This window comes from Megalops cyprinoides, chromosome 16 (genome assembly GCF_013368585.1).
Source record: "Megalops cyprinoides isolate fMegCyp1 chromosome 16, fMegCyp1.pri, whole genome shotgun sequence".
Lineage (NCBI taxonomy): Eukaryota > Metazoa > Chordata > Actinopteri > Elopiformes > Megalopidae > Megalops > Megalops cyprinoides.
The window spans coordinates 4,349,592-4,415,622 of NC_050598.1; the positions used below are offsets into that span (position 1 = coordinate 4,349,592).

At 40.1% G+C, this 66,031-nt stretch overlaps 1 protein-coding gene across 1 annotated transcript; it reads right to left on the reverse strand.

The window, feature by feature from the left end:
- Positions 1-2,860: 2,860 nt before the first annotated feature.
- LOC118790742 (gamma-aminobutyric acid receptor subunit alpha-3-like) lies at positions 2,861-55,498 on the reverse strand. Its single transcript, XM_036547743.1, has 10 exons — positions 55,288-55,498; positions 46,097-46,204; positions 38,793-38,911; positions 36,171-36,238; positions 33,635-33,855; positions 11,733-11,815; positions 6,721-6,864; positions 5,559-5,711; positions 5,263-5,468; positions 2,861-3,668 (listed from the first exon to the last, which is right to left on the reverse strand). Exons 2-10 carry the CDS (start codon positions 46,180-46,182, stop codon positions 3,357-3,359), a joined length of 1,392 nt encoding a protein of 463 aa, XP_036403636.1. The 5' UTR covers positions 46,183-46,204; positions 55,288-55,498; the 3' UTR covers positions 2,861-3,356.
- Positions 55,499-66,031: the final 10,533 nt, after the last annotated feature.

Consider the following 66,031-nt stretch of genomic DNA (forward strand, 5'->3'; position numbering starts at 1 on the left):
CAAATTAAGCAGGATGTAAACAGAGGGATCACTGCAAATGAAAGGTTAAGAGTTCCTTGATTACAGACAGTAAGACCTTCTGACATTTTATTTTACTGCAAAACACAGGGTGATGATTACAAAAACAGCATTTTTAAAAGATGCACAGCCCCATAATCACAAATTCCAATGAAATAAACAACATAAAACAAATTCCAAAAGGTGTTGACGTTAGCTCTGTTTGCTTCTGTCTTACTTCTGGATAACAGTAAAGCCCTTGAAGTCACATTTCTCTGCAGGTGGTGTATGTAAGCAAGCTAATTCCTGGTTACTCGGATCAGAATGTTAGGCCAACATATAAAGAGCAGAAAAGCAAATTATATTGTATCGAAGGAATTTGAATGACCTAAGCAATGAAGAGTGAACCTGTCACATGTGTGATTCTATGACTGAACACACAAATAGTCTTACACAAAGGCAAGTCAAGGGATACCTTGCCAATTCTATATGCTAGGTGAATCAGCTAACTTTAATATGCTATCACTTTGTAAGTGTAAACAGAGCACAGCGCACTCAGGTCACATTTTGATATAATGGTTACATAAAACTATGATTTAAACCCCAAATAAATGGCATGATTGACGCTTGCATTTCCCTTGGGTATAAATTGTGAATATGTTAAAGTGTACTGTACTGCATGTACAGTTAGCACTAGCATTGGAACTGAAAATACTGATGTGGGTTTCATCCATCATTTCAGCTGCACTGATTCTCATAACTAGCTTCTTTTCAAGGCAAAATAAATAGATTTGACATTTTCCATTGTGCGTGGTCAAACCCAGGAATCCTCATTTAAACTGTGGTGCATCTTCACATTCACATTTTATCTAACAAAATGGCCTCACAACATTTCATGCTGGACATTATTGCCAAAGAAACGAAGAGAAAATGCCAGTAACCTTTTGGAAACCTGATCTGTACTGTTAACTTGGCAGGGAAACAAGTTCAGTGCATGACTGACATATACCTTAATTAATAGTGTGGAGACAGAGGAGAGAACACACTCCACAGTTTACTGATTTTCTCACCAATAATAACACAGTGTTTCTCCACCATTTTAGCTTTAAAGTCCATCAACTTTGTTTATTCACAAGCTCCACCACTTTTCACCCAGTTTGTCCACTCTGCGACTACAGCAACAAACCACTGAAGTGATCAGCATGACCACTCAATGTCAAATATGCAACACAGTGTCGGGACAGAACCAGGCCATGTGCAAACTCCATGAAAATACTTTCTTTGCAGCATGACCTTGGCATTAAAATAGTGAAAAAGCCATCATGCTCCAAAGTGCAGCTCACGGTAAAGTTTTCAAAATCGTAGCACTGTTTTAATAAATTTTTGTTCCATGCTTGTAACTAACTTTAATGTCAAATTTATACAGGAGACCTCCACCAATCAAGTTTTCACCATTTGCCATTTGGATATTCGCACAAGGCAGTGTTCCCGGTTCCTCAGCCTTCAAGCACTGTTGAAACTGAATATTCCCCAGACAACTCTCCAAAATAATTATCATTTGTCAAACAAAGTTTTAAAGAATTGTGTTGAGAACATTGATGGAGTTAGTCCATTGCAGCCTACACAGTGCCTGCAGTTTGCACAGTGACACTCCAGAATAATTACTGTGAATCATATTTCTCTATATGTGAATTTGTTTTTTTATTCTGTTTAATAAATGATTGTATAAAAATACTGCATAATCAATTATGTTATTTTCTATCCTATCCTATCTAATCTATCTATTATTATCTGTTTTAATTAAATGCCATGGCCAATTAAATGCCAATACCATCTACATGGTAATGTTATCATTTGTAAATACATTTACCAGTAATTCAACATAATTAATTGATCAACAAATTTAAGAAAATATTATATGTCATAACCTTTTGTAATCAATGAATACAATGTTTTTGTTTTCTTTTTTGCTAAATATCCTTCTATCCTTCTGATCACCCATAATATTGGATACTATTTTGAACTGGTGGCAGCTGGCAGTAACCTAAAGAAATCTTGTCATTTCTTATTGAGCGCATCATTGATTGCTATTTTTTAATCTATGTAGATTGAGAAAATAAAATATATAATGTATATACACATGTGTAAATACGCAAAGTTTTACCTGCTAACTGTACTAACAAGCTGATTATTTGTGGTAGGTAGTTATTGTATAGCAATATGGGACTATGTGTTTTGTGTGTTTATGTGTGCACAGCAGTAACACACAGCAACACTTAAAATGAAATTGAATTAACTGGACTACTCCACAAATGGGTAAGTATCAGCATGCCTTTGCCAACTTAACATTGCATAATGCAAGCTGAAAAAATATAACGGTCAAGTGTTGCCTGAAAACTTGTTTAGGTTTTTTGTGGTTTTATTTTATCTTGGAGTTCTGGCAGCATTTGCATTTCTTCTATCTCTATATCTCTATAAGATTTGGAGTACAATGCTACAGATAAATAACTGTAGGTCTACATGGAATAGCACTGAACCAGCTTCCATCATTCTGTAAGGTCTCTCAGAGCCTTACATGTTAAGATGTATTGATTACCACTCTCGCATTTCTCGTTTGATGATTTGAAATGCACAGAATGTACTACTGCTCTACCCTGATGTGACAATACATGGCTGGCATAGATGTATCAAACTGAGTGACAGATTTTGGTTAAGATTTTTTTTTTTGTACGGTCAGGCTGGAGGGACGAAAGGGATGGTGTGCAGCTTTGGCCAGTGACTCAGTGACTCATGCCGAAGGCCCTACAGCAGCTGTCTGTGCCAGTGGTTTGTCTGCAGTTTTCATTGATCATGATAAGCTTAAAAAGGCACTTAAAAAAAAAAAAACCTTGTGCCGTTAAAACAATACAATTCACTGGTCTTGAAAATGTACAGGCAGACCTACAGGACACAAAAGGAATTCCACAAGAAGTAATGTTTGTCTATTGAGTATTAATACTGTACATACCAAAGGCAATTAATGGTGCTCCTGTCTATAGCTATGAGACAATGTAATGGCAGCGGACAGCTTGCAGCTGTGAGGTGTCCCTGCATGGTTTCACAAAACACTGAGAGTTGACAGAATGGCACTGAAGAACCTTGTCAGAAGTTAAAAAGACAACTGCGCTTTGTCTGGTTTCTCTGTTCAGCAAGTGTTGATGTGATCAGCGCAATCTGAGGAGATAGAGCCTAAAACATCAGACAACGTGCCTAATATATGCAACATATTCCAAGACGAAATAAAACAAATAAACTTTAGCATCCCGTGGATAGCACTTGGCTTCTTACACAACACTTATAAGCCATTTTACTGAGCAGTTTCACATTTTTTGGTTCTTGTTCTTAATAATAATTGGTTCTCTGTTGATGTATGTTACCCAGTATGCCAAGTTAAAGATGAAAAAAAGCACAGGGAATATGATTCGGGAAATTTTATCCACTTTACTGACACTGTTGTAAGTCTTCTTGCTTTCCAAAAACTGTTCCTCCATTCTGGGTATTTTGACTGGGTCTGTGGCACTCTTGGCAATAGTTGATAACCCTGGTTCTTTCGCCACATTGATAGCATAGGTTGTTCCTACAATGTTGAACGTGTTGTTAGCTTTTTTTGACAAAGGGGCACATTCCCGTCTCTGGAAAAAAAGAGATCCAAGCAAAGACCATTAGACAAGGAAGCCATATACCTGCTCAATATTAACTGATCTACTATTCTCTCTGACAAAAAAGGAAGTGTTCGAACATTTACTGTAAGTGTTACATGATACAAACATTGCTATTGTGAGGTATACATGTGGCCTTCATCTCATGATATTATATATAGACTCATATACTATATATGATTAATTTATTGTAATTTAATTTAATATGCACTTTTATATCCTCTTTGCTGCTCCCTATTAAAACTTATTTATCATTTTTCTGGTAGAGGAGCACTTCATGAAACAATGATCAGCAGAAACAACAGTACTTTATATTAATTAAATGTACCACTAATGGTGCAGGCCCTCATTGTAACAGCCTGCACAATCAGTAAGAGCCTATTCTAGATGCTTAATCATTAAAATCACTATAAGAGAACTGCTCCATCTGAGATAGGAAAGTCTGTTGATGAATTTGATGACAGCAAACAGCACAGCCCCATATTTCCCAAAGTGCTGGCTCCTGCTGAATCACAGGCAATACAGATCGCTCTCTCTCTCACACAGTATAATCTCACTCAGGCTAATCATGGGAAGACCACACCATATCACACTATTATAAGACAAAAAGGTATGTTTTATTTGGTGTCCAATGATACCTTGGTGGTTTTGCACAATACAATTACAATTGTAGTACAATTGTACAGCTGCCATTTCCATTGAATGGTTACTGTCATTATCTTTTGAGGGGGGAGGCTTGAGGGAGGCTCCTGTCCTATCACCTGGTTCAAAATTTGTTGTCTTTTTTTCCCCTGGCTTTTGAGAAGAGAAATGGGGAGAAAAAGATGAACCATTGCTCCAAAGTCACCAGATTTGGATTTTGTCTACTTTCTCATATGTACACATGTAGCAGAGCTGAAGTGATTAGCTCGTGTGAGCCCTGCGTGAAGCGGGCAGGTAGCGGGTAGCAGGTAGCCGAGTGGTTGCAGCAGCTACATCACTCCCCCGAGACCTGGTTAAGTAGCGTTGTTGCCAACAGGCTAGGGGCAATTTGCCTTTCGCTCAACTGGCAACAACGCTGGCCGTAAGGGGTTCGAAACTCGGTTCGAAACTTGCTCGCTCACCGACCCACGCAACTTCCAAGATATCACCCGTTACACACACAGTGCTGCATGCAAAACAATTGACCAGGTTCAGCAAGAGTGGTTCATCCCAAAGGTCAAAAGTCAATGCAATGTTGATCACATGGTATGTCTTTACAATGTGTGGTATCTCATGAGCTGAACACAAAACCTCAAAACATGCTACAAAAGTTTATGACTTGTACATCCAAATCAAAAGTTATATATTATTATATTATTATATTATATATAAAGTTGTACGATATGACCCTTAACCCTTTCATTCAACTGAAGGACTTATAAGCCATGTATAAATTATGTGTATTGTATGAATGTTAGTCTGAATAATAAAACATTATGAGTTAGTAAGGTGGAATGTTAGTTAGCTGAACTCTAAGCCATACCTAGTGTTAAATGTACATATCTTAAAAATGATCTACAAGGTACTTATATGTAAAATAACTCACCTTCATGTCCATATCGTCCTTTCTCCCCTCCCAGGCCCAGCTACGTTTGGTGAAGTAGTTAACAGTGGCAAACTCAATGAGGGCAGAGAAGACAAAGGCGTAACAAACCGCCATGAACCAGTCCATGGCCGTGGCATACGCCACCTTCGGCAAGGAGTTCCTTGCGCTGATGCTGAGTGTTGTCATGGTGAGGACCGTAGTGACACCTGATGGACATCAAAAAGAGACAAAAGGGGTCAGCAAAGGACCAGGACCCACAAGCCCACTAAAACTACAAAAAAACACACAATGCTTACCAAACACAGTGCGTGCGGGAACTGACTCTCGGTTGAGCCAGAAGGAGACCTGCGACAGGATCACGGTCATGATGCAGGGAAGGTATGTCTGGATCACAAAGTAGCCAATCTTTCTTTTCAGATGGAAATATGTTGTCATCACTATGTACTTTCCTGTGGAGGGGAGGGAATGAGGGGCTGAGGAGATGAAATATTCATGCTACCCGTGTTCCATCTAGTCATGCTCCCACTTAAATAGGGGAGCTTGCAGCCAAAATATTTAAAATGCAGATTACTTTATCCATGACAGTTAATACACCACCGCACACACTCAAAGTAGACACTGTAAAACCCATTGGCATAAATAAACACATTCCTCTAATACCAGGGCAATGGAATCTCGTAGTGGTGCTGTTACAGAATGGGGTCTGGTTGTTTTGAGGAGACAACTGCTACAGGCATAAATTAGAGGTTTACTACCTCACAATGGCAATGTTAAGGACATACAGTACATCTCTGGATCCTGCAAACATTCCTGTAGTTATATCACAGATTTAGGTATGGGAGTCAGTTGATTGAGACTACTGCAACCCTCACCTAAAAAGTGCAGAATGATCAAAAACAGTTTAACCCATTGTAATAGTTTGTTTTTAAACCAAGTTAGCATTGGTTTCACACCACTTTCTGAACAGCACACTGTTGAGTAATTACTTTGTATTCTCAGTCTGGCAAGGTAGTGATCATCCAGGCAACTTTTAGCTTGCTGATAAGTAAGTACTGTGGAGAATAGAGGGCACAGCGTCTTGTGATCTTTATATAGCTGTGACCTCAACGTCAGTGGTTCTTTGCCAATTTTCTCAGACTGCTTTCTGACTCTAATCATGCCAATGAATACTGATTAAGTATTGTATACTCCTGTGTATAACCTTTTGCAGAAACATGTTTCTGAAGCTTTGAATCTAGATGTTATTAGTATAAACATATGATGTCACTCTGCAATTATGGCCAATTTGGCATTCTTACATTTTTTGTGTTAGAAAAGGGTAGGAATACATTTGCAGGCTACAGTATATACAGGTTGATATGTCCCATTATTGTGTTATTTTATTAGAACTACTAATATTTCAATTAAATAATGAGATAATTACATAATTACATTTTTCAGGACAAAAAGCTTGAGTACCTGTGCTGGAACTGATGACCTCTTTGCCAATGTTGTGACCCAGCAGGTCATACTGGTTGAGCCTGGATCCATCTTCCGCCACCGAGACAGACTTGTCATCCCCATTGGTCCAAATATAGACCACCTCATGGTCAGTGTAAGCATCTGGTAGAGGGAGTTGTGGGCAATCTGTTTTGTAATTGTATGTCATTCTTTGAAATTTACAGTAAAAACAAGAACAGTCAAAAAGCTAAGGAAATACAACTGGAACATGAAAACCATACGTCCAATTTCCAACTGATTGTTTAATCCATGAAAATATTTTGATCAGTAATATTTTTGTAACTATTGTCAATGTTTTAGATCTCACTCACTGTTTTTATTCTACTCTTCTTGCATTTAAGTGTTGCGATTTTGCTAAACTGATGGCCTAATATTGATAAATCTTAAATTGTTTTGCTTTATTACAAAAAGGCACTCTTTTAGAAATTGGAACAATCTTTTTTTATTTATTGTTTTGTGCATTAAATGCACTATACTCTACACTCAACACTTTGTGACAATTTTTGTAAAAATGTGGCTGTATTATCTTGCGGAAACATCACAGTGTCGTAGTGCTGACAACACTGCCTGCTTCTCAAGATCCGGTATTCTGGAAATTAGTGTGGCTGACCCCCAAAATAATCCAAATGCTGTCTTCCCTAGCTAAGACCACAGAAAAAAAATCACAAGGATAAATTGGCTCAACTGAAAATCAATTTATCTAGAAATGATTGGTTAGCAGTCAAGTGAAATTCAGCAGGCTCAACAGTCCAAGGGAGCATTTTAGACAAAAAAGCTGCAAAGACAACATAAAAATGAACATCCTGTTCACCCACCCCCAAATTAACACCTGCTCACTTCAGCATTAACCCCAAGGAAAGAAACTGAACTATGTCATCATTGTTCATGAAAACAAAACCTAAATTAACACTGCAAAAATGCCTATATAATTCTGAGTGGTTGTAGAGCTGTAAGACAACACCATCAGCTCAGACTGATCTATGATTCCTAAAGCTCAACACAGACCTTACAACTGAAGTGCTTTTCTACCATGGAGGTGGTAGCAAGTCTTGTTCAAAGAACAACTGTAAATTCTTTGGCAATACAAGCTTTTGGCAATACAAGTTTACTGCCTGGAAATGTTGATAGTAATACATGATCATACACCTTACTGTGGCAATGGTTCCCACAATGTATGGCATTAATGATTCAGTACTCAAAAGGCTGCATGCCTAAACATTTTGAGTGTGTTTTTTTGTAAGTAGCTCTGGGTAAGAGAATAAATGTAAATGTAAAAGTGTGAAAAACAGCCAGTACACTGAAGGAGTATCAGGAATCAAATGGGCCAAATCATCTCAAGGGCAGGTGTATCATCTTCACACAGAGGGGAATGCAAAGGCTTTCAGAGAATTTCCTGTCAGAACTACCAGATGAAATACATATGAAAACCCCAGAAATATAGCACATTTTATTCCCACCAAAATTCTATAATAGCCAAGGGAACTAGGAATATTTGAGTGATATTTTTACTGCTGAAACTAATAAAGTGAACTACGGAAGCTACAGGAGTTCGCAGCAGTTTGCAGGAGGAAATTCGTTTCAGGCTGATGCTGGGAAGTTTTTTTTTAACTCTAAGAGTTATAAATGAATGGAATAGATTGCTAAGGATTTGTGAAAGCAGAGAGCTTTACAACGTTCAAGCTCAGACTCGGCCCAATGCGAGATACACTCTAAGGCAGATTGATGAGCCTGGTTGGGCTAAATGGCTTGTTCTTATCCTTAAGCATATGTATAGTTTTTCTGAGATTGGTGTTGGCTCTCCTTTTTATTTTACCTTCAGCACATGGACTTCACCCATTTCACCCATCCCCCGCCATCCAGCCAAGCACAATTTCCCGCTCCCATCCGACCCTCAAATCAAGGGAGGGAAGAGGCTGCACAAGGAATTACACCCAGCAACCGAACAGACATTATACAATAAATCTGCTGCACAAAGTCATGAGGTAATATTAAATCATGCAACATGTCTTTTAATTCTTTTCTACAGTGGGAGGATATTCCACTATACATTGCTATGTAATGCTATGTAACTTCAAACATAACAGAAAATAACAGAAAACTTCTTTGTGTCACGCTGCTGCCAAGACAATGGTTATGACCTGCAATAGATTAAGCTTTGTATTCAAAATTAAAACCAGATGAGGTTAATCATTCTGTCACTTGCAGTGCACTTAACCTCTGGAATGCAGATGCTGTAAAATTCTCTGTTTATTGGATGTCACCACTGAAAAGCAGGACTTTAAGCCAATGACACATCGTAAGCCAACTATTTCTCAGGTGTGGCCCTGCTTCATACATAATAGTTATCTCCAGTTATTAAAAACCTTTTCAGAAACCTGATCCCACAATTCACTTGATAGGCAAGCATTTCTGGTGTCATCAGAACCACCCAATTTCTCTCTATTTTTAACCAAATAACATGCCTAATTACATGTTTATCTCTACTGCTCACAGGGGTAGCCACATCCATAATGCATTCTCCTTTTTACTGAATAGAGAGCCCACCTACTGTGTTATGGATCATCCCATTAGCAATGCAAATCACTGCAGTTAGGAACATCTGATACTTCATCTTCTGTAAGTGTTTAGAAACAGTGTATGAACGCATAAAAATAAGCAAATTAAAGATTTCAAGAAAATCTAAGACCATCATAAGATCATGAAAAGCTTGCACAAGGGGCCATAAAGGCTTGCAAAACACATGTGGCATTTCATCATATGCAATGGGTCGAATCCCAGTTAAGAACACACCATCACCCTGGATGATTAAGCAATTATTTGTATGAATAGGTATTACTGTGATTAACACCCAACAAAGTGGGAGACTTTGTAAATGGGGTTCATTACATCTCCTGCTAATTTTTCTGCTATGTGTGTGTATTTGTGTCATGGTTGATTTATTACCACACTAATGCTGGCTTTTTGCACTTAAAATGTTTTTTTTTTTTAATGTGGTCTCAGCATTATCTTATTAGTGTTGGCTTAACATGATCAATAAGCTGTAAACAGTGCATGCAACTGATCATGAGAGAATGCATCACATACAGCTGAACATTAGCAAACACCCCAAAATGTTCTTTGCTTTCCTCTTCTGCCACATTGGCCTGTAATCATTCATTGTAACTACTGGAGCAGTAATTCTACTCAGTTGTAAGACCATAAATCAATGTCTAATGCATCAGCGTTATTGCTACTTCATCTATATTAAAACTTAATTGGTTCTGAAGAGCATTATTCAATCCTTGCATAAATGTTTGGGTTTCATTGCTGTTAATATTTACAGCAGGGAGTGACAAACTCTCATCTAAACTAATGAGAAAAGGTCAGAGCTGTCAAAAGCTTTTACCAAACAATGCAGAGAATACACACCACCTTTATTACTTAATTACATCCCCACAGAAGAGGCATTAGTCAAACACTATCCTAGATTTTCACAAAAGATTCAGCAAACTGAATAAAAGCTAACTTTGTAATTCTTCCTGAAAACGTAAGCGTATTCTCTTTCTATCAGTGCTAATATAATGGATTTATTTTGCTACTGCCATAACTGCAATTTTCTCAGAAGCCACAGTTCATTGCACTTGTAAATGCACAAATATATGTTTCCACTAATACTAACTATTAAAGGAAAATGAATCCAGAGAAGCCAGAGGAAAAACCCAGCTCCTATATTTTGTAACGATACTCTCACAAAAAGAAAACAAACATACCATATTGGTCCAAATATGAGGCCATTTTTTCCAAAATATGTCTTAAAAATTCAAGTGGTTCTTAAAACATCTAATGTTAAGTGATAAAAGGCAGAGCCACTGATCACAGCAATGCTATTGGACAGAATGCACTCAGCAGACTTAATCCCCTCCCCCCTGCCCTTTTCATTCTTAATTGGAATCATCCTGCACCCTGACACCTTCTGCCACACACAGGAAGTTCAGAAATGAGACATGGGAACTAAATCTGCCACTACACTAAAATAGCAAATAAGCTTCTGACATGCTAACATACCGCCAACAGAAATTTATGCACAACGTCCTACCAAACCCCACAGGAGAGCCAACGCCAACTGGATAATTTGACAGAACTTGATGTTAGCTTACCAAGTTATAGGCACCTGCTGACAAACTGAATTCAATTATAATTAACCAAAGCATTAGATCCCAGCAGCTTTCTTATAGCAAGTTTACACACAGTAACATAACAATGCATACAGTTGGTATTTGACTGTAGTAAACACTGTTTTTTAATTGTTTCTGGCAATGTTGCAGAACACACAACAACCCAACAAGATTTCGGTAGGGTGTTTGCAGGAAAAGGTGTTTTTACTCAGGATGCAACATAATAATAGAAATTTAAAGTTGTGGTTCTTTGTTTGCGGCTGTCAAAGGTCCTTAATAAAGAATCAACTTGAATGAAAATGAATCCTTATTTATTCAGGGTTATAGTGACATTCAGACTACCAAAAAACTGCTATCCCTCCACACTAACAAAAGCCCTCCACACTACAGAGGAAGACTAAGAAAACACATGCCTGGATTCTCCTTCCCTCTCACCTATGGTGTTCCATAAGGACCAAATTCCTTCAACTACAAAATAATATCAGCCTAAAATGACCCACTGCATCAATGAGCCACAGATGGTTACTGTTCTCATGGCAACTAACAAAATGTTTCTTTGTAGGTTTCTTTATTTGTAAGTACTTTCTAAGGATAGAGTGGAATAATTTTGCTTGTTCCTTTTAAGGGATATCTTTCTTTTTTTATTTTGAGACTGAAAAAGGGGGAAAAAGGGACAATTATGGGTTTCAAAAATACAGTTTAATGCAAGCAAAAGCATGGCAGATTACTTTTGAAAACACTTTGATTTTCATCCATGTTCATGATCTATGAACATGGATGAAAGAGCTATGTTGCTGACTTTGCGGAAATACTCACAGCTTCCAAATTTCAGGGGACATGCGTGAGCATCCATGGGAAAATCTTCCAGATGCATGGGGCACTCAGCATGGATTGTTAACCTGAAAGAGAAGAGAGGCCTCCAATCAGAGCAGGTGACCACACTGTTAAATTACAGGACCTTATCTGTGATTCACAGGCTTTTGTGGGACAGTGTTAGCATGGCCATTTCACTTAGCTCTCAGACAGCAGGGTCAGTGCTCATGCATCATGAGAATTCACCTACACAATGCATCTGTGACGCATTTGTATGGAGGCATATGTGGCTTGCCTGTGCTGGAACTCACAACAAAATAAGGGAGTCAGAGATTTGCTCTCACTGCAGGGCCTTATCCCTGCTCTCTCTGCAGTCCACTAGGGACTATTTGCAAAATGGCATTTGGATTCCTATAACACATTTGGACCTATAGCTGTACTGAGAGCAGTTCCAATTGCCAAGAGGATATTTGAACAGTATATGCACATTTCAAAAACCATGGGATTTAGAGATGTCAGCACAGTATTGTTAACAGCAATCCATCATTATGTATTCTTTATATAAATTGTATGTCCACCATTGCAGTTACTTCTCTTTGGCTGACATATTTGCTAGATTTGTGTCTTATTATTCATAAGAAAAAACTAAAACTACAGATGTAGCACCCACAAATCCAGTTGCAGCAGTAAGTTGTGCCTTAGCTGTTGGTGGAAAATGATGGAAGTCAACGATCTATCAGCTCAGTAAAGCGTATCATTATTGCGCTGTATATTTATCATCAAACCTATTGTTAAAAGGTGTTGTATTTTGTCACGTCAGGAACTGTTTTAGTTTTATGGATTTTTTTGTACATTTGTGTGTTTTTTTAATTTCCATGTCCTATCAGTTGTGTTGTGCAATCAAATTGGGAGTGGGCCAGGACACTATTCCTGTATCATGGCAAGATTAAAAAAAAGTATTTGTAAACAATGTGAGTTTATGTACCTACAAGAGGTCACAGGTAGATCTTTACAGTTATCATCATCATTTAAATCATAATCATCAATTAAAATCATCATTCAGCAATTAAAATCATTAAAATCATTCATTCATCAATCAGCATCTTAACTGTACACACTGTAGAGAGGCAATAACTCCAGAAACTGTGGTCTATCATTGATTCTAGCTCTTACTTGAAGAGGACCTGGACCATGGTTTTAAGAGCAGAACAATACTTACTGCAATACTGCAGTTGAGAGAAGGAAAGTTGGAAAAGAGGTTAGCTGCAATAAGAAGGGGGTTGTTTTATAACCTCAAAGATATTGCAGATACACCAAACAGTTAATTTGCTGAGAGCTTCACCAGAGAAGAGGGTACAAACATTCTTACAGTTACCCAAGAGGTATTAGATAATATTCAAATAAGGGACAGTGAAGTACTGGAAAAATTACCAAAAACATAAGGGCCCCTTATGGTACAGTACACACTTAAGAGTACCTAAAAACTAAGGGAAATTATTTAAAAACCACAAACAAAAAATGAATGCAATGACCCTGGCAGAATTACTAATAGCTGAAAACAGGGCGGTTTAATACAAAGGGAGATCATTTTTCTCCAAATACCTAAAGGCCAGTTAGTTTAACAAATATCTCATATAAGATTTTAGAATCTGTCAGGGATAGGTTAGAATTACTCTTGGAAAAAAGTCATCACGGATTTTGCAGGATGTAATGCTTAACAAATCTCCTGGAGTTCTTTGTGAAAGCAAAAAAAAAAAAAAAAACTCTCTCTGTAAAATAATCTCTAAATTATGGCCTATAGTTATTAATTCAGTTACTTGTCTATTATTACCCCTTCTAATCCTTTGCATACAAGCCCTAGCCCATTCCTGGTAGAGTTAATTTAAACATCTAATTATAGCAATGAACTGAGTTAAAGTTTGCTGATGGTGACAGAACCTTGGTACCCTCATCTCATTAGGGAAGGCACCTGCAGCCTCCCTGGCATATGGAGAGTGGATTTCAACAGTGCAGCGGACAGTAATTTTGTTCAATCATTTAATTATTTTTAGATTTTTTTTGCCTGTGCAAAAAGATCAACGTCAGCTCTGAGAGTGATTTGGGTTTTGTTGAAATGGGAGCATGTACAGGAGTGTAGTTCTCCATCGGTAGGTCCTGGATCCTCTCATTTGCGGGTGATTTGTTCAGCTTTTACGATCAGCAGCCCAGGAGACCCGTTTCTTGGAGGAATGCTGTGCAGATTTCAGTGGTAGTGGTGGTAGGGAGGGGGAAAACTGAGCTTCCAGTTCATATGGCTGATTAGTTATTGATCCAGGTGAAGCTCATCACATGGCTTCCTGGATGATCCCTACAAATCAAGCCTGAAGAACATGGGTCTCCAGACTGTTCTGCACATAAATTTTGCCTCTCCACCTTTTAAGTGCCAAGACATCTTAGGCACTCCAAGTGGAACCTTGAACTATGTATTTGTCATTGTTTGACCACCTGATTTAACTTGCTCCAGTCTTATGATTTTTGCAGTGAAACTAGTATTATGACAATAAATAAATGGACAGTCAATCACTGTCAGTTTGTTTGGTTATTGTTTATCTATCAATTGATCATTTTGTACATTAATCAAATCTGTTTGTAATTCTCATTTAATTCTCATCTCAAACTGTGGGGTGTGCCTTGTAATTTTGGGTTTCAGTGAGCTTCAATGTGCTGCAATTGTTTGTGTGCATGTGTGTGGTGTTGGGGGGTGGGGTGGGGTGGTGAGCAGATGACAATACTTCATCTGTGAGAGGCCTCCAAGTAATGTCACTTCGCCACAACTTCCCCTCTCATTTGATCCACTGACTAAAGCAGCACTGTTACCAAGTTGTTCATCTCATCAGAGATTATCATACAGTTTTCAGTTTTACCCTTTGAAAATCTTTGCAAAGGAGGAAAACATATGGTTACAAACGTTCCATGTTTTGTAAACAAACTCATGTACATTACAGTACTCCAAAGCATCAGTTCCCTAACATTCAAATTCTGTTCATTTTTTTCTCTTTAAAGCATCCACAAAACATGAATAAAGCACCACTGTTACCAAGAAAGCCCACAGTAAACATAATTTTCTAAAATTTCTCTAGTAATTGATGGCAGAGGTGGAAAACCCCGGTTTCAGAAAGTAAAAGTCCTACCATGTATTTGTTCTAGCCGTTCACTAAACAAGGTGATTTCACTAATTAGCTCTTCTACCTGGCTGAAGAGTTGTGCTAATTAAATTCAGCTGGTGTAGTGCATGGGTGGAATAAATATGTGGCAGGACTTTTACTTTCTGAAGCCAGGGTTTTCCACCTCTGATTGATGGAGTAAGCTGGTTGGCCACAGATATGGACCTCATATGGATGGGAAGCAGATACACATCCATATAGATGAGGGAGTATAGTATAAGAGTGAGGCCTTGGGGATTCTTGGACTGCGGGGTGCAGAGAGCCCTGCGAGACTTCATTTTACTGCTTCCATCTCTAAGAAAATGACTACATGAACACTGTGCTGATGTCAGCGATTGCTCTCCCAGGACAGCCCCTATGGTGGGGTTATGGTGTCAATGTTTTTATTTTATATTGTACGTACAGTCGTATGTCTGTTACACTGTTTAAAGATATGTTGATGCTGTTGATGATGTCCCCTGGAGGACAATCACGTTGGTGTAGTATGAAACTACCACTACTATGAATTTTATAATCATAGCAGGTTTACCAGTTTAAATTAGCTGGTTTTGCCATATTGGATTTTCCACTATGTTGGAAAATTCACATTGGCCAAAACAACATCTATTCTTAATTTTATTCAATGACCTGCACAAAATTTAGCATGTTTAATGTTTTCATCATCCCAATCTACATGGTAGAGGAAAGCCTGATGCATCTAACAGCACAGTCCTCAACGTGTGTTACAGTTTAAATACCAAAATTGATATGCAGAGGAACTGAGGCATAATTAAACGCTATGAAAAAACTGAATGCCATCCAATCCAGTAAGCAAACATGGACATTCCAAGCAATTAAAAAATCCAAAACAATGCTTTTTTTTACATCTTGAGAAATACTATTCAATCATTTTCATATGAAGTACAGTTCATAGTGACAAAATGTGGTATACAAGAGCTTTGGGGTAGTTTCCAGCTAATTTGTTAAGGAAAAGTTGCTCCACCAGCAGCGCTGTCATATTTTTTAACAATGACAGGAGAAACATTCAAATGACTGTTATTCTTATGTAGTTTATCAAAAACATATTGTTTTGCAGTTTTTTAGAACACTGTTAGAGGTCTCCTCAGCAGTAGTTTTTGGAGATAAGTCCAATTATTTTGCTTCCACAGTGGATTTTTTTTCTCCAGTTTTTTTTTTTTCAGTTTTCTTCACATAACAGCAATGAGACCAACAAATTACAAACAACTGAACCTTTTATTTTTTAGGTCAATCCAATATGAACTTACTATATGTACAGCTAACCCCTCGTAATTAAATTCGACATACTTGTCCCTCATTACTTGCAACTGTTTCATTGGATTGTCAGCAAGGTGCGAATTATACAATGACAATCGGGGGGGTCAACTTTTTCTCCAGGGCGTAAAGGGACCCCAGTCCAGCGCAGGTGTGTGCTTCAGTGAACTTAAGTCTTACAATCCTTACAGTATCTTGCTTGTTTAACGTAATGTCTGCAGTCTGTATATGATGATAAATCAAATCCATTACACCAGCTCATGGGACATGTACCACACAACATCTTTTGTAGTCAGGGGTCACCAACAATGTATTCTAGAGCAAAACTGCCAGCAAGTCAGACCCACACACACACAACAGCTGACCATCATTTCCTCTCAAACACAGACCCACACAATGCTGTACCAGAACCAAAGACACTATCAACATGCCAAAGAGGTAGGCAGATGTGTTACTACCATACAGCATCTAGGCCTGTGCCTGAATAACATTGAAGGCATACACCACCCAATAATCTAAATTTGTCTGCTGTTTTCTTACTTTGAAAATAGTCTAATAGAAAACATAAATCAACATTCCACATCATCTCATTCATCATTCCCCATTGTAGATCCTGTACTGGTCCCAATACCAAAATGGGGACCAGTATAGGACTCAGTATATAGACTCAAAAGCCTAAGCTTGAGTGACTCCTATCTGTTCCATTAATTCAGAAGTGAGAAACATATGGCTCCTACGGAAAAGATCCTGTAGAATATGGATTTATTTTTTTGGATTGTTGTGCATCCCATCAGTTTCTGAAAGTACTATTTGCCTAAATATCTGGTATGATGGCATACATCTTTAAGTGCAGTCTCCTTTCTAACTCACCTCTTTGCTACTAGGTCCTGCTTGTTCACTGTCCTCCTGACCTCCTCCTGCCTGCTGACTGTCATTCTGACCTCCCTCTAGGCCCGTCCACATTTAAAGCGATTCGCTCGTCGGCCATCGCTTTGTCGCTGACAGTTGGTCGCTAGTGAACATTCCAGGCTCTGGTTGCCTAGGTATCCCTCTTGAATATTTCCCACCCCAAATGTTTCCGAGTGAAACAAGCAGTAGCTGGCTGGCTCTACAAGACCATAAATATATCGCTAGTGTATGCATATGAACAGAGCTACATTTCAACAGTGACAATGCACCCACGTTTTAATTTCTTTTAGTTCACAGATAGTATAGTTTTTAGATCAAAGCCGTAGTGGTAGGAACCAAAGTCGTGGACGTTGTCTCCTTGTGGTAAACGTTTGGGGAACTCAGAGTTGGCATCATGTGCCAGTCAACGGTATCCTTCATTCCCATTGGTAGTCGCCTCAATCGCGTCGCCTCAAACTTGAGATTAGTTGAGATTAGTTTAACTCGGAACCCACCCACTTTGCGTCGCCAACTGTCATTTCACCTGACATCGCTGCAAGTCACCGAATTTCATTAACATTCCATGGTCTCTCGTCGCTTAGTCTCTTCCAGTGTGTATGGGGCTTCTGCTTCCTTAATACAACAGCACATAAATGTAAAACTCACCATCACCCATACTATCCTGTTGAGTATTAAGCCTGTATGACAACCACATGAAAAACAGGCTGCATTATCATCTCTATGTCCTAATTCTTACAAGTTTCAATTTACTTTTTTTAGCACCAAAAAAGTGCTGCATATCTCCTCTCCTCTTGCTCATGTTGACTCTGTGAATGAAATCTAATCTGAGTTCAACAGAGTAGTCATACATTTGAACTAATACAATTATTCAGCCTTCAGCACACATGGATTTTAATATTGTTCAATTACCCAACCAGGTAAAACTCCTGAATTCTTGAGTGAAAACAAAGGGGTGTCTGTTATAAAAGTTAATATCAAAAAAGCAAAAGACTGACTGAACCACCACAGCCACACAAAAGACTATTAAAATGAAATAATAAACTCTATATTGATGTCAAAACGTATCTCTACAACAACTAATCCTCCATTGTCTAACTGCTCATGACTGAGCACCACTGTTAGTTAACATTAGATAACATATGACATTTTCTATTGGTAATGAAATGCCAAGTCAACATTGGCAATGAAAGGGCGCACTATCAGCTAGCTAACATTAGTTAGCTACTGTTAGGTAAGACAAACATTAGCTTTAGCTAGCTGACGTTAGTTAGCTAAACTCTAACTTAAGGGAAAAGTTAGAAACTAGCTAACGTTCATCTGTAGACACTTGACACAATTTAATTCAGAAACTCTGAAGTTAAGAAAGTAAAGTGTATTAAACAAGCTAGATAGCTAGCTATTTACTTTAACCTACAGTATCTCCATTGGCTTGTGTGACGTACAAGAGCATAGACCTTAATGAGGACGCAAGCCACTGCAATGATGGGAGTGAGGCAGGCATACGAGACGATCATCTAACATCAAGGTTAAAAAATGGTATGGCCCACATTAGGGGTGTCTGAAATCGTATTACAAGATTCTTCCAGGCATAAATATGGGAAATATATTGTAATATTTACAATTACAGGTAAGAAGGATATATGAATGTTTCAACCCCCCCCCCCCCCCCCCCCCCCCCCCCAAACTGTTGTTTTTACCCCTTTTGGGGGGGTCGGACCCCTCCAATCCCCCCCATAATTTGAACCTTGATTGTCAGTGATAAGTGATCTGCATTGAAGTACTGGCCATCAAACTTTTTACTTGTTGCATGTAAAGCTATATGTATTGTGTGACTCTTTTTATAAAACACCTGAATATATTGCATTTCTTTCATAATCATACATGTTACCGTATTATTCCCTCTCAGGGTAACTCAATGTTTGACAGTCACAGTGGGCCAGTTAAGAAGCACTTAAATATCCGATAAACTGATGGTCTAAATTACACAGGAGGTTATTGTCATATTGTTCACAAATAATTAATGCATTTTATAAAGCCACACACACTGTATAATTGTGAGGATGCCTGTGGAAGGAGTACTGCAACTCACTGTCATAACATTTTACAAATGCATTTAATCTGTCTTTTACTTTAAATACATCAATGCGCTAATAATAGGGTGTTTCTTTATGGTGACTACATGATTATCTGGTTTCTTACAAAATTAATTATTAACTCCATGCTGATTGTGACCATATCATTTCCACTGTGTCTGTCACCTTTACAAAAACTTTGGTTTGTAATCATTGCATTCTAATTCCATCATAGCGTAATACTTAGCATAAAGTGATTCCCGCTAATGTACTCCAGCTCTGCAGTACTCCTCACTCACTCTAGCTGTTTACTCACGTGTGTCTCTTCCCACTCCTTGCTTGAGTCTGATACAACAGGAAATAACTCAAGTAACAACTGAGGCTCAGTTCACAGAGAATCCTCTCTGGTGCAGAACCTGTGACAAATGAATGATCTACCATGGGACAAGGCCAACAATTTATTATCACATCTGGGACCATAAGTGGACTGGCTTTCTCAAAGGGAGAAGTCCTACAGCACTACAGTACTGCTACTGTACGGAAGGCCAGGCTGCACTTACCCTGAAAAATGAGAGCGAGGGACCACCATACTGCCTGTCTCAGAGGATATTGCAGAGAAACTGGAGCTTGAGAAATCTAATTTAAAATCTCTTTATCACTGAGAAATATAAAACTTGTCCGAGACCTGCAACATAAAAAGAACGATGGTCATACAGGTCCATGGGATTAAAAATATGTCCCAGCTTGAGTTTAGCAGCAGTGGTCAGATAAATGTTTTTGACCCACTTTCAGATAGCCCTTGTGTTACTACCTGTGTATTGCACTGAGGATTACTCTTTTTCATTAGATCCGAAGACTTACTGAACATTTTTTTCTCCATGATGCTGTAATTCACCATTGGTTCATCAAGACGAAACCATTTTTAGAAAGTATTACAGGGGCTGTTGCTGGTAACAGAATTCAAAGCATAGCATCTCCATTATCTTGAAATAAAGATGTTTTATTCATAACTAACTGTGCTTCATAACTTTGGTAGGGTAGTGTATATATGTCATCCATTTATGCAAATGGATATTTCCATTCCCCTTAATGCTGCACCACACTGCTACAACTACTCTTATCGATGCTTTTTTGCTTTCTTCTAGAGCAACTTACAAAGGTTACAATTTTTTGCATTTTATCCAGATATCACTTGGGTAATTCACTCTGAATAGGGTTGACTGCGAAAGGTTTAAACTAAACACCTTGCCCAAGGGTCTAACAACAGTGGCCCTGTGGAGGACTGAACTGATAACCCTTTGGGTTGCAAGCCCTGCTGCTTCCCACTACGCAACAGTGGTAATGTCCTACATGTCTGCAGTTACCTGCTTTGTTGAGCGAGCCTGCTTTGGCTTTCCTCACACAGATGTGAACATGTAGAGGGTGAATGCCACGCAAGTGCCATGCCCCCATCCACTCGCATACTGGTGCTCCTTAAAAGGAAGTCAGGGAGCTGCAGGATGCTGGATTGGGCACTTCAGCTCAGAAGTACCATGAAAATGGTCCAAATATGCATCAGGGGCCTGTTGCTTAGGAACCTCATCTACACAGAGTGCCACTGTACACCACTTAAGAAGCAGAGTGAATGTTGATCATCTTAAAAAAACACACAAAAAATCCTTACAGGGTCGTTTTTGTATAAATTTGTCTGTAAAAATGATTATGTAAAAATTTTATTCATATTTGCAGGAATTACTTTCATACTTCACAAGACACATATGTCAACCATCACATGTGCAAATGTGAAGTGAAAAAAAAATGATCATCATGTGTACTGTGTAGGATTGCATAGGATTTTCCCTGGATACAGATTACAACATGCTCTACCATTGCTCCTACTGCACTCACTTCCTGGGTACTCTCACTTCCTAGGTACTCTCACTTCCTGTCACACACTTCCTGTCACAGTGACATTTATGGAAGCAACCAGCAGGGGTCACAAAAACAGCCAAAACAATAACTGGCAGAGCCAGAACACTCCCCGCCTGGTATCTTTAAGATACCACTACTACATATGAGCTAGACAGTTTAGTTTAGTTTAGAAGGAAAACCAGTTCTGAGATTGGCCGATAGAAGATCTTTGTTGCCCCTTGCTGAACAACCTTCACCTAAGCTTTCCTTATCAGTCCATCTTTGCTGGGAATGGCTTTCACTATGACCCCAATAGACCACTCATTCCTCCTGACTTACTTCTCTTCAAGAAGGACAACATCACCCTCTTTGATGTTGGGGCTTTTACGTTACCACTTCTGACGCGATTGCAGAGTGCTGAGGTATTCTTTTCGCCACCTATTCCAAAGTTCATCAGCCAGGCATTGAACACGCTTCCACTGATGTTTCAGTATCTCCCTTAGGCTGAAGTCACTATGAGGGGGAAGAGGGAGAACTCATTTCTTCAACAACTTCAGCATGGACTGCCCTCGTACATTAGCAGGTAAATAGTACTGCCCACTGTTTGCCTGGCCTCCTCTCATGCGCCTTGTGGACACCTCCCATGGACCAAATACGTCCATACCAACATATGAGAAGGGAGGATCCATTTGGAGCCGCTCCGCTAGCAGGTCACACATCTGCTACTCCTCTACCTGCCTCTGACTTTCCTGCAAGTAACACATCTATTGAGTATTTTACCTATGCACCTATACCTATACGTTTAGCTCTGACTAGCCACAGGCCACCTGCTCTGATTGCACCCTCCATAAAGTGCCCTCCCTGATGCCGGAGGCCTGAATGACTGATGCGTCCACCAACTCGGAGCAGGCCACTGCTATCAGTGGTGGGGTTCAGCTTCACGAGTGGACTCTGGGAGCGAAGATCATGTTTTTGTGGGTAATGGAGGAAGGGAGGTCCTGTAATCCATGTGGTGCTTCCGAGCTTGGAAGCACAGATAGGGTGTGAGCCGTAGTCAGCAGGGTTTTATTCTGTTGGTACGTAGTGCCATTGTTCTGGTGTAGTAGACTGCCTAATGTGTTGTACTCAATTATGTACATAGACATAGAAGCGTCTTGACTGGTTATGAATATAACCCAAAACCACTTTGCTGTCTGTATAGAAACTGACGGAGTCAAGTCTGAGGTCTATCTCCTCCGTGACGACTTCTGCGATCTCCACAGCTATCACTGCCGCGCACAGCTCCAGTCTGGGGACTGTGAGTTCAGGCTGAGAGGCAAGTCTTGCCTTGCCAAGGACGAAGCCTGCTTCTGTTTGCCCATCATGACCAGAGACTCTAAGCAACAGCAGAAATGGCCTTAACAGAAGCATCTGAAAAGACACATAGCTCTGTGTGCAGGGCTTTTGAGGGGAGACTAGTTGTATATGTGCAGGGTACATGGATATCATGAGATATTGCAGTGAATTTTGCTATTCCCTCAACTTTTCCCACATATTCTCAGGGAGGGTGGAATCCCAGTCACTGGCATGTGTGGAAAGTTCTCTGAGCAGACTGTTGACCATTGAAAGCACTCCTCTTTGTGTGTAGGGTCTTTCAATTTCAGGGACATGGAATGTAAAGAGGTCTGACATGATCTTACCCCAAGGCTTTGCTGATCAGGTAGGTCGTCCACAAACAGGTCAAGATTTTGGAGATCCTTGGCTCGCTCCTCTACTGGGGCCGTTGATTTGTCTGCAGACTTTGTGCACCCTTAATATGTCTCTCCCTAACAACAGCAGTATCTCAGCATCTGTGTCTAGAGGTAGTATTTCATGAGCTATGGTTTTGAGGTGGCGGTGGCCGCGCGCAGCTGCTGGAGTGGGAATTTCATCTGTATTGTCAGAGATAGTATTGCACTCCAAGAGTGTGGGTAGAGGAAGACTCACTTTACCATCTGCAGACTCTACGATGTAGCCAATTGCTCATCTACCAGCTGCTTTAGCTACTCCAGAGCAGGTTTTCAATGTGTATAGGTCCGTGGGATGTCGAATATGTTGAAAAACTCTGACCGCGCTAGTGACCTATTTCTTTGGTCATCCAGCATGGCGTACATCCTTCTGCTTTTGCTGCGGTTGCCAGCTGGGTAAACTTTCACAAGGCATATTTTTGAGCATGATTTCCCACTAAAGCCTTCCCCACACAACTCAGTACATTTAGATGTAACAGCAGCATCTGATGCTTCTTCCTTCTCCCCGCCATGCTGTATAAGGGGAGGAGAAAACGTGGTAATCCATGGTGCTGGGGCTGGATGGAGAGTGGTTGGATGCCTGACATTGTTGCATTCAGAACATTTGACAGTTGCTTCACAGCAGCTAGATATGTGTTTAATTGATGCATAGCATTTAAAACAGATATTGTGTGCCTTTAATATTCTTTTCCGTTCATCGAGGGGCGTTTCTCTGAAGCCTCTGCACTTTATTAGTGAGTGTGGTTTTCGATGTACTGGGCATTGTTTGTCTAGGTCATCCGCAGTCCATTTAATGTACAGAAATTGGTTTGCGGGCATTGCTGTGACTCTCAGTGAACCCGTCTCTCCTGTTTGGAGCAGCGGAGGATGAGGGGAGATTAAAACTGGGGTCATTGCGTGCCTTGGCTTCACTACGCACAAACTCCAAAAAGAAAGAGAATGGTGGAAATGCAACCCTATGTTCCTGCTTATAGCGGGAGCCCTGCATCATCCATTTTTCCTGAAGCCCATATGGAAGCTTCTCAACTACTGGGTTGATACCCCTAGTGGTGTCTAGGTACGAAAGTCCTGGTAGGTATCCTTCTCGTTTTGCAGCCTCAATCTTAATAAGTCGCTTAATTCTCTAAGCTTTTGGCGTTCTTTGGGCACTATTTTGGGGAAGTTCTCCAGTTTTGCAAACAGAGCTCTTTGGGGTGACCCATAAATTTCCTCCAACCTCTCCCAGATGAGATCTAAGCCTGCAGATGGGTTTCTCACATTTACTGATCTAATGCGACATGCATGTTCTGTGGAGTCTGTTCCTCGCCATTTGATTAACAGATCAGTCTCTTCTCCTGCTGTGAGACTTAAACTCCCAATCACATTAAGGAATGATGATTTCCAGGATAAATAATTCTCAGGTTGGTCATCGAACCTAATAAGCCCTGTTGACACGAGCTGGCTTCGCGCCAGATATTTTTCTAACTCAGATGAGGCTCGGTCACTGGAGTGATGGCTAGCAGTGGTCAGGTAACGGTTATGGTGACCAAAATAGGGTGTGGAAACAGTGCGACGCGACTGACCGTTTAAGGGGGTAGGATGGCTTGATGGTAGTTGGCCCCCTGGTGCTGGGGATTATCTTCCAATTCTTCAACTGCTACTAAGTTGGGGGTTTGACTGTGTGGGATGCGGCCAAAAACATGAGGCACGACCCGTCGGAGCTCCGTATCAAGGCTTGTATTATTTTGGGGAAATGACGTCACCAGTGAAGCCTCGAAGCCTTGTTTAACCGCTACTTCAACAAAAGACTGATTTCTCCAGCTTGTAGACTATGATTTCCAGGAAAACATGGAACATAACATAAGCCTAATTATTATGGTGTTATTTTGTGTTGTAACAGATCATTTTGCAACATGTTTTCCACTCTGTCCACTTTAAAGAACCTTAAATATCTGAATGGCTTACACTACCCAGATAAACATTGATCAGATGATTTATATTCAGTGTGCGAAATACCAACATTTAGGTTTCAAAATATGGGGGGGGGGTTGTGGATAGTAAATAAATAATTATTTGAAAAAAATATGTGCTTAGTCCCTAACGGAAATAAATGTTATTGTATTTATTCTCTGAAGTCTTGTCACTGCATCATTGGATGAAGAATGTTCTTTATTTTATGAAAACCTGCGCACGTCTTATGACCACAACTTTTGAATCATGGCAATGAAAAGCAAATACATTATTTTATGTTTATTTTTCATACAAAGTGGGATGTAATGTCAGCCCTATGTTGGAGACAATGCAGAAATTTGCTGTGATTTCAAAACTGGATTACTCGACAATGCTTTGTCGCACAGAGAAACTAGTATCATCAGAAAGGGTAAGGTCTGCTGTTTATTTTGATATGCAGCACGTTGTGAAGCAATAGGGACTTTGTGACTTATTCAACCGAAAAGCAGGAGTATGAAAATGGGTGAAGAAATTAGTAATGATATTACTTTGCAGAAGTTTATCTGTCTTCATAACGTGATTACCTCGGTATGTACAAATCTGTGACTAGTAGTGACGGCTGGTGGTGATATTGGGTGGGTGGGCTAACAAATGCATTATACCCATCAATAGTTCATGCTGCAGCAACAGCAGCATCACATCCGAGATACCACGTTACAGCAACAACACTATATACCTTGTTATAGCAAGTGCTCTACAACAACACTATAGAGAAGTACCCACAAGAATGGCCTGATGCCAAAAAACTCTCTCTGTATCTGTCTTTCTCGTTCTCTCTCTCTCACACACACACATACCATTTGACATTTTTTCTCTGTACACATTAGCACATGCCATTTTTAACAAAAACAAAATATGCAAGAATGATGGAATGATAGGCTAAATGAAAGAACAGAATGCTCTGTCATGTAGCCTACAATGTCAGAAAAGGGTCCACCTAGGGATGCACTACAAAACGTGTTCCAACTGTAATGACTGCCAATAGATACTGCAACTGTTTTTATCACAACTGTTTTGCAAGACATTGTGTCAAACATCATGTCCCAAATAAAACAATTTGGTAACCACAGCAAAAATAACGGTCATTATAGAAGAGAGACAGGCAATATGTAGACAGGAAAGCTAAAGGAAATGTGTGAAGTGTTTTAAGAGGTCTATAGGCTTGGGCCTACCTTATTTGAAGAGAAGCTCACATCGACGACCTTTCTGGGACGCAAACTGGTTAATCACCATGTCGTTGAAGTCCGGCTCGAATTGTTTCTAATAGTGGCTAGTCACAAGCAGTGTTGGCCGTTCTTTGAGGTAAAATCGGAACAAAAAATATCCAGTAACAATGTAAAAAGTTGAATCATTCTGATTTTTTAATATTCAACTTGCTAGATCGATAAGCTAAATTTGAAGACCAGTCAGGGATTCATTTAACGGAGTATTTCCCGTCATTTAGCTACCATTTTTAAAAGCTTTGAGGGATAGGTCCAAAATCACCTCTTATTTTAACCAACAAAATAAGCCTTCAATATATCATCACTATATTAAATTGACTGGTAGCTATTTGACAATACTAGCTAGCTAACGTTGGTTGACAAATAGTGAAAAGGTTATCTAGCTACAGAGATAGTGGTAGCTAATGTCAGCTATTAACAAGCTACCTATTGACAGCCACTCTTTTTTAGCCACTCTACTTTTGCCGTGATCATGTGATTATTAGAAGAAATGTGCAAAACAGACAGTCAATAGAGTCAATTCTAGATGACAAATATATAGTCTGATACAGTAAATGATCTAGTTTCGCCGGACTTTCTCGGATACTTCTCAATAGTTTCCGATGGAAAACGGCATTCAAATTAACCGGCACGTGACCGCCTGAGACTTCCGTGTACTAAATGAATTTAGCCCAAATGATCAGCAAATCAAGGCGACGTGCCACGACAAATGTCACTCACTTGACACAGAAGATGAATGGAAGCTGATGCCACTGTTTTTTAAAAAAACCACTGTGCCAAGGTTTTTAACAATAATTTTGTCATCTTTATTGTAAAAGATAGGGTTAGCCCTGTTAGCCCATTTATACCAGCCGTCCTTGGTGACTAGCATAATTACAAAGCTCTGGTTCCGCTCTTTCTTGTGATATGTGTTCCATATATGCAATGACGAGTTCATGAGTAATTCAAACAGGAGTAATGAGTGTGGAGATGGACGCAGATTTTAACTATAATTAAACTATTAATAATGAACTATTTCTTTATTTCACATGACTTTCATGTGTAGGCCTATGCATGTTAATGCATCAGGTCTTTGCTAACCCATAGGCTAGCGCACATCTCGGCGCTGTCACCGTGCTGAAAATTTTCCTCGTATCGTATTTCCGTTGACAAGCAGGTGTCCTTAGAGTCTATTTGAAGCCTTGAGAAATAAACCACTTTTCAACACATCTGGCTGGAAAGCTTCAATGCTTCATGACGCTTCATCTCATCATCACTACCTACCGCACTCACTTCCTAGGTACTCTCACTTCCTGTCACAGTGACATTTATGGAAGCAACCAGCAGGGGTCACCAAAATAACCAAAACAATAATTGGCAGGGCCAGAGCAGTAAGTGTAATGAACTATAAGTCATGCATTATTTACACATAAAATTTACACTTTTTGGTATTGGTATGAAATGTGGCACAAAAACACTGTATGGTAACTTAAATTTGGAAGACCAACACTACTGATCGATGATACCCTTCCAGACTGAAGTTGCTCAATGGACTTTCGGAGTCAAGCAACCAGCAGAGAACATTCTGACAGACCTTATCACAGGATTAAGTGCTACAGACATTCCAAAATGTGTCTGTACTTTTCAGTTATAATATCTTGTTGTGATATGTTGTACAACAGTCATAATGTATGTGTATTCAGTACATATTAATTGTAATACAATAAGGGGCATTCCTGATGATGAGGGTATAGGGGTATAGATTCTTGGCTTAGAGTCCGAGGAAGGGGTCACACCTTTCTGTGGCCCGAGGTTCTTGAGCTCCCTTTTGGACATCATACATGGGAATAGATATAAGGAGGAGATGGGTGGAGGAGGGATACTGTGAACAGCTGACTCGAGAGGAAATAAGTGGGTTTTTTTCACTTGAGGATGAGACGGGGTTTGTTGATTGCAGGGGGATTGTCTAAAAATTCTCCTGTCCAATCTTCATTTGGAATTTCAGTAATGTAGGTGTATAAGCGTTTATTTGATTTATTTTCACTCAACTATGCTGCTCTTCCTTTTTCTCTCAATGCTGAGGGGCAATGTGTGAAATGGCTACCTAGGCCTGCCTCTCCTGGCTTATATTGTGTTACAGAACTCTGCTAATAACATTGATCTTACGCATTCTCCACTATGCTCTGCTTTACTGAGGCGGAACTCACTTTACTAGGTCTTTGTCCCTTCACCAGAAAACCCATTTTAGAAAAGCCAACGAAACCTCTCTAGTGATAATAAATGAACAAAAGACTCTGTTACTGAGAAGGACAATTTAATGAAGTGTGTAAAAATTATGTTTTAGTGCCATTATCAATGAACCACGGGCTGCGTAAAAGGAGCTCAGATTTCATTTGGTTTCAAGAAAGAAAAGAAACAAAAGGACAGTACGTCCACACCACTAAAGTACAATGCTATTGTAACAGGAAAACAAATTGCCCTGAAGCATTTCATCTTTACACCGTCACACAAAAGCTTTCACCTCTGTTTATCTGCAGTTTCACTCCTAAGCCACCTTGGTCCCCTGCCCACATACGGTCAGAGCTCCCTGCACAAACTCTTAAGGCTGTAACTTTCCTCCCCATATATGAGAGACAGCACTATCGCCCTTGTGACAACTGTGTGCCGGCAGCCACCCAAACAGTGAGTTACCACTGTGATGGAAAAGTTAAACCCAGCCAGACAGTCACTGTTACAGCTGTGACAGAACAGTTAGATCCAGCCAAACAGTCACTGTTACAGCTCTGATAACACAGAACACCTGTAATGGCTCTGACAGCACAGTCACATCCACCCAGAGAACATCTGTTACGGCTTTGGCTGTGCACCTATACAGTTTTCCTAATCCTTTTTGTCCCCCTTTAAGCAATGGGATCACCAATTATATATTTAGTTCATCTCAGCATAACAACTGTGCACTTACACAAGAACACTGCAGCAAGACAAATGCAGTCCTCACATGAAAAGAAGCCAATCTGTTAATTTCCTGTGGAGTCCCAGTCACTGCAATGACATGGCCACTTTCGGGCCAGGGCAGTGGAGCTCACTCTGCACTCAATGTAAGTGCCTTGTGCCCTGTGCCACTCAGGACCCATTAATTCCCCTTGCAATCACTTTTTTAGTTACCTTCTATGTTCCACTGACACTCAGACTAAAACTTAATATTGCCACATGCGGTACACAAGTTTAATTGAATGCTCTAAGTATTGATTCCTCCCAACATTCACTGAAACATGGATTTTTCTGCCAAGCTAATTTATGCACACAAATTACACACTGTAACAGTTGCATAAAAGAGGCCCTAAAACATTGTCCTCTTCATGCCATGCAATCTGCTATTCCCCAGCAGCAGATTAACATGTGGTGTCTTGCACAATGCAGAGCACAACGTACTGCACTCCATTTTGGCTGCTCTAGACTAGCACATTTAAGGTTGTTTTCCGCATGGATGCCCCCACTCCAGTAGTGCCATTCAGTGTGTCTGCATCTCTGAGGGCCCCACCAACGGACAAATGTGAGCTGTTGCACTTGTTGTGAACTGAGTGCTTAAGCAGGCATTCTTATGTCGAAATTCATTCTCTTCACCTCACTTTGACTCCTAGCTCTTATGTCATCCAGTGGTAAGTCCATTCAACTTAAGCATATAACGTTACATTAAATTACATTACATAACATTACAATTCCGGAACAGATGCTGTTCTATCTTACCCACAGTGGCTTGCATAGGTAAGAAATTATGCACTTATACAGCTGTGTGAGTGCAAAGGCATCAGTGTTTCCCAGCTCTGTATGCTTAGAGATCCCTATAGCAGATGCTGCCCCTCAGGCAGTCACACCCCCTGCACACCTGTAGGGGCAGATGGAGGGCTTTTCTCAGGCCAAAACCATGAAGACTTAATTTTTTGTTGTCACATACAAGGAGAAAAACTGGCTTCCCTGAACAGAGCATTCTGCGCCATACAAGCCATACAAAAAATGTTTTTGGTGTGTTTCTGTCTGTCTGTTTTCCACTTGCTACAGGTTTCCTAGAAAATAGTGCACCAAATATCCAGCATTGTTCCAGTACATTACATTCATTTAGTAGAGGCTCTTATCCAGGCCGACTTCCAGCACAAGGTACCAGAAGAATATCCGTCCAATTTAGATGAGCAACAGTGTCACACCAGGCTAACAACACTCCCAGATCAGTGAGTGTGTTCTATCTTTGTTGCTCACACACAGTAAACATTAATAACAGCAGTATCATGATTGCTGAAAAGTGAGAGACAAGATTATCACTGGATTGAAGGCGAGCTGTGATGTCTTTTCACAAATGAACCTAAAGTCGGCACATATCTTGCCTCTTCATATCACAGCATACTGCTTTCTGCCCCTTCGGTCTGCACACCAGCTCAGAAAAACTGCTTACTCATGTGGACCCACCCTGCTGGACCATATTACAGACTGTGAACTTTGGACTGTAATGACAGCCTGTCAGGATGACCTTGAGTGAATCTGCAGATCTAGTCCCCTGGTACAACCTGTAATTGGGATGGGGGAACATCCATTCCTTTAGTTTTGTGACCCCACCTTACACTACTTTTACAATGGCTGTACATGCAGTAATGCTTAAACGGGAGCAAAAATATGAGTAAAGGATTATTTCATTTTTTTTTATTAAATTGTGAACTTCATAGCTGTGGTACCTGGTATCTGTAGCCCTGTTATATTAGACATATTAAAACATATGCTTTATTAAGTCCCATTAGAAATCTGACCATTTTAATGCAGGCCCTTCAATCAGCGAGGGCAAGAATTGGCATGTTCCCTTGAAAAAAGCCTTCTTCCTGGAATAGCTTAAACTAGAAAAAGGACTCATCAATAACGGAATCGGAGACAAGAAGCACCGATCTTTCAATCTATTCTTGTGTCTTCACGGAGCTGGCTTCCTGTGTGAGACAGTGTCAGAATCGCCCAGTATAAATCATCTGAAACGCCTGTGTTTTGCACTCTTGGACACAGGGCAGGCAGGCCAGTGAGTGATAGATGAGTGATTTCTGCCGGCTCCGCACAGCTGTGCCGCTTGTCCTCTGTCCATCCGTAAGCCAGATGGCCTGGCCACCAAAGCTGTGTGTCTGGACGTAAGATCCTTTTTACCTTCACTCTGTCGTGATCAAAAATGGTTTGCGAGTCTGTGAGCTTCGCCATCCTGCTTTTATCTCTCTGCGATGCCCCTCTCCTGGGAAATGCTATTGTTGTCTGTGAAAAAGCCATCCCATCTCCCCTGCTTTCCCATCAAATGAAGGAGGAGCTTTGTTAAAGCTTGGATGGTAACAGTAATTGCTCCATATTGTGAGATCATCATTTGTCTCAGTTTTGTTGACAATGAGGAAAATAATGCGCCCGCGTCAGTCTTTTATTTATGTTTACATGTTACACTGTCCTTTCATTTCTGGTTACGTGTTGCTCCGCCCACTGACTGCTGTTGGAGTCACAGGCAGAATCTAGCACCTGTTTTCATGGAGAAAAACCCCTCAATAGTTATAAGCACAGAGCTTATAACCCAAAGGTTGCCAGTCCTATTCCCAGCTGTTGTGCACTCCGGCGAAGGTACTTAGCTTGAATTGCCTCAGTAAATATTCTGCTGTATAAATGTGTTGCACTTCAAAATACAGGAGGTCACCAAGTAATGACGGGGTTCCCTTTTTTTTTTTTGGTGTTGTAAGTTGAAAAACGTTGTAAGTCGTAAAACCCAGACATCACTGCAAATCATAAAAACTGAAGCACTGGCACAAACTTTATCAGGGAGAGGGTGAGCACGAAAATACGCCTGTAGTCTGTATAAATTCAGAATCAGACAGAAACCATTATCCATCCAGCAGACCAGTGAGTGAGTACCACCCAGCATGTTGTTCTAATGTTGCTACTGTCTCTATGGCCCCTTTGGCCAAAAGGAGAGTCACCTCTTATGGAACCAAACGAGGTCCAGCACTGGACTGGGGGTAACCTATGGCTGTGTGCTGTTGGGGAGGGTCCCAATGACCACCGACATACTCTGGCATTCATTGCTCCTCTGGGAGGAAAGATACTGTAAACACAAGGAAGGGTGAGGCCTAGCCTTTGGTATCTGGGCCTGCAGGCCAAATTTGCTCCCTGACAGGACAGCAGCCTGGCAGGGGGGATTGACAGGAATGGTGCTTAATCTGAGCTGTGGCAGCCAGACGTAGCTCTGGGCTGGTGTGACAGTGGCCATGCCACTGTTGAGGTAACAGCTGTGTTGATCTGGGCTGACAGTTAGGGCACAGAGTGTCATAGTTGCAGGGGAGAACTCACACCAACCTACTACACCTACGTGAGACAGAAACTGTGGATTACTCTTGCATGAGACAGGGGCCTGAGTGGTGAAGGAACTTGTTGGCAAGTATTGCACTTAGACAGAGCACTGCGCAGACTTCTTCCTGAAATGAGCTGCTGGCAGAGGGAACGAGACAAGGAAGTGATCCATTTGTGGCAGACGGCCATAGACCTTTATCGACAGATTTGTTTTAATGGGTGAACTATGCCACCCTGCTCCTCTAATTTGGGCTTGAGTGAAGTCACATTTGTGCCAACACTTTTTGGCTATGGAAAAATGGCTTTGTGGCCAGACTCTGTGCAAGATGGGGTGCCAAACCTGCTCCTCTCCTGACCATCAGGGTGGGCATCCTTGATATGGAAATGAGGGCCTTAGCTTAGTTTAGCTTCATGGGTTATGAATTTTGCAAAGCCAGTGGTAAAACCATTTCTCTATCTGTCGTGGAGATCCACAGAGAGGGATCCTGCCTCTCACCAGCAGTGGATGTTGACATGACAAGGTGATTGGAGAGCACAGCCAAAGATCCGAGGTCCTAGGATATCTCTCTGCCTACAGGGGAAGCATTCCCTGCAGCTCAGAGCATGCATGCGAAACGAATGAGGGGCCCGGCACAAACACAGCAAACAAAAAGACCAGTGTGCAACACCCTGTCAGCAACAGTCAGCAACCAGAAACACCAGCACTGGGAGACAGGAAGGCAAGAGAGAATGGGCACATAAAAATGTTGCTGATGACAAATGTCCTGCGGGTGCTGGGGTACAGGTAGGATTTGTATAATGAAAGAGAGAGACCCAAATTTCAGTAGTCATGTCATGTTTCACATGCACTCTAATTAAGGCTGTGTTTCAAGATAAACAGCTGGAGCACTATTGAGATTCAGTGAATAAGAATTCTGGTGACAATTATGTATTTGTTTTTTACTTTTGGTATAAAACGCACATTTTTTCAAACAACTATTATCAATGTAAAATGTTTTGACAAGAAAAATAGTTTGTCTGACATGTGTGTCTACTTGTGGTATAATTTTTGACAAGAGAGCAAGGAGGCATACTTTGTGCTGTGCTTATAAGGGGGTCCACCTCATAGTGTTAGCAAGTGTACTCTGGGGTAACACTAGCAGGGAGCTAACCTCATAATGTCAGCAAGTGTACTTCGTGCTAACACTGACAGGAGCCTCACTCCAAAGTGTGAGCAGGTGTACTTTGCGCTAACACAAGCAAGGGGCTCACCTCATAGTGTACAGGAGTGTTCCGTTGTCCACCAGTCGGAGGAGCTTGTTGGGAGTGGTCATGTTGTGGGCCACAGACTTTTTCCCATTGTGGAAGAAAGTGTCGGGGGTCCAGATCTTACTGGCCAAGAGGTTGTTGAGGGGCAGGACCTGCATCGGCCCATCGAACTTGAGCCTCTCGTCTCTCCAGCTCTGACGGAAGAACACGTCGATGGTGTACTCCTACAGGGGGAGCATGGTATATGGTATAAATAAATAAATAAAGTATAACAAATAATAAATAAATGAATAATAAATAAATAAACAAATAAATATTAGGATGAATGGTGCTTATCTGTTCTTTTGAATTGTTCCGAGAAACGTACACAACCACCTACTCATTTCATCTCCCATGTTTTTTAACAGGTGGGTCATGACAACATTGATGATTTCAATGATCAGGGACCTACATTTAACCTCTAATGAAAGACACGGTGCCTCCTTCTGCGCAGTGTCCCCCCCAGCCAGGTACTGGAGACTTGGAAGACTGCCCCCTGCTGGCCCAGCAGCACCATTACAAATAGTAAAATCATTCTCTTGAATCTCCCATCCAAATACTAACCAGTAAGACATTACAGGGTGGTGTAGCCACTGAAAAGGGAGTCATCCAACTAATCAATCATGATAATGAGTAAGGAAACAAATACTAACCCAAAAGCAGCTGTTAAGCAAACATAAGATATTCCAACTACTAAACGTTCCAGATAGATGCATTTTGTTCATATTTCAGGGGTCTGGGAAATGTTGTTACATTTTTTCCTATTTGTCATGAAAAAGACAAATCACCATTACTTTTGCTGGGAGAAGGTATGGCACATGCTGGAACACATGTGGAACACCATCCTTTCAGACAAATATGAAGTTGGATCTGTTTTGCTTTGGAATTTCTTTGCCTTCTCTTTGACCTTGGTCAAAACTGGACATCCCAGTGGGATAGTGATCCAAAGCATGCATCCATACCTACAAAGTCATGGTTAAGTGAACAGGAAAACAATGTTTTTGATTCAGACTGAAAATGAAACAGTAAAACAAAAGAACCAAGAAATCGGACATTCCCAGACAAGTGCTCCCTGGAGCACAGGCTGGAAGTACAGAAGTGCCACAACCAATGCAGGAGGTGTCTCATGAGTGTCATCACACAAAAGGCAAGCACGCAATACACCGACTGCACAGACAAAAAGAAACTGATGATTGCATCTTTGAAAACTGTCATTATTTGTGAAACACATGATGTTGTTTTAGTTAGTGATCTTAGGGTAAGAATTATATCAGTTTTGCTTCAGCAAGAATGATTCAAGATAGAGAAAAAATAAAAGCTTAAGAACTAGTTACATGCTTGGGTCTGATTAGCCAGCTAGGTGGTGATTAGGTGATCCAAGCACCCTAAAGGATGCATTCCTGTCCATTTGCCTCCATATTTTTTCATATACGGGTAGGATGAATATGGAGGATGCTGTAGGAGAAAATACTTCTCTTAAAAGTATTTTAAAACACTTTCTAGGAGGAGAAAATACTTGTCTTGCTTCTTCATATGTAGCTGTTACATTGAATCAATATTTGTATAAGTACAGATAACATGCATAGATAGTTCCATGTAATGTTATTACCAAAGTAAGTGGTTAGCTCAGTGCTTGGATGAGCAGACATGGCAAGAAAAAGGAGGACACTTTCTAAAAATCAACAACACTTTATTTTAGTCTCACAACAGACATGGGTTCGAGCAAAGAAATGCAGCTATGAATTCAGGCATTCCATACATTACACTGACATCTGTAAGACCATCTTGGGCACTGTGATGAATAAATGAAAAAAAAATTAAAAACAGAAACACACCATTAAAGCCTACCTGGAAACACCTTTGTAGCATACACAGACCAAATTATCATGGTGACACTTATAAATTTGCATGACTGAGTGATTCTTTGATTTACTTATGGACGCTAGGTGTGTTGCAACATTGTAGAGCATACAGCACTACCAATTTACAGTGTATTGAATTTATGTGTACTCATAAAAGCCTAAAATCATAAATTGTATAAAAATATTGTTATTGACACATTTTTCATTTCATTCACATTAGGTGTGTGAAAAAGATTTAAAACATAAAAATATACTTTATCCATTCATTTGGAGCTCCACTTTAAAGAATACATCACAAATCATCCTGGAAGGATGCTATTGTTATCAGATGAGCATATTCTATTTGAATAACTATTCAAGGTTGTATTGCTCTAGAGGTTCATCCACAGTGACTGTCTTTGTGATGAGAAATGATACCAATGTACTTTTTATGTTAAACTGAATACACATTTAAGGAACAAAGTACTGTAACATTTGCATAAAAATGATGATGTCCAGTGATAAAAATGATAAAAATGTTTTCTTTAAAGATAAATATTGATTTGTCTAAATTCTTCAGAACTAGAAGTACAAAAACTCTTTCCATAATCCATTGCATGACAGCAGTACATCACCTGCTAATAAGGACCTAAACTTACCATGTCTGTGTCAGACACTGGCCCAAAGCTGGTCACATAGATGTTCGTTTTCACTTCTGTCACACTCTCTGTGAAGAGAGGAATACCAAGAAGAAAAAGAATATTGTGAATATACCTGTACAGAATCAGAAGGATGTTTCTCTGGAAAATGCAAAGCTGGCTGAAGTTTCAGTTAAAGTTCCTAAAATTTTTTGTTTTATTTTTTTCAGGAGTAAACTTAAAAGGGTCAAAAACACACAAAAATGCAAATAATTATATAGTTGCAGAAATCTGATTTCAGTTCATTGTTGAAGTTTGGTGCAATTAAAGCATACCTCTCAGTTTTCCTGGACTATTTCTATTGCATTTCTGTCCAGCATAGAGGGTTTTGGAGAAATATTCTTACAGCCCAAAGCTTTCCATTTCCTCTCTGCTACATGTCGCATAGTATCACATCAGGATGATTTTGTAAATAATGCAAACAAGAAATATTAAAATGCTTGTAGTACATGGGGGACACGTCCACGGCATAGCAGAAGAACTGACACACTATTAGAAAATTGCAGCCTACCACTTTAGTTCATGTTCCAAGCCACTGGACCATGAGATGAGTGGTCTATATGCATGTAGGATTAGAACGAGACATTTGTAGCTGCAAACAAGTACTGGAGGAGAAAACCTCACCATTCTCCTAGCATTAGCGCTAGGCAGCTCCCCAAACTCCCAGCTTCACTCTCTATTCCCAGGCCACAGAATGCTACACTAACAAGTATATTTGTTATAATTTTAGCAATTTATTGCATGTATTGTGTGTATATAGAGTATACAAAGGTGTGTGTATATATACCCATACCTTACTGTATATACACACAACACATGCAATAAACACACATATATATGTTAACTAAGTTTATGTGATCCATAAGGTCACATTTTATTATTAGAAGTTTTGCTACCAGAGATACAAATAAAATTGTCATATATTGGGAAGTACTCAAGGACTTCTGAAAACAGGTGTAAATACTACAATTAAATTTTGTTAAAAACCAAAGAAATAACAGCAAATAGTCTTAGAAATGTGCTTCCCGCTTTGAAATAAACCAGGTTCCAATATTTAATTAAAAAAGAAACAATTCCTCTGGAGTCCGTCATTACAACATTTTTTTAAAGTTGATTGTGCCAAATGAAACAAATGAGCCACTTCACTTTTCCTTTCAAATTTCTTCCAGTTCTACCCTCCTTACGGCCTGCGTCTCACTGTCAACACAACTTGATCCATGTTTCTTCTTAAACCCAGGATGGCCATTTGCAGTTGCATTTAATGCCATTTGGATGCAACACTGCCACTCATGAGAAGTAATACATGGAGAACTGAGACGAGGACCATGTATAAATATAAATTTTTAATCATTAAGGAATGCTAACTTCTTGGTAATGGAGCTGTGCTCTCAGATGCCCCATTACCCAAGGCATGCCTGCAGCACATTAAGGCATTACATATTACATAAATATGCATATTAATCATGCATTTCCCCATTTGCAAGGCTTACACACTCTACCCCCCAAAATACAGCAAAAGTCTGACATATTTGTTTGGAATTAGGAACAGCGAATGATTGGGGAAGTAACACACCAGAAAGGATCCCTCCTTATCTCAGCAGCAAAATATTCGGACTGAAACTGAGACGTTAACACCTCAGACATTATTGGTGTGAATAGCCTTACTCACAGAAGGAGTTTCAGGTTGAAATTTTGAAATCCAGTGTAACTTGTGGGTTAGTACTCAAAGCCCCACAAATAAAGAGCGTAGAGGCCAGGTGCCTCCTATCAAGTTCTACTGACCCCAAGCTAACTGCGGTTTGTTCACACAATGCAACCTCCATTTGAGAGCCTTTCTGACAGACGAATGGCAGCCCTCTGTGCGATGGCCCAGCAGCCTCACACTAGCCAGTGTTAGCAATTCTTGGGACACTAGTAAGCAATCTCTACAGTAGGAGACGTGCCAGTGCACACAGGACAGATGGTCCTTCACTGAATCAGCTCTGGGTCGGCACAGAGACACACTCATGGAAGCAGTGAAACAGCTTGTTCACTCTCCAAATAGACAAGTTTAGGTCAAGCCTCATCCATACCTCTCACTCTATAGATGGTCATCAGTAATGGGTACAGGAGGGAAGGTGAAGTGGTGTGAGACATATATTTCCAATTTATATGAAGCAGACATGTTGTTTAAAGACAGAAGTTAAATTATGAACCTGACCATCAGCTTGTGTTCATATTTCTGTGTCTATGTGTAAGCTCTGCAAAATTGCTTTCACTGACTTCTAAAATAGTTCACAGTTGCCTTCTTTTCATTTGGGATTGTGAAAAGTGACTGTGCTTTTAACATTTCTTGCTGTACCAGTTACGTCATGCAGCCCAGCCAATCACAGAACAGGATGGCCCTGAAGTTGCATTATGCGGCTTTCTGATTAGCTGGGCAGTCAAGGCTCTTCCTGACAGTGGCTAATAATATAATGATAATCAGCTAAATCCAAAGGGATATTTAGCTCACAGCAAATAGATATTTAGCTCATAACACATGCATATTCAGCTCAAAGGACAATGATATTGAGTTTTCAGATATTCAGATATTGAGCTTACCTCCTAGGCCAGGGCGCAAACGGTTGTCATAGCCATCCAAGAGCCGGTCCAGAATCCTGGTGAAAATGGTGATGTTGTCCTTCCCATCATCAGGATTGAAGTCTTCATGTCGAATTTTCCTGCAGGAACACCAGTGAACAGTGGACAAAGATTTTAAACATGAAGAAGCCTCGGTGCATTAAAGAGCAGTCCCTTCAGGAGGGGCCATCTACTGTTGCCCATTAGCTATTCTGGAGTAAGTATCTTTGTGCTTGAAATACAAGCACAGAATAAAAGGAAACCACTGGCTGATAAAGTACATTTTCAATTTATATTAAGAGGTGCCAGCGAAGACCACGTGACTGCGTGCTGCTGCTGCCGGATAATTAACAAGTCACATTTCTAATTTGGGTAGGCAGTCATGGGTGCTGTGCTTATTCAGACACAAACAAGTTAGGGATTAATTTGAAGTACAATACAGCAAAGCACCAGGATAGGACCAGGCACAAAGCCTGTCACACCACTTATTATTATAGAAGTTGAACAACATTATATTCTAGGAGTGGTGAATGAGGTATGGAATATGCATTTGCCTTCCATTTTCTTAATTACCTTGAATATGCAGCACAATTAGCTAACTGTTCCCAGTCCCCTCTGAATAAAGTGCATCAGCTGCATCTGTCTCTCTGTCTCTGTCGGTGTAATGAAAGCGGTAGGCAGACGCTTATTAGATGATGAGTGTGGGTTTCATCACAATCAGGAACCTCCAGTGTGCTGTGCCCGCCCCAGGCATACTGTGGCATGATGAGGTGCCAACACCACCTGTGAGGAATACGAGCATGCCATGCCAGGAAGCCCGCAGTGCACAATCACGCACACACACATACACACTCATGCACACACAAATACATTTACACACATGCATGAACATACATACACACATACTCACACGCACACACACACGCAAACACACAAACATGCACTCATGCACAAACACACACGCATACGCAAACATACACTCATCCACATACACACAGACAAGCGCACAAACATACACTCATGCACATACACACACAGCTTAATAGGAACAGCATGTATGTGACACATTCAATGAACAGCAGATTCATGTGTATGCTATTGGAATGACCTTTAATCAAATGATATGACATGGAAATATCAGTCATGCCTCACTGGGAAAAAAAACCCTTAATCATTAGGAAGGCCAGGTCTACATGCTTAGTACAAGCACCTTAGCCACATGGTACTCAGAGCAGTGGGTAATCAGGGCAGTGTTGGTAGGATACTTCAATCCAGTCCTCTTAGACTGTCGTAGCGCTGCTTACACACACTGTACCACTTGTGACTTCAGTGTAGTGAAGGTTTGAGAGGGCCTCGGCTCTGATCTGGCTTATAAGCAGTGACATCCATCTCTGTGCTGAAATGATCACGCGCCATGGGGCATGGTCCCAGTGCCTCAGTTTCCGGCTGCCGGTACCAGAGACCATTAGCAGGCATGAGTTCGGCTGAAGAGATGACATTTCAAATGCCGATGGTATCCCCAGTGTGTAGCCGCCAGATGGATAATTCATTTATTATGACACACAAAAGAATATAACAACACGGCTCCTGTTTGCATCTGTACTAAGTGTACTTGTTTTTTCTTTTGTTGGTAGTTATTTTCTGTTACTTGTTTTTCTATGCGCAGGCAGGAGCGAAATAGCACACACAAATCCACTTAATCATGTGATTTGATACCTCACTTTATAAACTAATTGTTAACAGGTCTGGCATGTGTTTTGTCTCAGACGTCTATGAGGATGATACCAACATTGTTTGCACATTGTTTTTAATCACTCCTGATCTGCAGAGAATCACACTGTGGAACGCTTATGAGATCTTTACGAGCAGGATCCATGCAGATCCACTCTCTGAAAAAGGTTGCTGAAGGCACAAATAATGAATGATCAGCTATAATTTACAACTAACTTACACAAAACAACATAAAGAAGCTTCTGTATTCTTCGCCAAACTCAAAATCAACTATGAATTTTACTTTCAAAGTTTTAGCCATTAGTGTTCTGTAAAAAATGAACTGTCCATAATGATAAATTGAATACTCCAGGGGTTTTGAGAGGAAATGCAATGAAATGTTTAGACTTCTCATTTTCCTATCTGTCAAGATCTTCCTTTCATAAGCTGTACTATTGAAGTACATTGCTTTTTGTGGATCTTCTTATTTGATTCATCATGACTCAAAGCCAGGTCTGATGTGATCTATCACCCTTTCGATTATTAGACCAGGAAATGCTGTCAGAGAATCGCAGGTGACAGGAACATATCAAATCATCACTGAGAGAAAACTTATTCTTTTTCCAATCCAGATAATGCGTTCCGGCACTGAGCCACCAAGTTTCTCTCGTCTGTGAAGGGAACGGACCAGACCTGCACTTTTTTCATCTCTCTTGATTGATTGAGCTTCTCACTGCAAACACAGCGAAAGACTTCCACCAGACTTCCCTCTTACTGATTTTCTTCAGCAGGTAGCAGAGCACCCACCCAATACATCCTTTCCTAACCTTGAGGATTACTGCAGTGTCTGCTGACTCAGCAAAATCAAAACTCTTTGAGAGGGTTGAAAGGTTCGTTATCAGACTTAACGGAAGGGAAAGGCTTGTGTAAGGGGTAGCATTAAAACTAAGATATCATAAAAACACCTAAATACAGTTGTGAGTTTCCACATTTGCTCTTTCTGAATTCTTTTAGCTTTTGTGGCAACTCTTGCTGGCACAAGAGTTTATGCTAAATGTGAGTGAAAATGCAGTGCAATGCCATGCAGTTTTACATAGGGCAGAACTAGGGAGAAAATTCATAGCAACCAGGTGACCAGTGGATCAGTGGAAAATCAGTTATCAGTAATCAGTGTAAAATTTTCCACAGAACACATAACACCATCACCAGTGCTGGGAAATAAATAAATGAATAAATATTCACAGTGCTGGTAAGCTCTCATTAAATTAATGATATCATTATGATTGCCATTTAGTGGGTGCTCTTATTCAGAGTTTATTCAGACATACAGTAGGTTGCAGCTTTACCCATTTATACAGCTGAAGCAACTGTGGCTTAAGTACCAGGGCCCCAGCAGAGAATCAAACCAGCAACCTTTTGGTTAAAAGTCCTGTTCCCTACTACTATACCACACTGCTGCCCCACTTGTATAATTAGACTAGACGTGAGCAAGAAGATGTTAGGCTCCAAAATGGAGAGATTATGTCCCATATCGGGTTCCACATTGAGCTGATTGGGTTCATTGCACAATCTGCCTGACTTGCTTGTGTTGCACTGCTTCAGTAAGGGATAGGAGAAGAGGCAGAACACTTCTTGATTAAATAAGACAAGCAAACAGAAGATATGTGGTGATGGGAAGGACAGATACAGCATATCATTGGTATCACAATGGGGAGATAATAATCTTTGTTGTCAATCTCCAAAATGGTTGAATGTTACATCATAGTCTGTGGGTGAGCAACCTATAGTTGCACAAGAGGGTGTGGCAACCACCAAGGAAAGAATCAGTGTAGCTCAGCTAAGTTTAGTGCTGTAAGGAAAGGGTTAATATTTGATTTTGAGGGTATGCGTCATTTTTTAGAGAATGCTAAGTGCACAGTTGGATCATTCTAGAAAAACTTAGTGATTTAGTGTGCAGACATTCACAGAGATTTGTAAAGTGGGAAAAAAATCAGTGAAGCGTGAATTTTTATGAACAGTTTAAGTATTGCCATCTATGAGAATGCATATAGTCCACCACAGAGCGTCGTTATTTTCATTTTTTTACCAAACAGATTTTTTTTTTTAATTCTATGATTCTGAGTGAACCCAAAGGCAAGCCAGGAGACCTGAATATGTAAGGAGGGCCAGCAACACATATGATGTGCTGACGCTGCTCCATTCTGAAGAACTGGATGGGATTTCTACTCTTCTGCATTCAGATAAGCACAAATAAAAAAAATCTCCAAAAAAATCTCCTGGGTAGATGAACACAAACTTCTGTCACTGATATGGGAAGTCTTTGTAAATAAATACAAAAATCTTCCTTGTTAAACCTCGACTTACAGTGTGGTGTAGTTACAGTGCAAAGGTGACAAAGCACATGTTACACCAATAAACACAAGAACACATATCCAGCAACTCCATGCAATCCAGCAGCAATATAATCCGTAATATAACTCTCATCAATATACATGTGTGAAACTAATATGTATGTGTGAAACTAAACAAGCCTCATTTTCATTAGGCAGATTGCAGAACTTAATATCTACCTTAAGAATATACCAAGCTTACTTTCAAGTATCACAGACTGGGTGGCATACATCTCCTTGCACTGTGAAATATCTTAGTCCTTGTGAATTATTTGGACAGAAATTATTATTAGGACAGAAATGTTACCCTGGCTGGGCTGATGCATGGGTACCTTTCGCCTCGTTCATCATTGAAAGAAAAACCATCGGCGTGAGGATTAGGAGTGCCTGTTCCAGGCATCTGTCACATTATGCCAGGCATGCTAAGGGGGACGAGGGGGCAAGTGGGGCATGCAAAGCTCGGAGGATGGATGTTGCCCACCCGCGAGGAGGGCTTGACAGCCCCTGGCCTCCTCTCCAGCCAGTGATTTTCTGTCGCTTCGGGCAACTGTGGTTTAATGGACTCCAGACAAATCGAATCACCCAAATGTGGCTCTCGTGCATTAGTCCGCAGCCAGGGAGCATGTGCGGGAGGGCGGGGGGCTCTCCAAAGGGAGGAGTGGTGATTGCGGTAGAAACGAACACAATCCGCTGATTGCGGCAAATAGTATTTCAACCAGGTCCTGCCGACGGGCAGTGTGCGCAGTGACACAGAGCAATGAGACACACACCAATATCAGGGGATCCATCATGACAACTTTATCTGTTAGCAAGGGTTTCTGCCTGCGAGGTCACTGTGCTGGTTTGGAGCATAGTGATAGCACTGAGAGAGCGAGCACCAGAAGACAGCTTCGCTGATGCAGAGATTTTCTGAAGATACAAGCACTCTTAAGTCTGGCTTCAGAGTGAAGGAATTATTCAAAAAGGTTCATTATGGTTGTGTTCTCATCAGTCTGGATGCAGTTTATGCAGACACTACCACCACAAACATCAAAACCATGTGTGATGTGAATATTGCTAATCCTTTGCTGTATCAGATCAGGGGGTAAGCCTGAAAGGATGCTGTTTGCTTATGCTGTGTCATCTCTGTAGTCAGGAGCTACTTCAGTGTGCAATAAAGTGTGTGTTCAGCTGCTGGTTTGCCCAAAATAAAAGATTTGTGTCAGTGTCTGATGTCAATGTGAACTGTCAGTAGTTACAAAGACATGGTTTTATTTATACCCTGGCTTCTTAAGACCTTAAGATCTTCTCAAGTGAGGCAGCAGCAAGCCCACAATTAGTAGTTATTAACATTTTAAAACATGTGACCTGAATTCTGAGTGAACACAACAGCCCTTTAAAAAAACTAATCTCATCTGAGACATGGCTGAACATCTTACACATGTTACTTAACAAAATGGCACTACGCTGAATTCCAGCTCTCCAGTTCAGTTTCTTATCTTCTTTTTAAAAAGCCCAATGTTGGATGGCTCCATATAGGCATTTAAAAACAAAATAATAAAGCATTGGAATTATTTAGAAGTCACAGGGGGAAGCTGAAATGAAACGTAGTTTGAAAGAAGACAGGCAACACAAGGTCTGGTGGGTCAGAAGAGAGCTTGCCAAAGCACTGATATTCACATGATCATAAAGGTAGAGGAAGAAATGAGCCAGTTAATCAGCAGTTAGTTTTTATTGGTTGTATTTAGTCTGCTTTTAACGTCACTCATCGGCACAAATGGTTATGCATTTTACCTGCAGGAAGGAAGAGTTTTTATGTGGTTTTTTTTTTGTTGTATTTCTTCCTCAGTAACCATTCCTGTTCACATCTGATTGAAGTCCATTACCATAAATATATACAAATGTTACAGAATGTTATGTTGAAACTGACAGACACATTCACATGTTACAGAAACATTTGATGTGGAATTGTGCTATACAGCCATGGCAGCAGAATGTCAGCAGAAACTGCCTTTCCCTGTCTGGTGATTAATTAAAAACAATCTAACTAGAGGATGTGTTTTGGTTGAGAAGTAATGGATGTTAGAAGATGCATGGGAAGCAATGTAAAATTAATCACGGCTCCCCAAGCAGGGTCATTTCATTACTTCTCCTGAATATTGCGAGGTCTCTCTGCTCTTTCTCTGTGCTCTTGTCTGTGAGGCACGATTTCAATTGACTTATGCTCCCCCTCAAGACCCAATATTACTGTCTCTAAAGTGGATGCAAGCCAACACACACATACACAGGAGCAAACAAACATAAGCAACAATGTGAGTTAAAATATGCATGTTGTTACATATACATATCGTGTGTGGGCATACACACACACACACACACACACACACACACACACACACACACACACTACCTTTGACTCCCAGTGTAATACATAACCCTTTCTCTATTGCCATGCTAAAAGCAGTTTGGTACAAGGGGGATGTAGTCTAGAAGGAAAGAGCCTGGAGCTGGAAATGTACAGCAGTGTAAATCCACAAACACATTCCGGAATACTCCAGTGATACCGTGTCCTTCCATTATACTGTAAAAATGTCAATAATTAAGATTGGACCTTTATGTACACAAAAACCACACTGCTCTAAATATTCATTTCCCTGGAAAAAAGGGCCCGGCTCAGGAACCTTCCTTCAGCTTCAAGATTTTTTTACAATAATTATGAAATTCTAAAAATTCACTAATAAGTAGTGAAGTCTTACTGGTGCTACCATAAGACAGGCAATCTGGGCTTAGCCCGTCTCTCCACATCTCCTGAGCCTCCAGGCGTATTCAGTCACTCCTGCGCCTGAGCCGACCACCAAAATATAAGAGCTTGTGGCAGCTTCTGCATGTGATTTACACCTAGAAAAGCACAGCTCAAATTTCATCTTATATACTCAGGCAGCAGTGTGGTGTAGTGGTAAGGAGCAGGGGTCCTTCAATTCCCCACTGGGGTGGGGTGCTACTGTTGTACCCTTGGGAAAGGTGCTTCATCCAGAATTGCCTCAGTAACTATCCAGTAGTATAAATGGATGGCATATAAAATTGTAAGTCGCTCCAGAGCACCTGCTCAGGAGCTAAATGTAAAGTAAATGTAAAAACAACATTACTGGCAGTTTAGCCTGTCTCAACAGGAATTAATGAAAGAAGAAAGGGGAGAAGTCCTCCTACCCGGTCCAAGCACAGGAAGTGAGGAGCATCAGGCAGATCCACACACCAGGGATGGGGACTGTGAGCTTCTGGAGTATGTCTGCCATGCCAAACTGCTGCTAGCTCATCCTGCATTCAGAAACACAGGAATATGGGGTGGTAGGATGGAAAAAAACAGGAGGGGACAGGTTAGCCATGTGTTAGCCTCCATTAGCATAAGTGGGCCCTTCTTTGTTGACAGTTTTTCTACACAGAAAACACAACACAGAAAACAGGTCAAGCATTTTCTGTACAATTACTCCTAGCTCACTGACACAGCTGTCTCATGAACACCAGGGCTAAGCATGCACTCACTCATGTTCTGCACATGCATTCACTAAGCTGAGGCCTGTAGGAGCCTTGGTATAGACTTAAGTTCAACCTTAAGTCAAAATGAATTCTTGACACTGTTTCCCTCAATGGGGAAGATGTGAAATTTACTGGTGACATTGGTGACATTTTTTAAAAAGCAAATGAGCAAAATTCACCGACAGAGAGAGTTTCATTGAATCATTCCAACAACTCTCCCCGAGGCCTGAAATGTAAGATTTTCCTAAGATTTCATCAGTGGTGGGCATACATTCTCACACAGGGAGGGTACTGCCAGCATCCACAACATAAAGGATGTAATGTTTGGGCCAATTTTCAGGAGCACTTTTTCTCTATGGTTTTAACACTGACACAAATATTTCCCATTTCATCAGCGCAAGAGATTTCTTTTTACACGTTCAATTAAATGTCACCGATTAGTAAGCCAGTGAGGAAAATTCAGCATTAACACTAGGAGATATATTTTTTTCCATGCCACAAAGTTTTATCACAGCAGCACAAGCTATAACAACCAAAACAGCTTACTGCTCTGTCACAGATATTCTATTATGACCAGATATTCAGCTCCTATGTTCCTGCCATTCTCCATCCAGGAGTTTCCAGTGCTATCTGCATTCTTGTGTTAACTATGGATGTTCTAAGACTACACCTCCTCAAGAATGTTCATCAACAACCAGTAAATCAGAACTCTTGTAGGTTAAACAAATGGAGGTTTAATGTTGACCAGAGTGTCCAAGATGACTGTCTGGGCCATATATTGAGAATCTGTTGCTCTCTTACCCAGCAGCTACACACCTGTATTTAAGCCACTGCTAATTAGCTAGGCATAGCTTGTTAGTCTTTCCCCACACACATTCCTCTCATGTATACAATGACAATTACTGCTGGAGATGAATTAGGTGGAACAGAGATCTGTTTTTTATTGAGATGGTAAGTTTACTGAACCTGTCATTGCATTAGATATTAGAGTCAAACATGGTATTGGGAGCTCTCTTTCAGGCCTTAATTGAGTCCTAAGGTACTGCAGATTTTAATGGCTGAAGCAAAGCAAATGGGCAATTCCCATGCCTTCTCTGTCCATGTGGACTGCTGCAAGGTCAGGCTAGATGGTTCTGGGGTCTCATTTATAAAAAAGTTGCGTAGAAACCATCCTACATTTGATCTAAGATCATTTCTGAAATGTGCGTATGTGTGATTCAGAGAAAATGAACGTACGCACAAAAAACCGTGCATACACCACTCTCCCAGATGTGAAATCTATAAATCACAAATGATCTTGAAATTCTGCGCAGTGGAATGGTTTTAGATCTCCGCCTTGTAAACGCCCCCTAATTAATTTCATTAGCATATAAAGGAGCTCGAATCAGCTCGGCAAACGCACCTGCTTATCAGCCATTCGTCATCATGCGCAAAAACGTCTGCCCAATCTGTAAAAACTCGTTTCCTTGTTATTGCGCGGTTGGCGATATCTTCGTGAAGTGCCAATGCTGCCATTCTTCCTCTTGCAAACCACTGCATTATTGGACATATTAAAGCCTGTAGATTGACTGAAATGTTTTATACATGTGGAACCATATATTAAATAAATTTCCTTCAACGATGTGTAAATTATGCTAATAGGGGTAGTTTTGGAAAACCAATGTGTGTTTTTCTTTTGTTTTCCACAAGTAGCCTAGCTTATGTTGTTTTAATTTACTAATAACTTTATTGTGCAAGCCATTACGTATAACCTAAGCAATGTGTTTAATCTGGTAATACAACTACAACAGCATCTACTACTACTACTACTACTAATAATAATAATAATAATAAAAATAATAATACAGTAGTCCCCCCTTATCCACGGAGGATATGTTCCAGGACCCCCAGCGGATGCCTGAAACCGTGGATAGTACCGAACCCTTTATGTACTGTGTTTTTTCCTATACATGAATGACTAATGGGCGGGTAGCATATACAGCGTGGATACACTGGACAAAGGGATGATTCACGTCCCGTCCTGTAGCCAGAGCTACAGTCTCCCTCCAGCATGGGACAATTCATAGACTTGCCTGCATGCAACGTGTCTCCCTTCTGTACTCTCTGAGGAATGCCTGATTGCCTGGTTCATCCGTTTGATACCTGTATCGACCAGACCAAGGAATGCATGTTAAAGAAATTGACCATTTTGTCTGTTTTAATACCGAGCTCCTTGGAACCTCTTGCAACAGCCAGCCAGCTCTGCAGACACTAGCGGGATTGCTTCTAAATAGAAAACTTTTTTAAACTTTTTTTTCTAAAAAAGATATATGGCATTGTTTTGACATTGAGAGAAATTTTACATCCTGCCTTTGGTTTGGCATAATCTTGTAGTGTGGTAGTTTTGCAGGCTTTGCCCAATAGTGCCCCCTCTTGGGGAGGGTATGAGTAGCAGCCCTGTGGGCCTCATGGCACGTTTCCCAGGTTTCTACAGTCTGAAAGCATAGTAAGTAATTTGGCTCCATGCTATCGGTCACTCATGGTAACAAACAGGTTTATTAACAGGTTTAACAGAAAGAAATTCTCATCCTGTGTCACTGAGGCAGGTGTTGTTTAAACTTTACAAGGCAGCTCAATGACTGTGTTTTGCTCGGAGGACAGGATTACCCAGCTAACCCTACACTCTCCGTCCATGAGAGGGTTTGGGGCACTTCATCTGCCCTAAATATTAAGGTAAGGAAGAACTTGAAAATACATTTGCCTTGCACTTTAGCACTGTTTTAACACTTGTATTTCCTCAGCAAAGATGGATTTGGGTCAAAGGCAAACGACTAAAAGAGACTGTAAGTGTTCCATTTAAAGGACAATCTGCAGAGCTGTGATAGTGACTAATGCCAAGGATTTCACATATCTGTGCAATAAATGGACCACCATCGCTGTATTGTGTGCACTGAATGCACACACCAAAATTCCCAGGCATCCATACACGCATACAAATAAGTCTAAATATTGCTGGCCCGCTACACAGAAAATGCCTGGCAAAGCTTTCCTGCTTTCATACAAGGTAAGCTTGAAACATCATTTAATAACCTTTTTATTAACAGGTCTGCATCAAAACAAATTCTGGGCTGTTAGCCCAATATGGTCAGCATCTCTGATGGGCGTGCTCTTAGATAAACTCTGAACACACTGTGATTCATTCCATTATATTGTACACATAACAAAAGCTGCTTTCAGTGGTAGGTTGGGTCAGCGCTTCTCAGTCTCACTGCTCTCAGACACCCTAAGACTCATCCGGTGCCTGGGAGGTGATTGGATGATGTCCTCCAATGAGTGCCCATTCTACTGTGGTGCAATGTGTGACTGGTTGGCTGCATGCGAGCATACCGGAAGAATCATTTCACCTCAGTGAGTGCAGGGGTTATCATGTTTAGATGAGCCTAGTATACAATGTGTATGTTTTATACAAAACAACACAAAAAGAAAAAAAAGAAACTTGAACTTGAGGGAATTACTTGGTGAACAGATTCAGGAATGCACGAGAAATATGTCTTGTTGATTGGACTTTTAGGCTGGACTTTAGCTTATGAGAAGCATAATGGACAATCCAACAGTTTTTCCATTCTACCCCAACCCAGTTATTTCCTGGTTAATTGATTTTGTTTCACTGTGCTGCATGGGTTCATCTCCTACTACATACATATATTTATTTGCATTTGCGTTCTATCCCCTTCCTTAAGAACAGTTTGATTTTCCATTGGAAAAAAAAACAATTTATTTTGATGCATTGACTGGCATCCACGCACTTAGGTTAACTGCACAACTTTCTCAAAATACTTGGCAAGCTCCCAAGTAATCTGAATGCAGCGGCCTGATTTTTATCCCAGCCACATCAGCAGCAGCCCATCATGGTGGAGCAATTGGCTTTGCTCCACCGGGTATAGAGGTTGATGTGTTAGCAGGGGTTGCTTGTCTTGCCACTCTCAGGCACCCTACGACTCATCATGCACCTGTTGGTCTCTCACTGCACCCAGCCTCCAATAGGCATTTAGCTCAGTGTAAAGGGCAGGGGTCTTCAACACGTCGCTCACTAGCTAATGGTAGCTCGCTGCTTGTTTTTGAGTAGCTCGCCAAAAGGTTCAAAGATTATGTACAAAAAAATCTGACAACAAATAAATGCACCCTGGAAACCTCCTCCCATTTCAATCCAATCAAATACACAGATGTCCCACCCCCCTCCAAGAGAAAATGATATCAGCTGTCAATCAAAGGCTGCTGTCAAGTTTGCCAACACGTCGTCACGTCAGTTACCCTGTAGGCTAGCTACTGAGGTAGCTACTGAGCTAAAGCAAGGAGTTTGGTGGTGTTAGCAAGCCAGTTTAGCTTATAAAATAGCCAGATTTATGATGAACAAAGAAAGTGGCCAGGCCAAAAAAAACACGCTATTTCCATGAGGAATGGAAATGCAAGTTTTTTTTTTCCCCACAAATGTGAAGGAGAAGTGTGTGTGCCTCGTCTGCGGTACCAGCGTTTAAGTCGGTAAAAGATGCAACGTTCAACGCCACTTCAATGTTCCAAAACAGCGATCAATGATCACCAAATTTCTCTCGGACATGTCTTGTCATAAACACGTTCACCTGTCAAAAAATCAAAACCAAAATCCTATGAGTATGGACGTTATCTTACATTAAGCGTTTTCCTTTCCATTGACGCCCATTATAAAGAAAAGGCTTAACATACCAAAATAGCGTCCAATGATCACCAAATTTGTCTGACATCTCACATCATAAACACGTAGTAATGTTTTTTATGTTTTCTATGACTTTGATATGAATTTAAGATGTTTTGATATATTATGTGAATGTGACAGAGTGCTGTCACTACGGTTGAGTATGCGCTCTGATTGCTATACTGATGAGCCTGGTTCTTTGGTGTCGCAGTCAAAGCTGCAGTTTGGTATCCTACAGACCCGCTTTCGAGGCCAGGTGGGGTGAATGCTCTCGCCCTTCGCTACAGTGAGCTTGACACATTGAAATTTGAAACATATGGATATAGAACATACATTTGACATGCTATTGATGTGAATTTACGTTGCTTTTGATCCAAAATGTGAGCTTTGGATAATGACATTTGATACATGTATATACAAAAGGTAGCTTAATTCAGCTGGTTAATGTAAGTGTTTTGATATGTTATGTGAATAAGTGTGAGTAATATAAGACATGAGTAGCTCTCTGCCACTTTCATTTTTTTTCAAAGTAGCTCTCAGATGAAAAAAGGTTGGAGACCCCTGGTAGAGGGCAGGGTATTGGAGGGTCGTACTTGTCTTGCTTTGTCACTCGCACTTGAGCACTGAGGTTGTCGCAAAGAGAGACGAAAATTACCCAACTGGTGATTCCAAATTAGAGCTGCAGTTGCAAAGTCAGAAAGTCTAATACATTATGTATATATAATTTCTGATCACTATACTGTATGTTGTAGATATCTTTTCTATTGGTATTAATAATAGTCATTTTTCTAAATGGAAACAGTTTTTTTCCAGGTAAATTCTCTCAACAAACTAGACAGCACTAGTGGAAATTAACAAGTAAATTTCACACTGACATTGGAAAGACCCTCGGACCACTGAGTGCACCATACATGACAGTTCCACTCAATTTTGCATTGTTTTCATTCCTTATTCCCCTTGTATATTTTTTATTTCATGCGTTTTATTCTCCTGTGACAGGTGTATTTTTTATGTATTTACTAATGTTTTATTTGCTGTGGTTCCTGTTTTTAATTGTTTCTAATGCAAAATAAGCACCATAAATGAATACAAGTTCAATGTATTATTATTTCAGATACTGACAAAATGGCAAACCAAGATAGGCTTACTGGCCTGTTCTCGTAATATATTTACTTTTCATTTGTAAAAATCGGCCAATTACGTGGAAATGTCCTCAGTCATGTGCAGCTCTCTGCATGGCACCCTGGTGAGATTCAAGGCAGGAAATTACAGTCCACACTGAAGTTAGTTTTCATCATTAAACACATCAACTTCTTACCTAAGAAGGTATGCTGAAATTCGAATTAACTTCACTGTGAAATGAAAACCTTTTCCTGTTCTTCAGGCCATGATTGCAAATATTATTAAGTGTTCTCACAACCGCAAAAAGCACTTTCATTGGTGTCAGGATGAGATGACTATCATATAAAATTAATATTATAATAATATGTCCGTAAAATACAGCATTCTCACAAGGATGGTTACAACAATGACCCATTGCCTTGTAATTTGATGGTGGATGGGGCAAATAAGATTCAGTTTAAAACATCCAAAGCATGTAGGGTTTGTCATAAGACTCCCCAGTTCTGTAAGTGCTAGAAAGGTAGGCTGTGGATATGTGTGCATCCTTAAATGATTTTTACACTGTGGTAAGTGCAGAACGCCCACCGCTGAACAGTCCATCCCAGCATGCAACATCAAACGCCTGGTTTAGCCACTGCAGAGGCACTATACTTCCATGCCTGTCTTATCTTTGTGCAAGCATGTACACTTCACAGGACTTGAGAGCATGGTGACAGGATTGCTGAGTCATGAGGGTGGAAGAGAAGAACCAGGGCGTTTCTTGAAATCTTGTTTTTAAGGCACATTCCACAGTCCAATCTAACCTCTTTTCACAGTCCCCAAAGGGGTGTATAAATGTGGGGTTTCTGCACCTCTCCGCCCACCCCCCCCCCCCCCCCCTCCCCCAACTGTGAAAGAGGCCGCCTCGTACCGTCTCAGCAGCTGAGGTAACTGGAGAAAAACCCCATTTAGTGAACAGCTCCCTGGCCCCCCCACAGCCAGGACCCGAGAGCCGTCCCATTGAGGTGTGAAGCGTACTGCGGGCAAACGGAGGAGCTCAGTGGAGATACCTGGGATGGTTTGCCATTACATTCCTCCCCCCAGATATGCAAAGCAATCCATACTACCCTGCTGGAAGCATAATAAATTAGACAGAAAGGCAGATTAATGTTATTAATTTTGTAATGTTTAAGACGGGCAGCAGTAGCGCTGCACATCTGTCTTCTGATCTCATTATCACCTTGATACTCTTCAGAAGCCACTGCTTCATACTAGAGTTATAATGAAGTAAAGACTGCCCTTCCCACTAAATAAGTTCCCTCCACGTCTTTTTAAAAGGTTCATGTCAGCAGGTGCATTCTTCCTCTCGCTGAGCCTTACGGATAGGCACGTAAGACAGGTTTTCCAAAGCTTTCCGGGTTCATGCTTTGGTACCTGTAAGGTGAAGGGCCACCTGGGTCTTGAGTTCATTTTTTCCAGTTCCCTAACCATGATTGGTAGCCTCTTGTACTGCCCAATTAGAATTTTCACATCTGCTAACCATTCACTTTGATTTTTATTCTTGTTATTCTTGTTCATGTTCTGTTGTATAATTCATGATGTGCATCTCATTGATGATTCCTGCAGAAAATTGTGTCCATGCACAGACAAAATTCTGCATGTGATACATAACCACCACACATATCCTCAGGTTTTTCTTTGTAACGTTTCTTTGTAACGTTTCAGTATTGTTTACAATATCATGCTCTGCCAATGTATGTGACCTTGGTGGTTGAGATGAAGTAGGTAGTGACTACAGATACCATTTTTAATGTATGATTATCAAACAGCAAATCAGAAAACTGGCGAGTTGCTCATCTGACTCGTCTGAATTTTCTCTTTTCTCTCCACTGTGAATTTTGTTAGAACATTAAAACAAAAAATGCCAACAGTAAGAAACAAATCGTTTAACAACGAGTCGATCATTTAACCAAGTGCAAATGCCACACGAAGAACTCACAGGCGTAAAAACAATATCACACCGTTAGGCTACCTTGAGCTGTCCAGTTGTGGCAACGAATTAATGCGTTTGCCTAGCCTGTAAATTGCGTACGCAGCCTAATGTGAGGACTGTAAGCTTGACGTGACAGAATAACTGTTCATAAAATGCAACCTTGACTTATCCACGAAAACTCTCGTGGTTCTGACAGCTGTTTGCCCCGCTTTGTGTAATTTTCTAGTATTGCTGATGCAGGTTAACCCTCTCACGTTTAAGAATGGACTGCCGCGGTAACGCATACTGTTCAACCAAGGGTGCATTACGTAGACTATGTTAAGGTGCATTACGGTATGGACGCTATTTCTGTCAGTGTTATTCACATCAAATACTAGCGACTATTAGCTTAATTTACAGAAGTAATTTATTTTGCATATTTAAAGTACTTTTGTTTGGATGATGAAATTGTTATATGGTATGGTATATGGGTGTCTTTGTCCATTCATATGGGTCAAAAAATAATTTAGTCTAGAGGCAAAGCATCAACATTGAACGGCAATGTCGCATTGGCAATCCTATGACATACAACACATGTATCCTACAAAACACTTTAGTGGAATGTCTGTGTTTTTTGAAAATTACTGTGTTTTTGGTCAATTCCGTTACTGTCGAATTACTGCACTCGTTGTGTAGATGTTCGTAATGTTCCAGATATGGTTTCTCCTCTTTTAGCAAAGCGCACTGTCCCTAACATCACGTACTGAGACCAACGCATGTTGTAAAAAATCACTTCACGTCCTGTTACTAAAGCACAGAAACCTGTTAAACCTTCAGACAATTACGGGCTCAACATGCAGAAACGGCAGCAATATATCTCACAGTGCATGAAGCATTGCATAGCATTACATACACAACACCAATATGATCAATATCTAATGGCAAGTATCGCTACGTCTTTAACAATATTATAAGCATGATCCTTTGCCATTCACTACACATTCCACGACAAACTACCATGAAGTTCCATGGAAACCAACCACCTATGAACAATCAATAACAGACAAACATATGCATCCTCACCAGAAAACAGTTGTTTTTTTGTGCTGCAGATCTTTGCTCCTATACGTATGCCGTCTCTGTGATGTTCCTCCAATTTCCCCCCAATAATTATTTTCAAAAGAGATTGTGAAGCGAAGCAAAGATGCTGAAACGAGGCAGAGAGAGAAGAGATACGTTATCAGGGAACCTGTTCCCTCTTTAACTAACCCCTCTACATCCCCCGTGGCTTACATTGGTGCTGACTAGCAGCAAATTTGCCCACGGAGGCGGGTTTAAATTCTGTTTCCGAAAATGTGTCGAAAATACAGACAGAAAATATCAACGTGTACTTCATTAATAGCTTTTCGAAACAGACTATATACAGTCACATATATTGTACCCCACTTTCGAAGCGAAATTTTCGATGTGCGTTTTGAGGGGGCTGAAGAAATCAACGTTCATGTGATAAAATTACAGAACAAGTTTTAGTGACTTTGCACACACGGTCATTGCATTATCCTGTACAGACCACAGGGTTGTTTCTTCATGGTCCCACTACGAATCTCTAGACGGATTGTCAAAGACATGAAAAATGGCTATCATGCAGTATCTCCAGAATAGCTTGATTGAATGCCCCGTCCTCCTTGCGTTTCCTAACAGAGGAATTACCTTCACAGTTAGTTATCCGACTTCTACACACTGGGAAGGTGTTCTGGTTCAGTCTTAAAACCAGTTTATACCAATAATAATACACGTTATTCACATATGAGCTTTTAATTATCGGCAGCCCAAAAGGCTGAACAATGAAATTAAGACAACTTCTAAACGGGATCCTAAAAATTAAGTATAATCACAGAAACAGAAATAATAAAACCAAGAAAATGATGTAATATAACAGAAAAGACCAGTCATGATTAAGACAACTTACAGAGGTGATGATGTTTCCGTGGAGTCTTTTAGGACATATACACAAAATGTAGCCCCACAGTGCTTTTCCAGTTCAATACAATAGAGAATTGTAATACATTGTAATAGTTTTGGGCTGGCATTGTAATAATCTGTCTGTTTTGTGCTCTGGTGCTAAAACATTTGAAAAAAATAAAATGAATCAGGGAAAAAAAACATGAAAAAAATCTTGTAATCAGTTCTAAAACTCATAGGTAACCAGTTCAGAGTGTCAAGGATGGGTAATAAGTCCTCTCATCTTGCATGGTGGCATCATTGTAGCTGCTACATTCTGCACAATTTTTTGAGTTTAATTGTTCAAGAACAAAAAAGACAGTGTAACAGTACTGTAATCTGCTTGTAATGAAATCATGAAATCATGCATTAACCTTTTGGCATCAGCTTGTTAGAGGGTTGGCCTTACTTTGGCATTGTATCTCAAACTGAAAAAGGCTGCTCTGGTAACCTTTTGTATATGAGACGGAAAGCTCACATCAGCATGTAGAATTACCTCTAGACTCTTAACTTCAGGATTTCTGTTTTAGATCAAGCATCCAAGATGATGAAGTATTTGGTCTCTTTCAGCCTTGATGCAATGACAAGGACCTTAGTCATTTAATTGGAGTATATTGTACAGCATCACCATAATCATGGAAATTAACTCTGTGTTTGGCAAAGGGGAGTGCACGCTAAGAGAGGAGTAAGGGGCAAAAAACTGATCCCCATGGAACTACACAAGCAAATGATAGCTTTTTCAGATAGTGAGTCTCCCAAAGCAACAAAGAATGTTCTTCCTGAACCATTTTAGCACTGGTCTAGTCCTAATTTCTAGACCAAAAATTGGGATCAGAGTTTCATGGCCTACATTATCAAAGGTAGTGCTGTGATCTGGGAGAAACAGAGCAGATACTCTATTAATGTTGATACTTTTGCCAGCCTTTGACCACCTCAACCAAAGTGGTTTCAATACTGTGATTTGACTGAACACCTGACTGAACTGACCTTTGAAAAGGTATTGTTTTATTTGGGAAAAAGCACATTTATGTCTACAAAATCAACCATCTTTTCCAGAATTCTACTTAAAAATGTACATTTGGATTTGGGTCTGCAATTATTACAAGCAAAACAATTTGCTTTTCTTTATCAAGGCCTTCATAATGTCAATCTCTAGAGCCATGGGAAAGTTTCCGTTTGACAGAGACCAATTTACAGTGGTGAAGACACTGTTTGATCAAGAAAACTGCTAGAGCAGTGGTTCTCAACTCCGGTCCTGGGGACCCACTGCCCAGCATGTTTTAGATGCCTCCCTGCTCCAACACACTTAATTCAAATGATCAGCTTGTTATCAAGCAGCTGCAGCAGTTAATACCCAGTTGATCATTTGAATCAGGTGTGTTGGAGCAGGGAGGCATCTAAAACATGCTGGGCAGTGGGTCCCCAGGACTGGAGTTGAGAACCACTGTGCTAGAGGATTTCAATAGTGATACAATTTTACATATTGTCTGTGCAACAGTCTGGGCAGAAAAAATCTTGACAGCACCAGCTGGCACACTTTGAATGTCTAACTCTGAGTTTGTATTATTTGTCAATTAACGGTAGTTTTTTTTTGCTTGTAAGTAGGTGTGTTCCTCTGACAATGGCGCAAGGCCCAAGGTGCTGCTTTGGGATCAAATTTGCTGTCCACCATGAAGTTAAAATCTGATTAACATTCATTAAGCAAATTAAAGGTGATTGATCTTACATTCAAAAGTGCAGGAGTTAAATTCTCAGAATATGATACTGGAGTCCTCTTCTTTTTGGAGGAGCAGCTTTAAATTTTACCCATGCTAAACAATGATTAAACACGAGACACATCTAGATTTGCAAGTGAAGCTGGGAAAGCTACATAGATAGTACATTACATACATCCTACTAGAAACTTCAAAATCTAGGTGTTGATCTCCGTTATGTCTTAGTCATACTGTATATTACTACAGGCTTGTTCAATTTTTTTAGATAAAATACAGGTATTCTGTTTGAAAGTGAAGCATAACTAATAAAGAAATAAAGCTGCTCCCAAAGAATTATGCCAGTTATTGATGAAGTCAATTCTCCAAAAGTCTACTAAAAACATCACATCCTCTTTGATAGACTGATAAGTGACTGGAAGTTATAATTATGACTCCAGACAGAACTTTTACCTGGACCTGTTTTGTCATACCAGTAGTTAGCAGTAAATGGGAGATTCTTAAAACAGCCTTGAGCAGATTCTTCCAATCATGAAGACCAAACAGTTATTCCAGAGGCAGCTGGAGATGCAAAGAGCACTGTACAATACCAGTAGTGTTATATTAGAGGTAGGTGATCTTGGCGCTGGGAAGTAAACAGAATAGAAGCAGAACACCAAATAGGTCTATACAGAGAATGGATGACAGAGGGCACATTTTTCCACCAGGTTTATGTAGTGCATCAGTAATACATGCATGCCAAATGGGACTTGCTTTTGTCACCCAATTGACATAGACTGCGAGGTACCAGCATTTTAGCATTTAGGAGCATGAGTAACTACAATAGAACAGAGTTATGTTTCTCACAGTAACAACAATTGTTACTTTCTTACAAGATATGACAAAGAGACATGTTTTAAGATGGGGTCACATTACTGATGATAGGACACTGGCGAAGATCATTTGAGTCCTTTTGGATACCTGTTTTTGCTTCTATCCTGTTGGTTTGCCACTGGCTCAGATCTATTCACTGCATTTCAAGTTCCTATTCACACACTGAATTTGCTAATTAATCACAGTCACCCCAAGAGAAATTAAAAGAAGTTAAAGGTTTTCCAGGCTCTAACAGACTGCAGATCTCTCTAACAGACTGCAAATCTTCATAGGTCTGTTCAGTTTGCTCGAGGATGTCCTAAACCTGTTTCAGATAAACAGAAGCTATTCTTGGTCTACCAGGCCACTCGGTCACCTTGGCCTATTTTCTCAGACAGTAAATACCTCTGAGCTTCCTCTCCTGGGTGGGACCCATATGATAATGATGTAATCAAACATGGGCATGTGCAACGAATACAAAGCAAGCCTGTGATGTACAGTAAGTGACTGCAGAGAAGGCTTTTCATGTGATTTGCCTGAGAGAGCTAGACACTTTGTCAACATCCATGTGCTCATTCATTCCACCTCTAAATTCCAGAACTAACTTGCAGGTTGGCACAGACACACCTTTGAGTGCCTTCCAGTCATTACAGAGTTAATTCCAGCTCACTTGCTTGGTTTAAATGCCAAAAGTGATTCAGACACACCTTTTTGATAACGGCATGAATACCTTGCATCTGTATTTCAACAGATGCACTCTGAACAGCACAAGCCTTTCCAGAATACTTCACCTCTAGAAAATACATAAGCAAACCTTACAGCAACATTGGCACCCCCATCTGGTAAAGGTTGACACTGAGCACAATCAATATTGTGTATGTAATCTTTTGTGCCAACATACATTGAGAACCCCAAAATTCATTATTGACACACAGCAAGTAACACAATACAACACGATGCCTGCTCATCAAAATATTTTAACCATTTTCAGGAGCACCTGTCTTCAGATTCAGAATTTAGCAGCGGAACAAATTTGCATCATTCTGTGAGGGGTAGGGGTAGGTAGGTCGGCCAGGGCTTCCCCTTCTCACCACTCACAGGCACTCTGTGATTCAGCAGATGGCTGTGAGCTGCTCGGACAACGTCAGCGGAGTTGGGCCTACCATGCAATTGGTGCCCACTTCACTGTGGTGCACTCTGTGACTGTGACTGTGTGCAAAATAGCTGTTGGCTACATCCAAGTGAATCACAGGCCTGCATTCATTTGGTTTCAAAGCTCCTCCAGTGAGACAATATACAGTGCCTTGAAAAAGTATTCAGCTCCCAACACTGTTTTCACAATTGATTGTCTCAGATTCCAAATTTAAAATATATTAAAGTAAATAAATTTTTTACACAGTATTTGTCTACACAGTATTGCACATCAAAAGAAACTTCCAAAACCTTTCAAAAATTTAGAAAAAAATAAGACAAAAATAATAAAACTAAAATTTTGAGATTTAAAAAGTATTCATATTCATACCCTTCATAATTATAAGGCTAACCTTGCTCAGGTGTAAGATATTTTCTTATAAATGCATCCAATTTGTTGATGGTCTTACCTATGTAGGAAATTAGTGGATCACCTGTGTTGAATTTCTTCATGAGCATAAATACCTTCCCTCTATAAATACCTTCTCTCTATAAGGTCAAACAGTATGGTTGGATTTACATTGAACAAACCAAAATTAAGAGAAAAGAGCATTCAAAACAAATGAGGGATATAATTGTGAAGAAGAACAAACCTGGGGAAGGATACAATAACATTTCAAAGGCACAGAACAAACCTCAGAGCTCAGTGCGGTCCATCATACAGAAGTGGAAGAAATATGGAACTACAGCTGGGCTGCCTAGGGCAGGCCGCCCCCCCTAAACTTAGTTGCCAAACAAGAATGGCACTTGTCAGAGAGGCTACTGTGATGCCAACTGTCACCCTGACTGAGCTACAGAAGTCAATGGCTGCAATTGTTGAGCCATGGACATTATTTTCAATATCCAAACTATTGCACAAAAAGAGCCTTTATGGAAGTGTGGCAAGGAAGAAGACCTTGCTGAAAAAAGCACATGCTTGCCTGTAAACACTTTGCAAAACATCACTTGGAAGAATATGGCAAGACATGGCAAAAGGTGCTGTGGTCTGATGAGACTGAAGTGAAACTTCTTGGCTCAAACGCTAAGCAGTATGTGTGGTATAAAACTAACACTGCACATCAGCCAGGAAACCATCCCCATAGTGAAATACGCTGGTGGTAACATGATGTTACGGGGTGTTTTTTACCAGCAGGGACTGGCAATCTGGTCAAGATTGATGGGAAGATGAATGCTGCAAAATACATGGAGATAGAAACCTACTCCACTCTGCCAGAAAGTATAAATTAACAAGGAAGTTTGTGTTTCAGCAGGACAACAACCCAAAGCGCACAGCCAGAGCAACATTGGATTGGCTTAAAATAAAGAAAACTGACGTCCTTGAGCGGCCCAGTCAGAGTCCTGACCTTAACCCCATCGAACATCTGTGGAAAGACCTCATAATTGCAGTCCACCTCCACTCTCCAACTAACCTGGTACAACTTGAACAATTTTGCAAGGTGGAATGGACTGATATTGCTCCATCACGTTGTGCAAAATTAATGGAGACTTTTCCAAAAAGACTGATGGCTGTAATAGTTGTGAAAGGTGGTTTAAAACAAGTACTAAAGAATAGGGATGAATGCTTATTAATTGTTGACATTTCAGTTCTTGATTTTTTAAATTCTTTAATGCTTTATAGTTTCATTTTTTGTTTGGGCTGCACTGTTGCAGAGTTGAGTGATTCACAAATAGAAAAGTCTCAGTCTAATTAGTGAAAATCTCAAGTTATGGAAATCATTTATGTGGAAAAAAGGGCTGGGGCCGAATACTTTTTAAGGCACTGTACATTTGGCAATCCCAAACAGGGTAGCTTAACTGGAAAAAAATAACGGTGATAAAGATAAAGCTAAAAGAACAGTGCAAAGGAATTTCTCATTGAAGAGCATATTACCTTTGGGATTCAATGAGAGGCTAATACAAGGAAAATACAATGAATCAATGGGGATCAATGAACTGCACCACAGCTGCCAGCATTATCTCAATGTGATTAGTGCATGACCATGCCCCCAAACACATTGTTCCAATGACAACATTAGCAGCTTTTGTTTGGACTGCTGTTCAGGCCACCATAGCCTATGCTACAAGAAGCCATTGATTTGAGGTTGCTTTCATTATTATTATTATTATTATTATATACAATAATAATAACAATAATAATAAAAATAATAATAATAATAATAATGATAATAATAATAAACATGTCATTCATAAAATGTGGTCTGATCTGCTGCAAAACATCTGAAAATAGCTAAGGACATCTAATAATACCTGTGATCTTAATGCCACCATGTTTTTAGGACTGTATGTTTTTTCCCTAACCTTTGTACAACATGTAGCAAGCTAGATAATCTTAGATCTTAGCTTCTAGCATTATATTTGTATTGATTTGCAATGGGCAACCTCATCAATACCCTCTACATTTGTAGATTAAACATTAAGTATTTTATTTATTTATGGTTTGGGCTATTCACCCCAATCAGCCTTCCCTGTTCCCTGGGTGACCAGGTGCCAACACCTTTGCTCTAACATTTAGCCCATATATTGCATGTGTTTATGAGTTAGTAACTCAAATAATGAAGTATATGTACAGTAATGAGATCACTCTGCCATCAGAAAATTCATTAGCAAGATCATACATAACATAGCATTCCAAGACTTCAGAAAACATACATTTATTTAATAAATGCATCTGAACATACATTAAGATGCATTTTGAAACAGTTTTGCCATGCATTTTGAAACAGATTGCCATGCAATCTGATTAGTCAACTTGGTGTTCCAGGCATGCTGTTATAAGCAACAAGGCTATGAACTGTTTCACTCTTTATTGAGGTTTTACATTGAACTTTCTGTGTATTTAATTATTTATTAATCAAAGTTTGTATCTATTTTTTAATCTATTGTATAAGTGTCTGTTTATTTGAGTCTGTGTTTATTGTCCTTTTTATTTATAGGCATGATAATCATGTGGTATTTATTATTTTTCTAAATTATTAACAGAGGCATTTGTGCATTGTCTAAGACAATGAGTTTGGCACTTCTTACCACTCAGGGATTTGATTCACCAATAATCCTTTTTTACAGTTTGAATAAATTTGCATTCATCCAATGATCCAACAGCATGCCTAAAAACTGGGAACACAAACTTGCCAAGAGGGAAACGGAATTATCCATAGTCCTCTGAGTCTTCTATTTACGTACATTAACAACAATCCCACAATTCATCAGGACCAGGAATAACACAAGGGAACACTGACTCTGCCAGTCAGCCTGCTACACTGACAGTTTTACACCCGCATGTCTAAGAGTGAAACTCAAATTTTAAACTATATTTTTAAGCATTGCCTCAGAAGTAGTTTCTGAAGTATTACTATGAACATGCAGGGCTTCATGACCGTGCTGCCACATGCAAAACAAGCTCGAAGTGGTTTCATTTTATAGCTTGTCATTATATTAGGAGTTGCAAACACAAGAGAAGAAAGAGTTTGCTATTTACAATGTACAGAGGCAGTGCAGTGACCTCAGAAATAATACCTATCTCCATGTCTCCATCCCATAATCTTAATCCAATTGGTTAAACTACAGAAGCATCTGGATGAAATGAAAAAAAAAACAAGGAAGGAGAGGCATTCATTTATAGTACCTGCCTTTCAGAAAATCAACAAGAAAGATATTGCCTTAAAATAAGCCATAAATAAGGCATTAAACAATGATCAAAATATCTATGTATATATTGAATAATTACGCATGGATTTATTTACATTTTTAATTACAGATCTACTGTTTTTCTATTTTTTTCACTTAATATTTTAGTTATAAAATACAGCTTCAATTTCCTAAATAATTATTTACTTAAGCACTGTTAATTTATTTAAAGTTTATTTCCCTGTAACAGGCAGGATGGACATTTTCTCTGATGCACTGGAATGCATTGAAGAGGGGCAAAATCACTGCCTCTCCATGTTTAAGTTCAAACAGAAACATATGTTTCTAGGCCTAATAACACGAAAGATATCAGCAAGTGTGCTCCTACAGAAAAATATGCATCCTAAATCCTGAATATTAACCCTAAACAAACCCTAAATCCCCATTTCAAATCTGGCCCTAAACTAGAGGAATCACTTATATGATTTGGAACATGTCTCACGTCTGCCTGTGCAAATAAATGTAGACATCAATAACCATTAAAAACATATCCCCCATCACGAACCCCAAGCCAACAGAGGCCATCTCTGCCAATGCTCCACCTGGTGGCCAGTTACCACAATTGCTGCCATGGCTCATTTTAAAATCATCGCAGTTAGGGGGCTGGGAAATTCATGGAGATGGTATGGAGAGACCCATTAGGTTTCTTTTGAGGTCCACAAATACTGGCAGTTCTTATGCACATATATTGAAATGTCACATTTATAATATCTATTTAACACACGCCTTGGTTAAATTCAGTTATTCTGACTTTTTGATTTTATCCTGCCATTTAACTTACCTCTTTACCCTCGATAATATAGTGTCATGGTGTAAATTATATTTTTGGTCTTAAATTGAAGCTGGTGCAGGTAATTTTTCCGCTTGATGGCACCAGAGACAGCTAAATTAGTGATGGGTAAAGGCTTTTTGGTACCACAGGAATGCATAAGAGGATACCAGGAGCTAAAACTAAATGGTTTGGGGGTGGAGATTGGATGCTTTTCTCCTTTAGAGTCAACCAAACTGGGGCCCAGCGCTGTAGCTGGTTGGCCAGGGACACAGGAAGCAGATATTTTTAAATGAGCAAATGTCTGCATATCTACTTACTTGCACAAAACATAAGTAGTTCAATCCATGCAAATTGATGGTTCTAAAATGTGCTTTTTCCATGCATAGCATTGTGAATCAGTCTATTCACTGGTAGTACTGAGGCCAGTTCCACAACCTGCACCAAATTGGTTAACTTTTTTAACCGAATGCTCCTTTTTTGGAACAGTGCAAAGTACATCAACACAAACAGGAGGGATTTGCTATCTAATTGATCACATTTGAAAAGAAATGTTTTGATTTAGCTGCATGAACTGTGAGTGGTGGTTCCATTCAGGAAATAAGAATAAGAATAAGAAACACTTTATTAATCCCGAAGGAAATTTGAGTGTCACAACTGCACCGTCCGGCACACCTCAAAAACAACAAAAGAATAAATTGAATAAAATAAATAGAGAGGTATAAAATACAACAAATAGAAAGATGTTTGTTAGTGGCAGCGCGAAGCAGGTATACTAACCTTGCAGTGCGTCTAAATGGATATACCCACACTACCCAAATACTTGCAGTGGTCTTAGTCATAGCACTGCATCACTTCATGCTTCTACCCTAAGGAATCAGGGAACTGCATTTCCTTTTATTGCTAAACAGAACTGGTTGATAGCTGCAAACATGAGCCAATACTCTCACTGGCATTTGTAACACTTGTAGTGCGATCTGGAGTAATGTAACTGTATGTTTAGATGTAACCTGAAGGTTAATATATACATTGTGAATTGCGGGAAATAAAAATGACTCACAAAAGTCTGAAGGAGCAACTTCCATCTTTATTATTGTATACCCATCACAATGTTTGTTTTACCGTTTCTACAATGGCAATTCACTTTCTGACTTCCACTCACAGCGGAGTCAGACACCTTTTTTGAGCACTTTATTGAAGAAAGAATTTGAAAAAATGTTGAGTGGCAGGAAAATCTTGCTCTGTAAAAACTTACAGGCAAGTATGAACCATGTGACAAAGTTTAAACAAAGTTTGAACAATACAGACAGAAATGAGGAAAAAAATACCTGAAGATAGTTTTCAGTTTCACGAGGCCTTAGCATTTCTTGTAACAGCTAACCTTCCATCTACTGTTGTGGTGAGCAATGCTACAGGTCCAGGCGCCATTTCAGTTTGAAACTCGGAACACTCTGCTGAAGGTTCCAAGCATTGTTTCAGTTTGTATTTCAGACTTCTTTGACACAAAGTGTTTACTGAAAGTACCAGCTTGTATAGTAATACTAACCTAGCCTGCTCTCTGTATCAAAAACCTCTGGAAAGGATCATGCTGTTAACATCTGACCATGCACCCCCACTA

Coding starts and splice junctions, on each gene's coding strand:
- LOC118790742 (XM_036547743.1), bottom strand. CDS start 46,182: ATGGCAGACATACTCCAGAAGCTCACAGTCCCCATCCCTGGTGTGTGG. Junction 36,239..38,792: donor TTTGCGCCCTGGCCTAGGAG/GTAAGCTCAATA, acceptor CTCTCTTCACAG/AGAGTGTGACAGAAGTGAAA. Junction 11,816..33,634: donor ACACTCCTGTACACTATGAG/GTGAGCCCCTTG, acceptor CTTCTCTTTCAG/GTTAACAATCCATGCTGAGT.